Genomic DNA, 72,089 nt, shown 5'->3' with positions numbered 1-72,089 from the left:
TTGTCAGGAGCAGCCCCGGGGGTGCAGCCAGCACCCGACACTCGCAGCATTTCTCACCCTCTGACAGCAAGTGGGGTTTCAACACGCAAATGTCAGCTTTAGGTAGGTTTGAAAGTTTAGAAATGAATCATTTGCTAATAGTCCTATGTCCTAAATGCTTCTAATGCACTTATTATCACATCATTTAAGCATCCAGAATGATACTAGGAAATAGCAGTCTCCTGCCAAAAGATTCTGAAGTGCATTTTCTGGCTGCAGTGTTAAGTTGCTTCCTGGGGCTACTAAGCCTTGATGACTGTCTTCCAGGTAAAACAGAAAGAGATTGCCTTCTCCTGCCAAAATGGGTAGAGCAATATTTGTCCTGATTTCTGCTGGCAGTTGCTGGCATGCTGCTTGGAGCGGCTGGTACCTTGCTCCTGTGAATTTCATTCAAGAAAAGAAAGATCTTAATGGGGGGAGATATGATTAGAATAATTATTAAAAAATCAAACAGGCATTTCTGCTGGGTCACCTGCCTAATGCTGAAAGCCAATGCCAAGCCTGGTTTCCATGGGGGTAAACCTAAACCACCAAACAAGGCTGATGCAAGCAAGTCACAGTGACAGCCTGGGCAGAGCCCTTCAAGGCACCAGGTTTTGCCACAGCCCAGCTCAGACAGATGCTCTATATTCTCCCTGCCCTGAAAAATGAAAAGCAGAGGTCACACAGTATCCTATGGGCTTAAAAAAAATTAAGAGAGGAAGCTTATTCACAGGGACCAAAATTTTGCTGGGCTTCTCAAGAAGTAGTGTGATGCTCCTTCCCACTGTACTTGGTTCCTCTTGTGCATGCCCACGGGTGCAGTGAGCTGTGGAGTCTCAGCTGCGACGCTTCCTTCACCAAAGGAGCATTCTTGAGCCTGTGTGGTGCATGGAACTTTCCTTTTCCCATCAGTTCGTGGAGCTTGAGATCTTAATTTGTCAAGCCTTTGCTTTGGGGCAGGAGGAAAGCACAGCCCTGTGAGAGCAATATGGGATGCCCATCCCTGTGGACAGGATCAGGGAGGGACCAGTGAGCCATTTCCCAATGCTTTTCAGATGCCCTCATTGAATGAGAGAGGGGAAAAAAAAGAGTGGAAATGTCAGAAATGCCAACACTGAAGGAGAGAAAGAACGAAAGAAAAGGCACACACACATCTGCAGCTGATTTAACTGTATAAATAAACGGTAGGTTCCTTTGGCACTCCCAACACAAATAATTAAATGGTGCTTTTGGGTTCTAGGACACCATTGACCAAAAAATACATGTAGATATGAGAGTGTGTGTGTGTATATGTATATGTATGACATGTATATATTTGTCCCAAATCACATGTTTACCTTTTCCCCCCCTATGCAATTACAAATTCATTAATAACCATGCCACTGAAATGCAAGCAGGGCAGGGAGGCTGGATGGGGCCATGCGTCAGACCGCACGCGCAGGGAGCTGGGGGCTGCTGTGCTTGCAGTGGGGCTGGGGTCTGGTTTTATTTAGTGGCACGCCTCGACAGTTTTAAGACAACAATGCAATTACCCTGACCACAAAATGTTCTGTGAGAGCCCAACAGTCCCTGATGCTGCCAGGAAGGGGGATGCTGGGAGTGGGCCAACCCAGCCAAAACCTTCTTGCTGGGGCTGTCAACATTTGTCACCCTTCCCACACAGCCCCTAGATGTTCAGGTGAGCCTAACTCCATGTATATCTGCCAGACCCAGGGATTCATCTCCCATAATGACTTGTTTCCTTCTGCAGGAGGTGTAGAGCTGAGGATGGGCAAGATGGATACTGGCATCCAGAGCTTGAAAAATGTGCTTTCCTCCTTTTAAAAAACCCTTGCTGATGCTGGGAACCTGCTGCCCATATTCAGGCAGAGCTCCCTTGGTGCTTTTTCTACGGAGCAATGAAGACATCAAGCCTTATATGGATTCCATTATTATTTTGTTTTCCTGTGCTGTCGTTTTATGAGGGACTCAGGGCCCAGGGGGAGCAGGAAGGCACTACCATCTAAACCAGGGTGGGGAGCAGAGGAGGCACGTCGAGGCTCCTTGGTATCAGGGAATGATTTCATCCCGACGCCTATTGTGGCAAGGAAACAATTCCTGTTTACCAACAGGCCTGCTATTGTGCTGCTGGTGCCAGAGGAAATCTGCGGCTGAGCAGGCTTGCACAATTGCCGGTGTGGTCCCTGCCAGAGCCCTTGGCTCCGTGAAGCCAGCGCAGCAGGCAGGGCTCAGCACAGCACATGGGCACTGATATACCTCAGTGAGGCAGCCTGAACCCAGCCACCCAGCCCCAGGCTCGCATTATTTTGCTGTAGTATTTGGGGACCAATCCATGCCAACATACACCCTCCCTACTAGCTTCCCCACCCTGTTGCGTCAGTTCAAGGGTCTCTGGCCAGTGTGGTGTGTGGCCATGCAACAGCAATAGAGGTGCTGCAAGGGACACAAGCAAGAAGAGGGCGAGCTGGCTTACACCACCCTTTTATTATTTTTCAAGCTTGACTTCATGTAGGTAATGTTAATACCAAACCAGAGGGATTTGTGGGTTAAGATGGTAACTGGTGTTAAAGTGTTTGTCTCCTCTTTTTTCTTTCCCAGGCTTCTTTATTCAAACTTTAGATCATCTGAATGCAAATCCCAGTGCCTTGGGTTTCTTCTTCCCTCTTCTCAGCTCACACCATTCACTTTTAAACTGGGCACTCAGTTTTAACTTCTGGACTAGGGATGGAGCAGCTTTGCAGGGAATGTAAAGTAAGACAATGCTAATCAGAGAACTGAATCCTCAAAACCTTCCAAGCCAGCTATGCTCTGTGTCCAGACAAGGCATCTGCAGCCAGTACCCATCCATGGGGCCCCAGATAGTCGAAGAAGGTTGGAGGATCGATAAACTCCTTGATGGCTTCATAGACCTCACACAGCCTCGCTGCTCATTGTCTGTGGGGCTGTGATAACTCCTGTGCACTCTGGGATGGGTTCTAAGAGGGACATAGATGTAACCATGTGGCTGAAGTTCATGCAGCTACACATGAACTAACTTAAACTGAAGTGGCTTGGATGCTGCCAGCAATGCAGATCCTGTCTAGAGCAAGCAATGGCAGTGATCTAGGGTTTATCTGCATCTCAGGAGGGTTTCATTGCCAACCCCAAGCTCAATCTGTCCATGCTTGAAGCTAGTGCAGATACATCCCTGACTACAGCGGCAATCTCCTCCAGCTCCTTCAGCACATAGATCTGTTTGTTTTACATCCTCCACCTTTCTGAACCACCTTGTCTCCCTCCCACAGAGTGCAGCCCTTAGGGTTATCCCTACCAGTCCTGGCCCAATCATCATCATTGGAAGATGATAAATGACCTGATTTTCCACATCCCCTTTGAAAACTTGGGAACAGGGCTACGCACTCGTCTGGGCTGTGGCAACACTAACCAATGCTTGTCTCCCCAGCTACTTAGGACTTCCCTGCTTGCAAAGAGAATGGGACGAAACAGTGAAAAATGCTTTTAATTTACTTCCCAATATGGTGTGCAGTCACCAAGTGGGGACCGGGTGCAACCTCCAAGCCTTATTGTTGTCTCTCCATAAGGGCATTTCTTGCAGCACCCTCTCTCTCCTGCAGTGTCATGCCAGATTTTCTGCAAGTACCACTCGATTTATGCACATGTGCAATCTTGTATTTTGTTTTGGGGTTGTTGGTTTTTTTCTGTCATACCCTGATGGCAGATCTGATACTATTCCCTCAGCCTGCAGTGAGTGTACGCCGAGCCATTCCCAGCCAGTTGGAGCTTTTCCACAAGATGGTACTCAGCCCAGTCTGTAATTGAAACAGGGCACGGATGCACGCGGCGAAGGCAGACATCAGCCAACGAAACAGGCCGCGATAGGCAGAGATATTTAATATACAAATAAGAAGTTGTTTCATAAATATCTTATAAAACTGTAATTTACTTCCCAGTATTTTAGCAGATTACCTTAATGCAAACAGCAGATGTATTTCGGAATGATGGGACAAATGTTTAGTGAAATTAAAGTTATTCATGTGCAGTCACACAGGGAATATTTGCATGATATTTTACTAATTGCTCCAAAATCTGACTTGTAGCAAATAAACAAATGGGGAAAAAAATAAACTAGCAGAAAGATTAGCCCCAGGCCTCGCTCTCTAAGTTCTCTGAGTCTTTCTTCAATTGCTCATTTTTTCTCTCTGGCAGCCTGGGGTTCTTCCCCAGCCTTCTCATCACTCTTCTCAGGCCCATTATCCTTTTGTAGACTCCTAGTTTTCTCCTGGTAACCAGACTTCTTCTGAAAGTAGCCTGATTTTCTTCTTCTCTCAGAGTCCAAGCACCTTCCTCAGCCTGCAGTTTTACCTGCTCCAGTTTCCTATTGCTTAGATGTAGTCAATGAAGCCAATTTCCAATCATCAAATTTCCTTAAGCATTTTGGGGAAATACTTTGCTATTTTACCTAGCTCAGAAGTTGCCTCAAATAGGATTAGCCTTACAGAAAAAAACAACACAAAAGGAATTGATGCTTTTTTAGTGGCCAGGAATTCAGACTTGGGTTACTTTAACCTTCTCTTATGAGTTTCAAGTTACAGCAGCGAGAATCGAGTTGTAGTTGCTGATTGTTATGACATTATTTTATGTCAGGTCTATTTATTTGCCCTCCTGGAAAAGAGAATGTATTTCGAGATGTCAAAATATTTTGTTCTCCTTCATTCGATTGCAAGAGGAGCCTTAGGTGAGGTAAGAAAAATGTATGTTTATCAAAATTTTGGTGCACAGTAGATGGTTACATGTTCGTGTATATTTCATGCTCCCAAGTTGAAGGGATGCTGAGGGTGCAAAAAATCAAGCTGTGGGCAATTAGCAAAGGTCAGAATTAAAATTGATACATCTGACGTAGAAATCCCATTGACTGCAGAAGCACTGGGAAAAGAAGTCCTTGGGTTCACACTACTTTTTGCCCAAGGTATTGGAGTATCTAGCAACAGTGAGTGTCTCATCGTCCTGCTGTAAGTGGGTAGCAAATGCACTTTTCTTACATGACTTCTGCAAGCAAAGGGGAATTTTTTTTAACATCTCATCCTTTAAGACCCCAAGTCATGTCTCTAACCTTGAAAATATTCCCTGTAATGTGTTGGATTCTGAAGGAGATTCTGGGAGGCTTGGAGAAAGTGTGTGCAGGCACTGTTTGGGCACTTCATTGCCTAGACAGGTCAGTGAGGGCCACCAAAGCTCAAGTGCTTCTTGCTGGCAATGCAAATGCTGCTTTCTTCCAGTGCAAAGACACAGCAGAAGGTTGTAAATTAAGTTTGCCGAGCGAGTTTGCCGATGACACCAAGCTGTGTGGTCCAGTTGATATGCTGGAGGGAAGGGATGCCATCCAGAGGGACCTTGACACGCTTGTGAGGTGGGCTGATGCCAACCTTATGAAGTTCAACCACGACAAGTGCAAGGTCCTACACCTGGGTCGGAGCAATCCCAGGCACAGCTACAGGTTGGGCAGAGAAGAGATTCAGAGCAGCCCTGCAGAGAAGCGCTTGGGGGTGCTGGTCGATGAGAAAATGAACATGAGCCGGCAGTGTGCGCTCGCAGCCCAGAAAGCCAACCGTATCCTGGGCTGCATCAAAAGGAGCGTGACCAGCAGGTCGAAGGAGGTGATCCTGCCCCTCTACTCTGCTCTTGTGAGACCTCACCTGGAGCATTGTGTGCAGTTCTGGTGTCCTCAGCATAAAAAGGACATGGAACTGTTGGAACCAGTCCAGAGGAGGGCCACGAGGATGATCAGGGGACTGGAGCACCTCCCGTATGAAGACAGGCTGAGGAAGTTGGGGCTGTTCAGCCTGGAGAGGAGAAGGCTGCGTGGAGACCTCATAGCAGCCTTCCAGTATCTGAAGGGAGCCTATAGGGATGCTGGGGAGGGACTCTTTGTCAGGGACTGTAGTGACAGGACAAGGGGTAACGGGTTAAAACTTAAACAGGGGAAGTTTAGATTGGATATAAGGAGGAAATTCTTTCCTGTTAGGGTGGTGAGGCACTGGAATGGGTTGCCCAGGGAGGTTGTGAATGCTCCATCCCTGGCAGTGTTCAAGGCCAGGTTGGATGAAGCCTTGTGTGGGATGGTTTAGTGTGAGGTGTCCCTGCCCATGGCAGGGGGGTTGGAACTAGATGATCTTGAGGTCCTTTCCAGCCCTAACTATTCTATGATTCTATGATAAGTTGCTGAGCTTTGCTCAAGAATTGCTGTCCATGTTGGAACAGGGGGCTACAGCCTGTCATTTACCACAGTTTTTGCCTGGACAGCATTCTGGTTTGGTTGGGGTATTCATCAAGTCACAGGGTTCAGCCTGACATGGGATGCACACCTCCTTTAGTTCATATAATTTAGATTTGCAGGATCCTGCTTTTCGTGCTGGCTGGTATTTGCACTTTGACCGCCATTTTCCTGGTGGTTGTGGGGTGGAAGTGGACGGAATGCTGAACTAAAGGCGCAGGTAGGTGCTGAGAGGTCCATGAATAATAAGGTCAGCTGTACAGCCCAAATTGTCCTCAGAGTTTTCGCTGAAGTACTTCAAGAGAGTCAGTTCTCCTCTAACCTGATTTGGTTTGGGGTTTTATTTTTACTTGGAACAAGTAAACACTAAAGGCGACAGGTACATTATCTAACTAAAAAGGAAAAGCAAAAGAGAGAACTGGCTTTGTTGAGTTTGGGGTATTTTTGTTCAATAGAGGTATCCATTCCTGAAGTTTACATTTTCAACTCACTAAGGTCCTTCTTTTGCCCCTCCATCCTCAGGTCACTGAAGAAATATGTAAAAAGGAAATGTTTTATTTTAACAGGGTTGAACAAAGTACATGAAATATACCCTTGCCACTGTATAACATTCCTTAAGTCACAGAACCCAGCATAACCCTCCTCCCCTCCCTCCGTCTTTTATTTCATTGAAAAATGTCCAAAGTATAATATTCTTTTAGGAAGCATAAATTACATTGCTGGAAGCAATACCAATCTCCTACACAAAATCCTGCAGGATTTTGCCGCCACTCTACTTTCTGAAAAGCTGCATTCAAGTACATCCAGTGTTGCCTATTTCCCAGTGGGTGTCCAAAGCGCTGTGCTCATGGTTGTTCACAAGGAGCTGTGGATGATGCCAAAGCAACTGGATATTTTTGTGTTAGGGTTTTCCTGGTGTTTTGGCCTTTACGGGCAGTCCTGGATCCCGGGAGAACCTGTCAGACTCCTGCCCAACCATCCTAATTTTGGTCCCTCTTTTTGCCTTTCAGTGTGCATTTGTAACTCCTATGAATGTAAATAAAAGTTATGTACATGCATGGAGAGGGAAATAGATGCATTTATCTTGGCTCAAGACAAGCAGCATCTCCCCAAGGAGCTACTTAGGAGGTTATTGAGAAGCCAACAGCAAAGTGCGGTGGGCTTTACCTTCCTACATGTGTGTTACAGAAATTACTGGCGTGTTGCTGATGTTTATGGTGAACAAATAGTTTATTTCTGGGCTAAGAAAGATTCCAGTGTAAATACTCAACTGGCAGCTAGCTGGAAGTTTGCCACTTGAAGTTAAAAGGCCCATGACCAATGGTGTCAGATTAACATTTCCAAGTTGGACAATGTACAAATGGTGTTCTTGGACTGGAATAGACATAGATGAAAGTGGTCTACTGCAGTGCAAATAACAAACTGGCAACCAGCTGGTCATTGGAAAGAGAACATGCTATGGGAATATGCTTTCTGCAGAAATACTTTATTTTGGAGATAAGCATTAACAATAGGAAGATGAGGCTCGTTTAACAAGAACCATATGGTCTCATCCTGCTTTTATTTCACTCAATGGCAAAGCCCTGATTGTCCTTTGTGGATGCAGGATGGGGATTGCTGATAATAAACAAGAAGTACAATTAAGTTGCCTGATCCACTGTTGCCCTTCAGAAGGTGTAAACAGTTTATTTTTAACATGCTGATATTTCAGGAGACGATAACTGAAAGGAAACAGAATTAAAGGTGCTTGTTGAAAAACAGCTACTTCTGACAAAATAAGCCGAGACAAAGATCCATTCAAAGCAAAGTTATCAAACTGTGTGAAACCAATACAGCAACATTTCCAAGCTGATAAGTGGAGGAGTAGTGGATGGGTTCATTCAGAAAACGAAAAGTAGTTTGGATATTTGTGGGGAGAAAACAATAGCCTGTAAAAAGTAGCTTGCATGCAGATAGGGGAATAAGGCAGAGGCTCTGATGAGGTCTAAGTAACTACACAATTCTGTTGAAGTCTGTTAGCAATATAATTAAAGATAACGGAATTTAGCATTGCAGTTTTGGTATAGTTGTAAAATTGATTTGTGCCACAGAAAATAAAGTAAAGGAAAGAAAATGCGAGCCAGGGACTTGCAGCCTCAGTGGAAAATCCTGTTTTGGGAACTTTTCAAGGATGTAAAACATTGTCTTGAATTGTTTACTTTTATGGGTAGGAAGTAAAAAAGAAGTGAAGGAAGAGTGGAAATGGCATCCTTACCACAGTTAGAAGGTTGCAGTAAAACCAGTACAACCAGCATCACAGACTCATTTTCAAGACTGATCTTGCTTGTGTTTGTGTTTGTTGTTTTGTTTTGTTTTTTACAGGGCTAAGGTTTGTTACTTCGGTCACAAAAAGGCAGCAAGATGGGAACTATTTATTCTCAAGATTTGAACAGGAATAAAATATAGATCCTGTATGCAGAGGCTCACATCTGCCTTTGGCTATAAGTACTCAATCCCAGTGATTTTCATGTGCGTCAAGACAGCTTATAAACAGGGATATCAAAATCACATATTTAGATACATCAGATTACTTAACTCTGCTGGTTTTGCTCTCAAAGTTTCTTTTTCTTTTTTGCTTTAAAATATATTGAATTATGGAAGTAGAGGGAAATGATACAGAATTTGGATCATGTGAGGATTCAGATGTTTAATTTGTCTTAGGTTATCTCCTCTTTCAACTTTGAACAGCCTTTCCCTGGCACTCATTTCTCCCTTGTCTTTTACACTAATGGCAAAACAGCCTTAAACCCTTTCCGCGTCTGCTTTGGGCTCCTTTTGCCCACCTCAACCCCTTCATCTGAAAAATGCTGAGTCTCCAGCCCAAATTTCTGTAATTTGGAAGTTGTTTTAAGGCAGGCCCAGGCTGAAGGCGATTGCACAGTAGCTGGTTGTGCTTGGTGGAAGTACATGCCAAGTGTAGCTCCTGGAAAAGCTGGGAGGTTTCTCCTGCATGACTCAGGGAAGGATTTACACAGGTGAGCCCTGGTGGAAGAGGACTTTGAATGCAAACACTTTCAAGATTCAGTTTTTTCAGGTTTCCAGTGATAAGAAAGAATGAGAGGGGACTTAGGGTCAGTGTTCTTTTAAAGGAGAAGTATCAATTTGGCAATACTGCCAATACATAAACAGCCATACTCCCTTAAAGAGTGGGAGTGCACCATCCAACCATCCAGCTCCCCCAAAGCTGGGGAGAACCCTCTGGTTTCATCCTAGTTATTCCCTTGCTTTTCTTTTCCCCAAGCAGTGGGGATAGCTGAAGAAGCCCGTCATCGTTTTATTGCTGTTTCTAATAAACACATATGGTGATGCATATAACAAGAACAACAGCGAGTTGCTATTGTTCGGTGCACGGCCATATGTGGGCTGTCCAGCGGCTCGGCAGCTGCATCGTGAGCACTCAGGAATGCCGATAGCCCAGAGAGAAAGGAATGATTTTTAAGGGCTCTGAGCCTCACAAATAGTGTGTCTGCTTTACATACCGCTGTTGCTAAAACAACTTCTGACCGTGTTGTGCCAAAAGCATAGATGTGGCGTTAGTCACTGCAGAAGTTTATAAGGTGATTAAATTGTTAACAATTGCAATGCAGAGGCTGAGAAATTAGCTGGGACCATGTTGAAGGGAGCTCTGCAAAACAAAATGAAACGAATTAATATATATATATAAATATTTTTTAGTATGTACATATATATGCATCTGTATATGTGTATTTATAGAGTTAGTACTTCTTTTTTAAGTCAGAAACTCCAGCACTTGCACATCTAGTACTTCACATTATAAAAACTTCGACCCCAGCACTAATCCATATTTATTTTATCCCGTTGTGCAAGGTTGAAAGGCATGCGATTTACCAATAGTTTGTTCTCCATTAGCTACATTTCCCTCTGGCCTCATACGGCTCTGCTTGGGCTGGATGATGCATACTTGAGTGATGCAGAGGCAGCCCAAATGTGATGGTTGGGATGCCTTGCGTACATCTGTGTTTCTAACACTCTTCTTTTCCCGATGCCATATTTACACAGCAACCTGACTGAAAATGAACAGCCCATCTGTACATCTTCATTTTTCCATCAGTGTGTTTGGGGGAGAGAGACTGTGATTGAGGGAAAAGAAATAAAACCTAAAAGCAGGCAACAGTTTCTCAAATTGGGACAAACAGGCAGGCAACCATATCTTTATTTAAGCACTTGAATAATTTAACTGCTTTTTTTCCTGTGTGAGATGCTGAGTACCTACTGTAAATAAGAGGAGAGAGAAAAATTGTAAGGGATCCAAAAATCAACTACTTGCATATGTCTCTGAGCATGGATTTCAGAAGTCTCATTTAAATATCAAAGTCCAAATGGTTTTGGTCAGTGCTTCTAACGCATGGTGTGACGTCTTCAGTCTTGTCCTGCTTTTGCATATGTACCCCGCTCATACACCATCCTCACGGCACACAGATTACCTGTATAATGGGACGTGATTTGAGTAACCCATAAAGCCCTGGGAAGAACCGCATCCAGGTGTTCACAGAAACCATAGACTAGCTCAGACTGCCAAAAATCCACAACTGTTTTTGCCCGATAGACAAAACCACAAACGTCTGTGCACTCGGATATCCACAGAAAGTAAATGTTTTGCATGACAGACTTTTCAGTGTCATACACAATAGGGAAAGAAAAAAATGACAGAAAAAATAACTTCTGTTTTACTCCATCGTAGGCTGTTCTTTCCAATGGGTAAAGCAAAAATGCCTGCTTTTCCTTGAAATAATGAAGGGCCGTGTTTTGCCCCTTGACAGACATACATGGCTCTCAGTTCCTCCTGGGAGCAGTGGAAGGACTTCAAAAAGCCGCATGCCAAGGCCTGATTTTCAGAGGTCCCCAGCATCCACTGGTTCCTGTTGACTTGTAAGCGACATGCAGCTTGGGGTTTTGCTCGTTCCTCAGCTGAATCTTTCAAAACTCGTGATTTCTCAGCATGAGTCAGTGTTTTATGTAACCCCAGCCTGCATTCCTCCAAACCCCTCCTGAGTTCGAAGTGCTCCGACAGCCAACCTCAGATTCTTCATCCTTGCAGCTGACAACTTCAGTCCTTTGGCGGCGGCACGACAGGCTTCTCACACTGCTCCTGAGGGCTCAGGGGCCCTGGAATGGCTCTTCTGGGCACTGTAGGGACTGAGACTGGAAGAAAGCTGGGGTGGAGAAGGGAGTTCCCCTCCTAATGGGCAAGGTGTTGGGCTTTCCTGCAACAGAAATACCCATTGCCGGTTTTGTTCAGCTGGTCTTTTTTCTCTTCCCTGCAGCAGCATCAGTTTTATCCATGATCCTCTCAAGAAAAAAATAAGCCCACAACCATTTTTCCTGTAAAAGCGTTAAGAAGGGAGGACACTAATTTGGTGGATCCCAGTTGCTGTTGGTCCTCTCAGATTGCAGCCTTGGCTCATACCCCGGCACTCTGCTCCACCCTGAAGGCATTCTGAAGTTGGACACCTGAACAAGTTTGAGAGGTGGATTTTGACTCAATATTATTTTTCACCAATATCTGTAAATATACTGAAATAAACACTGAAAGCACATAAAAGCAGTGGGAGAAGGTGAGAAGGTAAACTCCATTTTTTATTCCATTTCAACTAGTTTTCCCTCGAGATGTGGAAAATCTCTGCCTGTGATGCTTCCTGTGAAAGCTTCCTGTGCACATTTTTGGGGGGAACTCCTTGCTGGTGGGATAAACCCTTCCCAAGCTCTCGGCATCAGCACAGCTCCCCAGTTCCCCTTGGGGCAGCCGGGGACCCTCCTGCCACTCACAGTATGAGGGATGCCTGTTTCGGTTTGTCACCCCATCCCTACCACAGCCAGACAGGAGTCAGCGAGGAGCACTGGTGTTCCTGATGCACAATTTCTTCCTCCTGTGTCTTGGAGGGGAAAAATGCCCTTTTACATTTAGCTGGTGCCTACCTTCTCTCTCCCTACAGGTGGTAGAAATCACAGCATGATAAAACCTAAAATGGCTATTTTCCCCCAAAAATAAAGCCTTAGTTTACTGAAGCAGAGGCTAGTGGGCATTGATTTGGAGAAACTGCTTTATTGGAAGTGTTTGATGATGTAGGAGAGTAAAGTGTGAGGGAACATTGAGGCACTCGATGCAGTACAGTGGGGAGTGGGTGGGAGGGATGGAGAAGCCTGTGAGAGGGCTGAGGCACCCCTGGTATTTTATGTGAAGCCATACCGCACTCTGGCTCTGCTTCCTGGTTGAAGCGGAATTCTAAGTCAATGAAGCAAGTAGTTCAGAAGCACATTTTGGGGTATTTTTCAGCTATTGATGCCCTTTTTTTGTACAAATCATCATTTTTGTACAAGCTGATCGCTTGTCATGTGAGATCAGACCTCAAGTTTAGGCCCTAGAAAGAAAGATAGACTAAAGAGCTAAAAATGTAACAATTTCCAAAAACAAATGTTATTCTTTTGTCTTAGCATCTTTAACCCCACGTATATAAGTGTGTACAAATGTATATACTCAAAGGCAGAAATACCTCCTGATGATAAAATAGTCCCACACAAACCAGGCAGGAATGTGAAGATAAAGCGAGTGGGAACATGTGCCAGTCTGCTCCACTAACCTACTTACATGCAGCTTGGTAACAGCAAAATAATCTGCCATCTGATGCTCCGGATGCTGTGACTGTGTCCTGGCACTGTGCAGACCTCAGATATGGAAATATTTTGTCTCTCCTGGCAAAATCGTAGTACCATAGAATGGGTTGGGTTGGAAGAGACCTTAAGACCATCTAGTTCCAACCCCCTGCCATGGGCAGTGACCATGATGTGATATTTCTCCTCCTTGTCAGTGCATAAATTTTACATTTACTGTTTGTAGGGTCATGACCAAGTTTAGTAACTGTAGTGACTGTAGAACATGAGGAACATGTACCACAACACTGGGATTCATCTCTTCTTCGTTGGCCACTCTACGAACCAGCACCTTTCCCAAGCTGAGGGTGTTCACACCTGCATTCCTCTAGGAAAGCACTGTATTGAAATATTTCTTCCCCCAGCTGTATCAGTTGACCTTATAAAAGATGTAACCTCTCCATACATGTGTGCTTGGTCTGAACCAATACGTAATATGTTCAGCAGAAGCAGCCTACCTCGTGCTTGGGCCGGAGCTAATGGGTTGGCCGTGTTTTTTCCTGAGTAATTAGATAAAATCCTTTTGCAGCTTGCTTTGCCTATGGTCTTTTGCTTTTTTTTTCACTGCAGACCTCAAAAGCAATCCCCTCGGGTGTGGTTATATGTATTTCAGAACACAACAAATAAAAACACAATGAGGCTCTTTCTCCACGTTGGTACTTTCTTCAACCTTTCTACTGAGGATTTCCAACTGCATTTGTCATTGTGCGGTAAGGGCTCTGAATGAATTTATTGATGGTAGCTGAAAAAGGAAAAAATAAAGGGAATCCCTCGAGATAGCAGGTATGTCATGAACTTCCCCAGGTTATTTGCAAATGTTTGCGCCAGTATCAATAAATCCCTCAAATTTCAGGATAGGCTACATTAATTACAGGATGGCATTATGTATTTAAAGGTTGCTGAAAGTTATATCTGCGGTCAGTCATGTTCAAACTGCATGGTCACATGAAATATTTGTTATTTTAATACATAGGCATGCACGCGAGCAGCAATAGCATCCATGATGTTTTAATAGGCTTTTATTAGTTCGTACTCTCCTTGTAATCATGTTTTACAGTATGTGTGCTCAATGTGTTTGTGTCTATGCTCTTCATGCACACATCGCAGGATGCCAAAACATCCTTCTGCTTCCTTGTTTCCAACCACTTAGTCAGGCACTTGAATGCTTTCCAAATCTTGTTAAAAAACAGAAATAGCACTATCACTTCTTGTCGGAGTACAGAGAAAGCAATGGATGGAGAGGGCAGTGGAAAGGTAGAGCCAAACAACTGGGATATAGGGGGATTTTCATGGGTGAGCTCAGGAGAGCCCCAGTGCAATGATGTCCATACCTGATCTGGGGGCTTCCCACTGCCTCACTGTGACAAACTGGGGTTTGAGTTCACTTGCTGGATGGAAAAGCACTGCAAAGATGCTCCTTGTATGTTAGCTTCAGTTTAGAAAGTTTACAAAGCAAGAATTCCCTCCCTCAAAATCACAGGGTATTTGTCAGAGCTCACGTCTATATATTTTAAACTATCTTACTTTTTTGGTTTGGTTTCATTTGGTTTGGTTTGCTTTGGTTTCATTTGGTTTCACCAGGAAAATTTAAATTAACATTCAAATAGTTGGGATTTCTTTTGAATCAAACAGATAAAATATAGATAGTGACTTTATTCACTGCTTTTGTCTGAAGCTAAACTAACTAGACAGCCTCAACCTACATTCATAAATACTTTGAATGTGCATTTCTGGTGATTTAAAAATTGCTCCTGAGACTGTTCAGTGTTTCAGTCAGGTGCAGCATTGCTGCGTAACACTGGGATCATGAAAGGCTGGTGGTCCTCAAACCTCCAGAGAGCACAGTCATTGCTTTTACCTGGTTTTCTGATTAGACTTAATGTTTTCTGGTGTGTATCTCACATCTGGGATGTAACTGAAAAAAAAAGGAGCAGTATTAATGACTATTAATTAATTGGACACTCACAACCAGAGGGAGCAGGGGAGGATATTTTCCCTTGGATTACTCTTACAGAATTGGATTCTCTGATGTCTACAGCTTATTGGGTCCACAGAATCATAGAATCTTAGAATCCCAGGTTGGAAGGAACCTCAAGGATCATCTGGTCCAACCTTTCTTGGCAAAACATGATGCAGACTTGTTGCCCCAGCACCCTGTCATCTCACTGTCATCAAAGGAGGCACCTATGTTGCCTTGGCTCCTTGTCTCCATGAGGGGGGAATATCTGTCCAGTTTGTCTGCAGTCACCCCTTGCATTTAAAAGCATGTGTTGATGCAGGCATGTACCCACACACCCATCTGTACACTCAGAGTGTGATAAGCCAGCCCCTATAGTCTTAAGAAACCAAGATACAAATCATGTTGTCTTAGGAGGCTTGTATGTGCGTGACTAAGAGGACTGCATTGCTCCTACTGCCTTCTGAGAGGGGCTGGGCTTTCAGATTCAGTTAAGGAACTTACGAAGGAGTCATGAGGCATCCGTTGATGGCTGTCTACACTACAGCCCACATTTGTTCATGGTCAGCAAAAAAGCTTGTCAAATAACATTTCTCACATTGTTTACATGGTATACACCCCACAATCTGAATAACTTATTTTACGGAACGTTTTTTTGGCCAGATGACAGGCTAGGCATAGGGTTTACTAACATAATTGTCAAAAGCAGTCCTTTGATGGGTCTGGGGAGGAAATTTGAAGGAGCAGTGTCTGTGGCTCCAAGTAGCAATGGGCTGAGGAGCACATGGCCACATGCCAAGACTTCTGTGATAGCATCTCCTTGCAGACACGGCCTCCATGAAACATGATGGCAGGTAAAAGCTGTCCAAACCAAGCTGAGTGGCAGGAGTGTGTCTCCTAGGGAGGTCTGATGGTGTGTCAGACCACTGAGCCTTCCACCGCATTACCAGACCAGGGTAAAAGAGCAACTTCACAGGGATAAAGAAGCAAGTGAGGAGCTCTTATTGTATAGCCTGCCCTCCTAGAGATAGCAAGCTTCAGGCCCTCCTAGAGATAGCAAGCTTCAGCTCTAGCCCTCATGATGCAGAGGTGGTGGGAAATAGTGGCATATTTTTCACTTTATAGAGGGTATGGCTGGCTTGAGGTCACGGGTTGGGTCTTCTTGCTCCTACAGAAGCAAAGGACGAGACACTCCTATTACCAGCCTATGCTCAGTGCAGCAAGGAGGTCAGCAAGAGGAGAGGTCATGCAGGCTCATGTTAAATAGCATTTTTCAAGTGAGTGGTGTCTTTTTTTCTTCAGGAGAGCAACGACCTCATTTACCTCAAGGCCGATGCACTCCTGGAAAGTGAAATATGTATGATAATAATGATGGTGAGTGTGGCAAATCTTCTGCATAAGAAAACATGATATATAAATATACAACACAGCTCAGGGCGCATCTTCATTTCACCCATATGAAGTTTGTGCAAGTGCAGAAAAGTCCAGGTTTTTTCTCCTGCCCCCAAAGAAACACAATCCAGAGTTTATATCGGATGGTTTATGGGAGTTTATTGGAATATCCAACAGGGTTCATGCAGTGTGTCATAAGGTAAAGCCTGTTCATTGGTGATTTACAAGCAGTGTGTGCCGGTGTTACTGTAATTTATAGACCACAGATGGTCAGGGGGTGCCCCTGCTGACTTGTAGCTGTATAAGAAGCTGAGCCCTGTGTGTCATCTGCTGTGGGTACCTCCGGCTCACTTCCCCAGATTAGCAATGATCAAGATCTGCCTTCAAACCCAGAGGGTCCTGAGACCTCTGCCCTGCAAGCTGGGGCAAGGTGGGGAAAAAAACCCAAGCCTATCAGAATGGCACCAAAGGAAAATTGCTTTTTGCAATAGTAACTTCCGTTCTCAAGGCTGGTACTTCACTTGATGGACTTTTGTCACCTGTTTATGGAGAAGGAAGAATGTCAATCTCCTTTTCATACATTGGCCTAAGACAAACATTTCCCCTACAAAAAGTTATATATTCATAAATCTCCCTCGTAATGACTTTCAAGAAAGATCCTTTGTTCGTATCATTTTACCCTTTTAGGTGTTTGTCTTTAACTATATATTACTATGACTTTCTTTCCTGAATCAAGTTTACCTAAGTCTTTGCTTCTTTAAATCTTATGAAATAACTGTCTCTTTATTCTGGCACCACTTTCTGATCCCCGGGGAATTTGTTCCTGGTGGATGCACTAAGCAGAGAGAGGACAGGGCTGGCAGCACGTCCCACCCAAATCCTTGGGAGATTTATTCCTTTGGCCAGGGGATCGGGCCCCTTTTGGCTTCTCATTCCTCTGGTTGACAAGGTTCCTCACGTCACCTCGTATTTCTCCCAGACGTGTTTTTGTCCTGCTGCGTGTGGCCTTGTCCTGCCTGCAGGAATACTGTGGTGGTCTCTGGCAGCATCCAGCAGCCTTCGGAGGGACGTGCCGGATCCAGGGACGCCTGGCGCTTGGATTGCCCGCCGCAGCAAGGTCATGCATTTTAACAAGGCACTGCCGATCCCCCTTTTAAAGGGCATTGATTATGTTTTGTTAAAATGGGCTTTGAACTCATCTGACCCTCTGCCGGTAGGACATTTCAGGGCTTTTTTCTGCCTGGACCACACTTGACACCTGTTGGCAAACACAGCTGCAAATGCCGCTGTGAGAAACCTGCATCCAAGCTCAAAACTGAGCAGTTCGATTTTTTTGTCCCAAGAGTAAAGACATAAGAGAATTTGGTGCTTCTTTAGTTAGTAAAAGGATTTAAATAAACCAACTTTGTTTTTCCTTATCAAGATGAGGTAAAAAAGCCCCACTCTATAGACAAAAGAAGCAGAAGGAGAGCTGTAATGGAAATAAAATTGACAGCCTCTCAAAACTCAGGTGGCACTTTCCTTTTCCAGTTAATTACAGTTTTAATTACATGGCTTCTTGTGACTCCTTGATACCTAATAAACTAGACTCTGTGGGGCGGCAAAGTTGAGTTTTGCTTGAACTGCAGGTGTAAGGCTCAGCATGAAACATAAATCAACTTCTTAAACATGTTCCCAGGGTGTGTTCAGGCTTTTTCTTCCTATTCGCTTGTAAAAATCACATCTTTTCACCATTGTTGGGGGGAAAAAAAGAAAAAAGATTGAAGCTACAATGCAGTGGGTATTACCTTTGTGTCTTTGGATATAAAAATCCCTTTTAGTAGGGAAAAAAGGCTTTTTTTTAACCTCAGAGCTGATAAATTTTAAAGGAGTGATGCATTACCCATATAGACCCTCTCTCATTATCATTTTTTAGTGGGGGTGCATAAGATAGAAGAGGAAAGTACACTAGCAGCATGAAAAAGAGGGTAGATTAGTAGATGGAAAATAAAGCGACATTCATCCCATAGGAGCTGCCTTTTCTGAAGGTTTTGAAAACAGAGAGTGGCTGTTTATTCTTTGTGTGTTACGCCACGGAAATCTGTGCTCCAGTCAGGTTCAAGTGCAGTGCCATATATTAACAGTGAGCAGGATAACACAATGATGACCTGTTGCAGCAAAAAGATGAAGGTAAATATGCTTCAGAACTTCTTACAGGTCTCAATCCCAGGACATCTGCTGGGGCCATGAGCCTGCGGCAGGCAGCAATGTCGTGACCACACATTGTGTTGATTCGGTGGGGTGAAAGATGGCCCATCTTCCCTCTTTCCCAAACCAAACAAAATTATTAAAAGAAGGAGGAGGGAGGGAGAGAAGGGGAGGAGGAAAAGAGGCAGGAGAGCTTCACATAGTGCGCTTCAGTGTTGGTGCAGAACATGAGCAACAAGGTTCATGTGTGAGACATGAGTGTACCAATAAGTCCTCAACCTCTGAGACACAACCTTGGAAAGATGTTTTTAATGTCTTCTTATTAGTTTAACTGCTGAAGTACTGGTTTTATGAGTGAAAAAAACAAGTGTATTCGTTATGAGTGGAGAAGAACATATCCGGGACATAGCCCTCTCGTTAATAGCTTTCCATAGCCAGTGAGGTGAAGGTGGGAGAAATGTCCTGCTTGCCTTTTCAACACAAATGTTTGGTATCTGGGTTTCTCCTGTTGCTGATTACCTGAAGCAGTGCCATTGTGCTACTCCTTGGCTAGAGCAAGCATACTGAAGCCAGATGAGGGACTTTTTGCTCCTCCAAGAGCTTTGTGACCTGCTGCCAACTAATCTTCCCTATGGTACATCCCAGCCTTGGACCCCGTCCTGTGATCATTGTTGAGATCTCGCTAACACCCACGGTGCTCAGGGCCACCTGAGGTATGGTCAAACGCATCTCCTAAATAAACTGTTATATGGCTTGGACAAAGCAGGCAGATTTCAACCTTAACTTCAATAGAAATCTTGCCTCAAAGACAATCTCCCTGTAGACGAGACTTGTCTGGTATCATTTCACCTGATGTCCAGTTGATGAGGATTTCTGGTGGTGGTGGTTTGTTGTTACCATTATTAATGCTCATAATCTTTATTCTTTTTCACAGCTTGACTGTATCTGCATACACTACTTACCTGAACAAAGGCACTTGCAAGGCACAGATTTCTCTCAGATCAATATTGTGTTAAATTTCTTGGGTATAAATGTCTTGTATGCTCATGGGCTGTTTGTGTGTGGTGTTTGGGCAGCTCACAGCAAAAATGTAGGGAGCTGATCTGCTGTCTGCAATTTCTGTGTGATGTTACAGATGTTAGCTGATTAAAAGGAAAAAAGAAAACAGGGATATCTTTTTCAAGGCTTCACCCATGACATTGTGGCACTGTTTGGGGAAAGACGTGCAACATAGCACAATGAAAGTCTGGCAGCATTGTCTCCCAACCCCAGCATCCTCTTGGCTTTTGGTGTCTAACGATGCACTGCCCAGGTGTTCCCCGGTGACAACCTCTATGCCAGGTGCAGGCTATAGATTTTCCATCAGAACCATCTTGCAGCAAACCCTTGGGATTCTGGTTAAACAAAAATCTCCATTAAAAGCAGGCCACAGAGGAGAACTTTTTGGAAGATAAGGAAAGCCTGAACAGCCCAAAAAAGCATCTCTTTTGAAGGCCAGGTAACACCTCTTGCCTGCAGCCCTTAAGCAAAAGCCATCACTGCTGCCTTCTGCAAAAAGCTGTCTGGTTCTGTGAAGCTGTTGCTCCTATCTTCAAATCCTCCCTTCAAAACTTACCCCTGTTTCTACACGTGTGGCAGATGAAATGGAAAAACTGAGGGCGGATGAAAGCACTTAGCATGCAGCTTCTCTATGTCTATCTATACCCATGCTGTATAATGTATACTGGCACTTTCATGTTTCTTGGTCTACACAGATGTCATCGTGACATGGGCTTTTGTGACAGCCACGGTCCTGGGGACGTCAGTGCCATGAAATCCCAGTGTTTTGCAGCCTAAATGATGAAACTGGAGCAGGCACACTGTGGACAGACAGCTCAGTGTCTTTAAATATCTCTGAAAATTAACTGTGGAAGCAAAAAAGCCCAACCCTCGAGCCAAGCAAGAATTTTTGAGAGTTTGCCTTCCTCTCAAATAAAGTGTTTCATCATCTTTTTCAATTAGTCTTGGTTTTATTTTTGAAATCACAGAGAGAGGCGGTTACAGAGTTTCATATAGTTTCATGCATGTTTTTTCCAGAGTTCCATTAAGGGAACTAGGGAAAGGAAGGAGAGTGGAGAAGGAGAGGAATAAGAAGTTAAAAATAAGAAAAAAATTAAAGGAAAAAAATTAAAAGAAACATGGATGGCTCATTCTATTTGAGAGCAAGAAGAAAGAGGAGGGGAAAAAAAACAAATATCCAAGAAGTTTTGGTTCAAAACAAAGAAATGAAGTAAAACTTTCCAGCTGAAGCAGAGCACTCATTTTGTTTGTTTTGAAATGCTTCCTGTGGAGGTTTTTGGAAAAGGAGGAAGAAACGTGTTATGGTGGGAGAGAGAACCTTTGTTTCTCTGTGTGTTGAGTTGTGTGTACCTGGAGGCGCAGGCAGCATCCACCAGCTTGTTGGGAGCATAACGACTGGAGAAAGTGGCAGCACTGAACTGGAGAAAATATAAGAAGATGTCAAGGAGCCTCCTGTAGCAAATGCATCCCTGCAGCGTTGCTGGTCCTGTCATGGGAGGGGAGGGCAGGAACAGCATCATAGCGTGCATTAAACCATATGCCACCAACGCATATGGCAGTGTGGTCTGAAGTCTTTCAAGGCGGTTCCAACTTGGAAAAGGCTTGAAAAGTTTTCAGACGGGGTTTTTATGGTCTGCTGAAACACAAATGACCATTTTTCATTCTAGAGGGAAAGTTTATCTGGAGGAAGACGGGTGAGAGGCAGCCACCCTCCGCCCCAGTTGCCTGGTTCCTGATGCTGAGCTGGGTAGAGGAAGCATTGCAATGTGGGGAGTGTATTTCTTCCCCAGTTGTCAGCAAGCTGTGCTCTAATAGCAGCACAGCAGACAGTGCATGAAGGAACATTAGCTGCAGAAATGATCCCATTGGGAAGGAAGCTTGGAAAAGGTTTTTCTTTCTAAACTTGACACCAGGTCTGGGAACCCAATGCACGTGTGTGCAAACCTACCCAAGGACAGAAGGGATCAGGCACCAGAGATCTCACCCTCAATCAAGGCAGCCCCACTGAGTCAGGGTGGACTATCCAGGGAAGGCTTTTTTTCAGAGCTGGGCACCTCACATCATGCTGGGATGGGGTATGTGGGGCATTGGAGCAGCAGCAAGCGATGAGGGCTCATGCTGGGGAGAAATGATGCACAGCCATGGCTCGGCAAGGGGTGGACTGAATGGAGAAATAGCAGTGGAAGAAACAGCAGCACCATCCTCATGGAGCTGTTGGCATTGCCTTGGCACAAGCAAGGTCACAAGTACCCCCAGCCCTGGGCTCCCCTATACCAGACCCAGGGGTGATGGTGGGGCATGGTACGGATGAGCCTTAGTCCCTTCTGTCTGATTTGGGACACCATTCATTCAGACAGCACGAAGAAGCAGTTTTGGCTTGCAGTGAAAACTGGTAAGATCCTAAAAGCACTGAATAAAACATCTAGGGGGTTGGAAAATAAATATACTCAATGTATTTTATTTACCTGTAAAATTTTATGTCTGACTGCAAGGTGAAATGTCCAACTATATAGCAGACATCAGGGCTCTCTTATAAGTCACATGGGTGTTGGTGGTTTTCTTCTAGATTCTGCTTTTGGCATCTTGTAATTAAAGGAGAAAAACAGTTTCCAGGAAAATGTAAAATAATCCCTAAATGACTGGTTAAAAAAAATAAAATCCTAACAATTAAAAAGAAAAAGAAAGAAGAACAACATATCCCAAAGATGCCCCAAATGCTGCTCTTCTTTAATCTCATGGATTTCAAGAGCACTTTGTGATTCTTGAAGGCCCACCTCATGGCCTTCTTAAAACTGGACTGGAAGAGGCATCACTCTGAATGATGGTCACGTACCCAGCTCAGAGCAGCTGAAGAGCACAGATTGAGTAACACACCATCCAGCAGTGTTCCTAGCCATGGTAAACACTGCAGAGCTAGTGCTTTAGGGGAGATACTATTTTCTGGTTAAACAAATCTATCTATTGTTTTAACCAGCTTAGGCTTTTTTGAGCTGGTCCCTCACAAACTCAGTCCAGGTTCACCTGAACAACCCTGGTTTTGAACTTTAAGGGGGAATGTGACTTATGGTTTACTAGATAGCTATGGCAAGCCTAATGTAGTAAAAGTCTGTCTTATAGGATGTGTATGGGCTACTGTATTATAAATATTTAAGAAGTTATATGAAAAAAATAAAGTATAGGGGTTACAGAAATCATATTAAAGCAACTAAGTAAATAGAAAGGTTAAAGTGTCTAACTCTATATGGTATAAAGGCTAAAGCAAACCAGATCTCTTTTCTACGTACTTTTTCCCTGTACAGCAGTAACTGGGCTGCATAAAAATAAGGCAAGTATTTAAAGACAGGCAAAAAAAGAAAAAAAAAAGAGACATCTAAAGCATTTGGTTGGCATTGATAGCAATCATTTCAAAAAGCCCTGGAACATTTAAAGAGAATTAGAAAGGATTTTCCTGGAATCAAAGGGAGAGCACTTTCCATGGCAGGACGTGTATTTGGGTATCTGCAAAATGATTACATCAGAGCAAGCAGAACAGACTTGATCATCCAGGATTTTAAAATCAGAAGAAAGGGGTTTTCCTGTTTGGCTCCCTTTTTGTCACTCACACATCTTACGGCTTTCATTCTCCTGCCTACTTGATGGTAAAGTAACATTTGTTTTGGCACGGAGGCTCGCAGAGCGCTTTGAAAGTTCCTGTGGGTCAAGCAGCTCTAGCATGCACTGAACCCATGGGGGTGAGCAAACCTGGAAATATTTAGGTTTAAGGATCTTTTTTTTTCATCCTAACCGAAGGATCATTTTTAAAGAAGAAATGAATAACTTCGTGCTTCACCGCAGTATCTGCCGTGATGCAGACAGGGCTCCTGGCTCGCCGTGTCGCCAGCCTGCCATTCCTTCAGCAATGCCAACTCCACAACCAGCGCTCCTGCCGCGCAAGCCAAAACAAGATTTTTGTGAGGATTTTGCCATTGCAGACATTCACCCTTGCTGTCAGGCAGAAGAGAGAAGGCAGTGGAGGTCCCTACGCCACGGTTTGCCCTCCCTCCTTCACACTGCTGGTGTTGGTGGTCCTGGTTCTTTGACCCAGTCCCCCCTGGCCGGCTGGGAAGGAGTTGGGATGGTGCCTTGCTAAATCATCCTGTGCCAAGGGTGCATTTCTGTTTGTGACAAACAATAAGACTATGGAGGGGAGTGAGGCAAAACATCAAAGCCAACCTTAACCCCACTGATGGCCATAGGGGCATCACCTCCCTAAGCTTCTCCTGTGGGAGGGCACTCACCCGCCCCCCGGGAGGTGGTTTGGTTTGTGAAGCCTGCAGAAAACAATTCCCAGTTTCCATTTGTGGGCATTTTTTTGTCTTTGGTTTAGTTGGGGGCAGGGGGGGGAAGGGGGTTAGCTTTCTCCTGGTAGGCAATGGATTTGGCTGATGGGACGTGTGGGAGCAGGGGAGAGAGGACTGTGGCAGAGGGGAGCAGGAGGGAGACCCTCCCCTCGCACAAGGGCTCGTATTGGTGGGGCTCTACCCATGGGCCCTGCTCCTTGCTCCTCCCACCCAGCGATGGACAGAGGAGGTCAACACAGGGGATGGTATGAGATCAACTGACTGGTGAGAACTGGGGGTGGGGAGAGTTGCGGAGGGTGGGGTGGGGCTTTTTCCCCTTAAGTCCCAACATATGTTCAATAGAAGTTCTACAGCTGGCAATCCGGGGTGAGCGCGGGCTGACATAGAGCAAATGCAACACGAACAGGCAAAAATGAAAAATGAAATTACATTCGTCCCCGCTTCTACCGTCTCCATGTTGTCAAATTCAGTAAACAAGCGTACGAAGTAACCCAGCTCCCAGCAGAGCTGGCAATAGCCTTTTCTTTCCATTTGATGGAAAGCCTAAGCTGTTTTTAGGTTGGGGAATGTATTTTCTTGTAATTTCCCCTAACATGTTTATGAGTCATGCGTGGGATCTCCAACACCCAGGAACTGTTGTACCTTTAAAACCTTTCATGGATTCCCGTTGTTACCCATGGAAGAGGAAACAAACCCATGTCAGCTCCGGTGGGAGGCGATATTACCCAGAGTAGTGATTCCCTGCCTGTGCCCCAGGTACCGAGGGCACTTGGCCACGCAGCCTCTCACATGAGTGTCTCAGCTCCAGTCCAGAAGTCTGGTTGTATGGAAAAGGAGGGGCAGAAAAACTCCCTTTCCACTGCTCATGGAAAGCAAATAACAGTGAGAAAAGGGCTGATTCACCTATGAAAATACACTCCTTTTTCTTCTAGCAGCTGACCTTTTTTAAATTTTTGAGTATTTTTCCCTGCTACAGTTATCATCCTAAATGACGCTAACCCATCTCACTGCTACCAACAGAGAGGCATTACAGTGCTATGGAGAACTATTTTGAAGGTACAAATCACTTGACCTAAAGACTCTCCCTGGAGTGTCAGTGCTGTGCACTACGTTTTCACTCTGCCAAACCTTTATTTAGCACATGCTAAAGAACATTTAACATTTAAAGATCCCCTCTGTACATCTTCTAAATGTCTCCATCCTTTGCTTTTAGATTAATATGTCTTCTGTGAAAATGAGATAATTGATTACAGAGCTGTATTATTTACAAATGAAGAGTTGTTCATGTATTGACCTTTCATTTCTATAGCTCAATGCTAGTCCTTGTACAGCATTTTTAATTAGCAAAATGGAAACAGAAGAAAAGAGGGAAGAAAAAAGCTATTGTGGATGTTTTTGATAAAATGAAACTTTAAGATAACTTGCACATTTAAAACTGAAAAAAATAATGTTTGGTCAGGGGCTACATCCCAAGTTTCTGTTTGGAAAGAGAAAGAAATCTTCTGCTTCCAAAGATACCGCAAGTGGAAAGGCAGTGGGAAGGGGCTGATCAACAGACAGTAGCAAGCTTTTGTCCTTCACCCTTCTGTAGTAGCTCCTCTGCACCAGGGGACTCATTTCAGCCCAGTCTCTTGATGAGCAGCCAGCAAATCCCACCTTAGCATTTCCAAGATAAATGGCACCAATAAAGTCAGGGGGCTTGGGCATGTACAGAAAAGCAAAGCTACCAAAACCAGTGCCTGTAGAGCATTGAACAACGTCAAAGATGCTATAAATGCCAAAGAGGCAAAACATAGCATTCCAAAGCAGGACAGGGCTACCTGGCCTGTAGGGCTGGGCTGGATTAAGTAATGGTGCAGCCCAGAGCCTGGATGGGCTGGGCAGTAACTGGTCCAGCCAGCACTTTTGAACCCCATCCCTAGCCACGCTGCCTTGTACTCAACACCTGTGAGCTCATGATGAGTCAAGCCCAGCTGAAAGAGAGATAAAGAGTAAGGAAGCAGGAAAAAAAGATTAAATACAGCGTATATAGTCCATGGGAGTTTGAGGTTTAAAAAGAAGTATGTTCTGCTTGGGAAGGGGAAGGATACCTCGTGGGAGCCACTAACAAGCTTGGGAAAGCTTTGGATTTCAAGAATAACCAGGGAAAACCTCTCCTGCCGTGAGTCTGACATAGTCCTAGTGTAAATGCTTTGGTCTGTTTGTGTCTGGTTTAGTTTGACCTCTTAAATGAGTAACTGTTTCTAATGAACCTGGGGATTTTGGTGAGGAGAAGGCGTGCTGGAGGCAGGCAGCTATCAGTGGCATGCAAGCCAATCTGCTCACAGTGCTTACTTAAGGTGGATGGTCAAAGGCAGATGCTCTCCAAACGCAGGAAGCATAAACTGGCAATGCTTTAATTCCCACTAACACAAACAAACAACAACACCAAAACCCTATAAAAAAATACCTAAATTTAACTGGGCAATGTGCTTCTAATAAAGCACCAGCCAGACAGAGCTGGCCTCAGGTTGATTCCACCGCCCTTCCCTGGGAGGGTGAAGGAGGATTTTCCTTCATAGACGTCAATGAATTCAGACCCATAAATAGTTGAAACATTAAGCAAATAATTTTGTTTCTCAGTAACAAAGATGTTATTTAATATCCTTACAGCTATAAAGAAACTCTTGTAACTGCAGAAGAGGGGCTTTTTAAAATCTTTTTATTAATGCAACAGAAGCATATTAAAAATGTCTGTCATTGCAAGCCTGGAGATAAATATTAAGTTCGAATAAGGTCATCAAAGAAAGATAGAGGAAAGTAATTGAGGGAAGGTTTGAAGTGTGTTTTCAGCATCCTATGGATGCAGACAAATAGTACCCGTCACTCTTCAGAGGGCCTGTTTTGGGGGACTTTTGTCCCAGGACACATGGTCTCACATGCACTGAACCTATGAAAGACTAAAAAACCACATCAGCATCTTTCAGCACACTTTGGGGAACATGAACATGCTGCTTTGCTGGCTAAATTGTTTGCAGCATGTACTTTGTCCGAAGCATCTCAGCTACTATTTTCTTGCTAAGGGACTGGTCCTGTTCCCCTCTAAGTACCATCGTCTTCTGGCCCAGAAGTGAAAACCCCCTTCTTTCTGAACTCCTATTCAGTGACGTTGCAAGGAGCAAAATTAAATGTATATTCAAGGCAACTGAAACAATTCTGCTGTTTGTAGACAGGTCTCCCATGCAAGCTAAATCATGCATCTAAAACACAATCCATGGTATTATTCTGCAGGAGGCTCCTGGCATCCCCAGCTTCTGTCTGTTTCTATGTCTGTGTGGAAGGGTCCCTAAACAGGGCTCATCCACCTCAAATGACCAAATTTTAGCCTTTACCATGGCTGAAAATAGGAGATGGTGGGGTCAGGAGGGGGCTGGTGCTTGAGCACAATATATCCCATACATCCAGCTTGCTGGGCTAAGCAGGACGCGGGGACCCCTCAGATGTGGAGCCAATAGGGAGCACTCCGGCTACCTGGGATTTTATAAATCTTTCAGCTATCGGTCTTTCAGAGCTCCAAATGCAAAATCCAGCAGCCCGGGATATCATGTGGATTTATGACTTGGGATTTATGAACTGGTCTGGATAAAATAAGAACTGCCTTGACATTAATTTTTTTTCTGAGGTTTGAGGAAAAGAAATACTAAAAAAGGAAGACCTGATTTTTTTTCGCCGCTTTGAAAGCTTGCTGTTCGTACAAATGTAGATGCTTTGTATCTATTCAGTTATTTTGGGTTATTTCTTACTACCTGTGTGCTTCCTGGGGCTGGAAGTTGAGCAGCACAAGCAATGCTGCTCTCACAGGGCTTCCTGCCTGGCAGGAAACGCTCAAGAAAACACGGTCTTGAGGCACTCCCAGCCCTCAGTGCCTCAAGCAGCATTTCCCAGTGGTGCTCCTGGCATTGGGAAAGGTGCCGGTACATGTTAGGGAGGTTTCTGGATGTTTCCAAGCAGTAGGGTTCCTCCCCACAATGCCACTGCCCCAGCTCTCTCTTGCTTTCATCACTTTTTCCCTGAAATAGTTTTGGATCCCTTGTTATTTTTCACTTGTGGCAAACTGGGGCTTTAGGGGGGGGTGTCTAACATGCACATGTAGATGTGAGTGTGCATTTGTGTATGTGTGTGCACCTATTAATGTGTGTACATTTGTACAGCTACAAATAGGCAATATATATGTATATATGTATACATGCCTAATTACAGCTGTATAAGCATACACATGCACATATACATTTATGAGAAAGTAGTATGGGTAAAAAAGTATCCTAATTTTTTTATCAGAAACCAAGACAGAAAGCAAAACCAAATATTTTATTGGTACTGTTGAACTGTATGTATTTTGCATGAGAGCCTATCCCGAAAGACTTTCTATCATGTAACTTATGGCCTTCTTTTTATTATTTCTCATCTTGCAAAGAAAGAAAAGATGGTGTTTACCTTGGCCAGGAGGAAGAGCTGTCGCATGTATTTTTGCCACCTCTTCTGATTGACCCTTTCGTACCTCTGCCTACAGTTTGTGGGTGATTTCCTTCCTGGGATCCCAGAGCTCTGTGTATGAATAAAGCTCTTCGTTCTTTTATGGATAAAGGCACTCGTTAGGAAAACAAACAAACAAATGTATATTCCTAGCTTTTCAGCCTGCCACCTTCCCCATCCCCTTGGGCTTATGGGTACTTATCCATGTACTGTCACTGCCAAACTGTGCCAACACTTTCACCCCAGGTTGCTGAAACCTTTGCATGCATCCTTCACCTCCTCCCACCTTGAACTGACACCGTGTAGATGCTGATAATGCTGTGTTTAACCTCTACATGAGACCTGCACACACTGGTGAGTGTCTCCTAGGGTTTCTACCAGCCTCCTAAGAAGTAAAGGGAGGCAAGGGAGGGTGATGTGATGAAGGATACCTTCACCCCTTCACTCCTACCACCCCTGGTGGTGCTCCAGCCACAGAGATGATGCCAGACCAGCACTCGGGAAAAGGGGGTGATGCTCTCAGAGCAGTTCAAGTTCTGCTCTGTGGAGGAAAACTGCTTTTCCACAGCTTTTAACAAGCTTTTTCATCACCTCTGGTACCTGAATAACCTAAGGTGAAGGTGCTCATCCTGGCCAAGAATTTAAAATCAATGAATCAAACCCTTCCAGCCCCTACCCTGTGGACCATGGCTTGGAAATGCAATAGGCTCAGTCTAAGGAATGGCAGCCGGTTGCTCTTTCTGGATCTGAAGTAAAATGTTTTTCTTAGATTTTAATTACCATACATCCAGGGTGTTTTCCAGCTTGACTTGCATCCCAGGAATAATTTGATTTGGAATTTTTGTTTTAAATAAAATTAATCACATCGCTGGCGCCCAGAGGAGGGCGGGTGGCTCTTGCTGTGACACTGGAGATGTGGTACTCCGCACCAGCAAGGGTTAGGGAGGACACCTGCAGGGAGGTCCCAAGCCTCTCACCCCTCTCCCTGCAGCACACAGCACTAACAAACCCCACCAAATCATTGTGCCAAAGGTACCTTCACTTTCGGCTGCTTTGTGCCAGTGCATGGCTCCTGTCCTTCCCTGTGCCGGTACCACCTCCTGCGTGGTCTTGCCATTAAAAATCATCTTTCCATCCGAGGGCAAGGGAGGAGGCTCGGGGCAGGTTCTCGTGCAAGGCACTGAGTGTCTGGACCCTGCTAAGTTCAAAGGCACCCTCCCTCCTGCCCCGAGGTGGGATGTAGCTGGCCAGAGGATGGCTGGAGGCCACATAGACAGGAAGGTATGTAACAATCCATTTATCACTTTGCAAATATTAGTGCTGCTCGCATTTGCTGCAGCAATATTTCTTCTTGGGAATTGGTGAAGTGAGTAATAACAATGTTATTTATTCTAAGACCTTGGAACTGAGAAGCAATAACAGGGGGGACTGTTCCCTTGAAAGCTTCAGAGGTGCTGGAAATAAAATGCGGGGGGGGAGGGAATAGACCAACAAAGGTCTGGAGGAGAGAAAGCCATCGAAAATCTCTTGTTTAATTTTGTTGCCCCAAAAGTAATAAAATGCATTTTGTAATGATTTATATATAAACAAGGCAGGGTGGGAGAGGGGCAAACATCTCAGATTCATCTCTCACTGGCACATCCTGCGAGGAAGCACAGCTTTCCCTTCTCTGTCCTGCAGAGCTTACCCCCAGCGCCTGCTGGCACCTCAGGTTTTGTCACTAGCGAAGTGCCTCCTTCACCACAGAGTCTGCCTTTCTCTTCCATTTCTTTTCTTCAAACCCCCTCCACCCCCTGCCTTGCATCCCTTATCTGAATATATAAGGCTGCCCTTTGCTCAGATTTATGGGTTGGGGCAGCTCTGTGTGTATTTACAGTCTCCTGACCTGCAGACCTACAGCTGAACAAGAGCAGGAGGAAACCAGGGCCCATTCCATAAACAGAGACAGATACGAGGGGGAGGCAGCAGGAACTGCGGGCAGCACTTAACATTTTTAACTATTTGGCCAAGCCAAGGAATTAGTGATTAGATTAGAGGCAAAGAAAAATGAGAAGCGGGGTTAAAGATTTGAGGAGGTAGAAGAGGGCAGCAATGGCCAAGAGTGGCCCTCAGGTTTGGTATGGGGAAAAATTAAAGTTACAAGGATTTTATAAAAGGTTTTCCAGGGCAAAAGGCAATAGGGATGAAAGCGAATCTCCAAAGTGTTTTAATCAGAGCCGTGCTTTCCTTGGGTAGAGCTGAACAGCGCTTTTCAAGTCTAATTACCTTTTGAGGAGGTAGATTACTTAGTCTGTGTTTATTCAGGTACTAATTGCCTCAGATTAAGTAAAAGAAAACCTGACTCGATGATAATAAATATTTCTTGCATCCGTATCTATGGGTTGGTTTGTTGGCAGAAATTTGGTGCAGATGAGACATATTTCAAAGGGGCCAGAGAATTACTTGATTTCTCCAAAGCAAAGGCAGCAAAAGTGGCAACAACCTGGAAAATAAATAAATGAAATGCAACGTATGTAGGGGTCACGATATAGCATAAGTATATCAACATGATGAACAGCTTTGATGAAAATGGTAAACAAAACCACCCTCTCTTCCTGTGGCTTGTTTTACATTGCAATAAACCACTGACTCTATAACCTATCAGAACATGCTGAGATTTTATGCATCGTTTCCAACTACTATTTGAACATTTGGTTTAGAGTAGTCATGAACTATAATTAATGGGACTTTTTTTTCCTGATAAAAAGCATGCTTTATTGTATTTTATTACCTGTTGGTCCAAAGCTCCATATAGATGACGTAAATTCATTGTAGGTTTTAGGATGGGGATAAAGAGGGGGGGCTTTTGCATGTGATTAAGATGAATTAATGTTCACCATTTGTAATCAAACCCAGAAGCTGAGCTTGCAATGCCCCTTCCAAATTGTCTTTGCTCCTAGGAGCAAGCTGGTAGCACTGGGACACCAAGATTTCGGCCCAGCTCAGCCTGCCAGGAGGAGAGGGGGGGGAAAAACGAATCCAGGCACCACAAAGACCATTGAGATGAATGGCTCTATTTTATGAGCCATAAAAGTTTTATTCATCTTGACACCGAAACAGGTTTAGGCAGCGAGTTGACACGCCTTAAATAAATAAGTGGAATTAATTCCCCGGCTCTTGAAACAATAGCAGCGTGCCCGTAACGCTGAGAGCTGCCCTGTTGTTTCCCGTTGCTGCTTGATATTGATATTATTTGTGGGTTTGGTTTTTCTTTTTCCTCTGGGGCCTGGTTGCTCCACTTCAGATTCTTCCCCTGTTTTATTAGAGGTTGAAAAAGGTTCAAGACCTGGTTGTACCGCTGCTCCCACCGACAGCTAAGGAACCAGTTTGGCGTCTGGTTTGTCTGTTGTTTTACTGCTGACCTTCAAATCAACTTTCCCCCCTGACCCCAGGAGGCATCTATCATGACAAGAGGCTGTTTAACACAAATGGTGCCCATTTATAGGGGAAGAGAGTCAGAAGATTTCCTTGGTTGTTGGTTTGTGTTTTTTTTCATGAAGAATTTGGTTTTTTCACCCCTCTTTTCTCAGTCACCACAGGTGAAATCCCTCCTAGCAGCTGGCTTATGAAATAATGCGAGGGGAGGCCTTAATGAGCTGAAAGCACCCTCAGCTGGAGATAAATATATGCAAATGAGATGCACAAACAAAGGAGCCCGGACAGAGAAATATCTGCAATTCCAGCAAAATGCTGCCTGCAGCTAGAAGATGAACAGCTTTGATAAAATGGTAACAAAAAGCACCTTTTTCTCCTCCAGCTTGTTTTACATTGCAATAGAGCATTGTTATTGTAACCCATTGGAGCATGCAGAGGTTTTCTACCCGCCGCTTCAAGAAAAAAAAAAACCTGTTTAAACATTTGTTTTTAAGGCATTCATGGGCTATGAGCAATGTGATGGCTTGGGGTTTGTGGTGGCTTCGGGTGGAGATTTTTTGGGAGGGGTTGGTTTGGGCAGGGTGGGTGTTTTGGGGTGTCTTTTCTTCTTTTTAGCTATTTTTTAATGGTTTTTTTTTTACCTGTTGGTCTCTCTCTGGCTCGGGTTGCTGGTGATTTTTGTTGTGCTTTGCAAGGGAAGGTGGCTGTTGCTGCTCTAAAAATGAATCAGTTTTGCTTTCAAATTTGGAGGGAAAATCCAAGCTGACAAGTAGCGAGAAGCAGCTCGGGGCGGGGGGAAGAAGAGGGGGGGAAAAACAGACTTGAACATTCACCAAGCAGCACCCAAACAGGCAGCTTTAATGAAAGCAATCAAGCCTCTGAGCTAATTCAAAGACAGACATCTAACATGCTGATTTTAATAAGCTTTTAAAAGGCAATCTCTACCTTTTAAAAGTCGCTCTTTTTAATTTAATTGGCTTTTTTCTTTTTTTGGGGGTTCATATATTGCCAAAACAAACACAGCCACTAAAATATGTTTTCAATATGTATAAGTAGCATATCTAGACAATGTTTTAAATTAGCCCCGTATTTTGGGGATGGGGGACAGGGAGGGGAGGAAAGAAAGAGGCTTACTTCGGATGAGTCGAAGACATTTTCCAAGCAGGGCTTGTCATGTCAAAATAATACCTTTATATTCTCGTCCTGCCTTTCTGAATCCTCCCGTGTGAATGTGTGAATATCTCTTTACCTATAGGCTTCCTCAGGAAACAACCCCGATACTGTCTTGGAGATACACAGGTTACTTTCTAAGAGGCAGAGGAGAAAAAGGCAGAGAAAACACAGTACTGTTTAACTTTTAACCTTACGATATCATTACGGATTTATAAACAGAGCATAAACAGCATAAAGTCTAGAGGGCCCTTTACTCAAGGCACTAACCGCAGTTTTGATGTCTGGCAAGAAGAAGAAAAATAGACTTACCTTTAAAAAAAAAATTCCCCCTTTTACTAGGTTCTGTGGCTTTGGCACTTACGGATGTTAGAGCAGGCAAGTGTCGGATTTCCCGATGTCAAAAAGATTTCCTAATTTCTCATAGACTTCTCCTGTTGCGTTTTTGGCCCGATGTGAGAGTCATGAATTTAATTTGTGGGGCTGCGTGCTGGAAATCAGGATATACACATATGTGTGCTTTAATGAACCCTAAAACCTAATAGAGAGTTTTAGGGTTCTAAACTCTCTGCCCGCGGTTCCCCCAAGCACAGGGTTTCAAGAGTTAATAAAAACTTGGTGATATTAGGAAGGCTTTCCTTTTGCAGCCCAGGTTTCTAGCAGCATAATTATGTTCAACTGCTGTTGTTTGAAAAGGGCAAACAGCATCTTAGGCACAGAACAATGAAATTACAGCTGAGATTTAGGTTAGCAAAAGCCGTCTTCTGCAGGCTTTTATGATTCATTATTTCCCATTAAATACAGTATTAGAAGTGTACACCAGATAGCTCATGGTTGCTGCGCTCAGAGCACATTATCTATATTACACAGGTCTGGGGAGCAGAATTAGAAAACTTTGGGGGAATGAGCAATATGTGTTTGCTGATAGAAGTACCATATGGCTCATCTTCCTCAATTGCTTTCATTGCGACTCTGATGCTGGAGAAATTAAAGTTTTATTTGATGTGGCACAGCTTAATGAACTGTCTTCTGTTAGGAAAATTGAATATGTTTCCTGTTATTTGAGCACAGAGCCCTCATGGTTTTGGCTGATGAGGGATGCATTATGTATTGTTTATTTAGCATTTTGAAAACAAAAGCAGATATTGGAGGTAAAATTGATTACTGCAGGATGTGTTATATAATCACATTTTTTCTTTCTTTCTTTCTTTCTTTAAATTATGGCCTTGCCTATTATTTTTGTGACAGCATTTTTCTGGTGTTCCCCCCCCCAAAAAAAAATAGGAGGAGGGGATGTTGAGGCAAAGTATATAATCTCTGCTTTGTTTAAATGCAACACTATACTTTTTAAAGCTTAAGGAAGGACATGAAGGAAAGAAAGCGCACTTACACATGTATTAACCTGCAGGCCCAGTGGCTGCCGTGCCGTTGGTCTGGGGATGCTTGAGGACCGCGCATGCACCAGGCTGTGTCGTTAGAGGAAGACTCATTCCTCCATCCTAGCTGTAGGACACAAAGAGGGTAATATCCAGACCTCAGTAACCCAATACCCCAAATATCACATTTCTAAATATACCTGAGAGAGTTAATTACAAAATGTTAATGCCTGGAGGGGAGGGTGTGGATATAAACGGAGAGGATATAGGAAAATATCGGGTGGAGCAGGACCCACATTACCTGGCACTGCAACATCAGTCATTTATCTGTGGCAAGAAAAGTTACTGATGGAAAGATGGCTCAGATCAAAGGCAATGTGTGGTTTTGGCTTTGTTTTATAGCATACACAGCCTCACGCACACCAAGGAGTACGTGCCCTACCCATACCATTGGGGTGGTTAACAGCAGAAAGTCCAGCGATAGCCAAGGGCTGTGTGTACTAACCCCTCTTCTCCCGAAGTTTGTGAGCGTACAACTGTTTTTAAACTATGAAACTTAAGGAAAGAATAATCCTTGGAGTATGTTATTCTTATTAATCCCACTTTTACTTGTTGGAAATCCTACTGCATGACACCCTCTGGCTTTTGCTGTTACTGAGCTCCCAGAAAAAGGCTGGTGGGGAGACAGGGTGAGGGTTTAGTGGAAGGTAAAAACTAGCTGGGGAAGCTCAGTGCTTTTTTTTTCTGCCCTCCACCCTGCTCTGACAAAAAGGCAATTTGTCATGTGTGCCCCACAATGTTTGAGGACTCTGGCAAACGTGCATGTTAAACAAGCCCTGCGCAGGATCTAAATACCATCCATTAAAAGAGAAAGTCCCAACGTGTTTATAGCAGCGGGCCAAGGCGCGCAGCCCTCTCTCCGGCAAAACTCCCATTGACGTCAGTGGGGCTTGTGCTTATGCAAAGAGTGCAGGATGCTGCCCTGTACCTTAAGGAAAAGGGGGAAAAAAAAAAAGAAGAAAAAAGAAACGAGTTGTATTGGAAGGAGGATGTTGCTCTTGAAAATGTCTTGGACCAAAGTGGTTAAGCAAAGCCTGTACAAACAGTGACGATAAATATTTTCCATTCTGTATAGCTCTTCAAACAGTTCCCTGCTGTAATTTCAGATGAGCTCAAAAATAAATAAATTATTGCATGAGGGAGAGAATTAAAAAAAGAAAAAAGAAAGAGAAGGAAAAAAATTACATTGCAACCAATGCTGAAACCATGAAAACTTCATTTTTTTTCAGCTAGATCTATTTCCCGGAGAAGAAACGGTCGGGTTTTATGAAAGGCTGCTCCATGACAGGAGCCTCCTTTGAGGAAGACCATTATGCATTGTTATCAGCATGGCGTAATTTGACTGTTGACAAAGTATCTGTGGCAGTGAGAATGAAAGCAGTTAGAAGTGTGGCGGGTTGTAATCAAGAAGATGCTTAGCTGTGCAACGCTGCATCTTGAGCAGATTTGAATCAACATTGCCTTGAGGGGACACACACACACATACAAAAAAAAAGTCCATTAATTTTTAGTGGGAAAATTAGAGTGGCACTTGATGAAGTGAAATTTGACATGCGTTAATTGCTCCGCAGCTCTCCTAATTAGAGATTTTCAAATTCTTTTACTGCTGTCAGGCTGATGCCGCATTGTCTTGCTGGACAAATAGTAAAATTGCAGATTGGGTTGATCAAGAAGTTGGACTTGGAGATATTGGACCCTGTCTTGTTCGCTGTTGATCATCATTTTCATAGGAGGGTTGGGGGTGTTGTGGCCTGTGAAGGGCATTTGGGGAGAGGAAAAAGTACAATAAAATCCTTCGTCCTGATGAACAGAGGATCAATGATTTAACAGAGCTTGTTTAAAAAAGATTAAAGGAGTGGAAGAAGTGGACAATAAAGCAACGGAGTTGCAAATAAACCTTTAACCTTTGTTAAATCTATGTCTTGCATAACATTTCAAATACGATTCTGTTTATAATAAAGCTATTAGATTCAGTTTATTTTTTTCACGCATGTTGTTCACATTGTGGAATGTGGAGGCAAGGGGTGGGATTCAGGTTCCTGCATGTGTTTTGCCCTGACCTGAAAGGCAGCATAACAAGACCACATTTTATATCAAAAGCTAGTTAGAAGGTTGTACCAACACAAGTATTGTGCCGGTTCTGAAAGCATGATTTTGTCTCTGTTGCTTTTGGTTTCCCCTCCGACCCCCCCCTCCCCCCCCACCGGCCTGATCACTCCTCCCCACCCTTAGCCTTTGAACCCCTCTTAATTCATTAACATATTGAATTTTTTCAATTTTCCATTTTCTTGCAATAACAATATTAATGCCAGGGCCAAGGCCTGATTGGAGCTAAATTACTTGTTACCTGCTGGCATTTATTTATATGGCATTGAATTATAAAGCTTTGCTATTGTCATGCCTTGGGCGAATTGTTTATGACACCAGTAATAGGAGTAATTGTTATTGTTGAAATTACCTGTCAGCTACCCATAGCAGTGGCCCTTGTCCCACTGACAAATAGTGACAGGGGAGAGGGATCCTCCGCACGTCCTCCTGATGACTTCTCCTCTGATAATAAGGAGTGCAGGGCCTCTGATAATTTGCCTGTCACTGTTGAGTGCAGCTCAGAGAGAGTTGGCCAAATTGTTGTCATTCACTTTGACAAAGACAGCAAAACGCTCTGGAGCAGGAGGAGGATTATCAAAATAAATGAAAGCACTCGCACGTCCTTTGTTTTGGGTTTGTTTTTTTCCCTCCCCATTCCCACTTGCCTGCCTTTATGCCAGAGTTGTAAAAATGGGAATACATTTCTTAGCAGTGCGACTTCAGAGGCAGCACGAGGGGGAGAGACGACAGCACAAGGGCTTGTGCAATTTGCTTTCTGTTTGCCTGAAATGTTTTGGTTTCTATATATAAATTAAATTCTTTATATTTTTTTCCCCCCTCAAGGCTCTGTGTGTTTCAGCAGTTACCAACTGTCATTGCAAGAGAAAGGGCGGTGTTTCTGTTGGGTGGATTTTGGTTTATTCTTTCATTTTTCGTAGTAGCATTGCTTTCAACTCTTCTTCTCTTGCTCTCATGCCCAGCACCATAAACCACCCCCAGTGCAGCAGCCTGCGGGGTCTACAGCTTTTTGCCCCCCTGAGCTATCGCAATATCAACCGAATTATCTTCACAAAAATATCATTTCCTCTAGGAAAGGAGGTTGTGCCGCTGATAAAGCAAGCAGGGGTTGGTTTGCTGCTGCAGAGGGCTGCTGCTCACAATGCTTTGCGGAGAGGCGGCGTTATTTGTCAGAGCCCATCTATTTAAAAAAAAAATAGAAAATTACAAAAACTCCCCCTTCACGTCCTGCGCCTGGTGCGCATGGCAGGACACACGCACTCAGCAGAGACTTGCTGCCAATCACACCCTGACACCGCTGAGAAAGGGGGATATCTTACACCATTGCAGCAGACGGAATGAATCAGGGATGGTCGAAGCATGGGTTTGGGGTGAGCACACTGCACCCTGCCCAAGCCAGCATCACCCACCCTGCATCCTTCACAGCTCATCTTATAATAGCAATAATTTCCCCTTTATTGGACTTTACACTCAGGTAATGGCTACCTGGAGCAAGCAGCACCTTGAGGGCTGCTCTAGGCCCTTTGCCCCCTGTATCCTGCCCCTCTCCAACCAGCAAAACCTCCCACCAACTCACCGATGCATCATTTTATTAGCTGCAATGACGCAGTTTGGTCCACCTAAATACCTGCAAGGCAGCACCTCACCCCTTAATTTGTACCCTGAAGGAGTAATCCGAATCATTGCCACCAGGATATTTCAGCAGCGGCAAATAAATCTACCAAATTCAAGTCTTTCATTTGTAACCATTGGGCTCAAACGCATAATTTAGCCAAATTATCAGCTGCCTCCATCTTCCCAGGGAACGAGTGCAAACAACGTTTTAGGAACAGACATATAAATTTAGTAGGGTTTTGAATAATTGATAGGCTTGTGTGACAGAAGATAGAAACTTATGTTTCTAATCATCCCAAAGCATTTCTCCTTCCTTCCACCCCCCAAAATGAAGTCACTTTGTTTGCAGTTAAATATACGGAAGATGTCCACTTAACAAGTATAAAATTGTGATAGCATTAAGAGGTTATCCGCGGTAATAAAAACCGGGGAACATGCCTGGGAATGTGATCTGTAAGGCAGATAATTTTTAAGGATGGGGCTTGTCCTTGCTTTGTCTGGGGAGAGGCACGTTAGTGATCCCAGGAGAGAGGGAAGGGGCGGGGGGGAAATAACGCAGGGTTCCAAATGAAGATATTTAAGATGTGCAATGTATTTCAGATAGTTACTGTAAGCTGCTGTTTGATGTTTTTCCTATAAAGCCTAAATTAAGCCTCCTAGAAACGGCTGTGTATCTCCAGCTTCTAGCTGCATTGAAAAACAAAATGCATTCTAAATGGCTATATTACCGATACTCCAGAAGACTTTAACACACGAGAGTAATCGTCCTCCCTCTATTTTCTCCCTCCGTTCTTAATGAAGCTCCAGCATCAAGATAGCCCACCTTTAAATTTCAAGCTCATTTGAAATGTAAACTTTTAGCAAATAAGCAATGGCTTATGGAGCCAGATCGCCACAGCGACTGGCAGCAAATTCCTTTTTCTCCCTCCCTCCCCTCGGCATAAGGGGTTTGAAATACCCATCAGTGTCAAAAGAAACTGCGCAGATCGCTGCTGCTCTAAATAAGGCAGAGCAATGTTCAGAAAAAAAAACTACCCCCCAAAAAAATAAATCGCTCGATGGATTAAATGACATTTCTGTACCATGTCAGTGCGGGTGACAAAGTGTCATGTTTTGCATCGTTTCGAAAAGATATTCTTCAAACAAATTTGGTGTATAAACAGGCAGCGGGCTTTTGTTTGAAACATTTAAGATCAAAAGTTAGGGGAAGAACAATTAATATTGCCTATTAAAATCCCCTGTTATTGTTAGAGATACATTTTGTGGTTACTGACTATAAATAAGAGCAAAGGAACAGAGCCATGGTTTCTCACCACTGCAAATACAAAAAGGCAATTTTCAGCTTTTTCTTTTTTTTCAGTGTTTTCCTCCACGTTGCTCTTAGATGTGTTTGCTGAATAAACAGGATTAACTGTATTTAAAACAAGAGATAAAGAACAGCTTTTTATTACACTGAACAGTCTGCAGGGTTTCCATGCTCCTCTGAATGCACTTCGTGCCTGGAACAAAATATCCATATTTTACCTTTTTTAATGATACTGTATAGAAAAGGCAAAATATCCTTGTAATAATACAAATATAGAATCAACAGGAAATGGTTAAAAAAATAAAGAAGAAAAGCATTTTTTACCATTTCTTTTTCTGGCCAAACACTGAGTGATTTATTTTCTTGTTTGCAGTTTTGCAGCAGGATAAGAAACCAGGGCAGAAAGTATTCACTTCGCTGAAGGAGCTTTCCCTTTCCTTTGGCTGCAAAAACTCACCGAGCGCTCTTAATACAAAACTAATGGCAAGAGTGCGATCTGAAGAGCCAGCCTGCTATCAGCTGAATTTCAATGGAGGCTCTCTCAAAAAATAGGTACAAAGAAAAGAATTTAGACAAATTTGCCTCTTAACCTTTAAAGATTTCCTGCCTATTCCAGTATGTCCTTTATTACATTAATTTTTTATTTAAATTACACCATTAACTGGATATGAATTTATCAAGAATACATATATTGATTTATAAAACAGTATCATTAATTATTATAATAGCTAGATGTAGCTGATATTACAAAGCCATTTAAAGGTTTTTAATATAACTTGGACATACATAGATAGATAGACATTATGGACAAGACTACAATTTAAATTGGCTACCAGCAGTTAATGAAATCCGTGATTTATCTTCTCGTTTAGAGATTGATTATATTGTTGCTTTGTAAAACTATTTATTTTATGCCATTTTTCAAAGGACGTCTTAATAAAAGAAAAAAATACATAAAATATCCAGCCAAGTCTCAAAGTATATTTTGGTTTACACTTTCTTTTTTAATGCTGCTACTGCTAATTTATTACAAGTTGGGTAACTTGTCACCTTCACGAAGAATTGGCTTTGATAGTAGCTCGGTTTACAAATGCACAATTTCATATATTTAGATTTATAAAAAAAAATAGAAGAAAAGAAAAAAAAAGAGGCTGTCTTCCCAGCAACATCGTGTTTATTTCCTAAACCAAAACCCAACAAAATGCCTTCCTGGCACAGATTTCTTAGGCATATTTTTTGTTTAAGCTGTGGAAAAATGGGACTTACCCTAGTGCTGCAAAGCAGTCAGTCATGGAGAACATTTTGATTTAAAATGCAATCTGAAGAGAAGAAAAAAAAAGATTAAAAAAAAGGGAAAAAAATAAAAAAAAAAAAAAGAGAAGGAATGATATAAACAAACAGTACACCGCTTTCAAGTTACTCCTAAAATGTTCCTAGCTTAACTAATACATTGAAAGTTTAAATCTTTACACATTGTTCTTGAGGGGCTATGTCTCTTGACTCTTTATTTATATCACTTATTCTTGTCTGGCAACATATGTTACCGATTTATTGTAGTATTTTTTTACTGTTAGCCAGACAAATGTAAGGGCTAGCTGAGGAGGGGTAGTTGCATCTGATGAGTTTAACAATTGCAGGGCATCCTTTAAGGGTAGCCAATGGGCTCTTTTGAAGCTATAATACTCACCATTAACCATTTTCATGCTGACATATTTTTATTGTCGAAGTTGGGGCTTCCCCTGTTGTCAGCCTCTTTTGTTTTCAGTGGCTTCGCAGGCAAAGCGGATGGGGTGGTTGGGAGCGGCTCATCCAGCAAGGGCTTTAGTAGGCATTTCAGACCATGCTCCTATAGCTTGGTATATAAATCTGCATAGTGTCCCCCCACGACTGAATAAAAGGCTGTGCAGAAAATAATACTTTAAAAAATCTAATTCTATAACGCATGACAAATGCAAGCAAACACTAACCATATGCAGTCAGATTTCTCAGTGCTGTTACTGACACCAAAAGGTAACAGGGAGGAAGACTTTTCCCATTAAAGCAAAATCCCCTGTATTATTATTTTAAATGGATACACCAACAGCAGAGGGAGAACCTGCGAGGGCAGGTGGTAAGGTGGGTGTTGCATTTTACATATGGCATTTTTAGATGACCCATTCTGGAGTAAGAACTCGAACTCTCCCCACCTTTTGCTTTCTCCTAATCTTATGTCCTCTCTCCTTGTTCAATGCCAACAAGTTCATGCAATTCCATTGGAAACCATACCCCCATTTGTTGTTTCATTGCTGGAGCCCCAGCTCAAGCTTCTGGAAGCCAACATGTTCGTAGAAGCCACAAGCATGTAATTCCTAACGTAAGACCACAATCACAATGTCCATTCTTTCGATGCTAGAGCAGACCATACACCCACCAGCATGTCCTACTGTATATGAGGTGCCCAACGTGGGATGCTCAGAAAGGATCACAAAACACACTGTAGGGCATGCTCTGAATTTCCTGCTGTTGGGAATTTAGTCAGGCCTTTAAGATAAGAGACAGCTCCAAGAAGTTGGGTTTAACTTCCCTTACATCTTCAGGAAATGGGGGAAGAGGCTGTGTAAAGCTAACATGAGATCGTAAGTCCATAGCAATGATTGTCTTCTGGGGAAAAAGATGCAACAAGCAGCATTTTTGGGTGGAATATGAGGTGTTTCGGGTAGAATAAATACAGGAATTGCAATTAAACTCACAGGGCTCTCTCGAGAGGAGATTGAGTAGGTAGACCAGGCCATGTCTCCTGATAGCACTAGTGGGTCCTTGACCACAAGATATCATTTTAACTGGGAAAAGAACAAGTGCTCCATTTTTTGTTTGTTTGTTTTGACTTAAGAACAGTTCAGTTGTCCTGGACTAATTTTTTGTTTGTTTGGGTTTTCTTAATTAAAAAAATGGCCAGATATTCTCTCTACTTATTATAGGGGACTTTGGGAAGAAACTACTTCTTAAAGTATCTCTGGATTCAGCAGCGTGCAAAACACACAAAAATGAAGACTTTTCTATCACATGAATCTAGTCTAACATGTTTATTTAATGTGATTTTTTTTCAAATTACAATTTATTTATACTTTGGTGCACCTCTTGCAAAAATTTACAACCCCCAGTGATTCTTTGGAGGCAAGGTTCACCCTCCCGACTGCCAAAAGCACACGATGGAAAAGTCCGCAGATGAAATGAACATATCAGGACTCCTATAATCAAGGGTTTGAAGTCTTGACTTTTCCCATTTCTCCTGAAATGTTTTATTTAGGCAGGTGTCACTAGTGTCCTGTGCAAACATCAAATATTTGGTGGTGTTATTGAAGCTTGGAGTGTGTAGATTATTACCTATTTAATTTTCTATTGTAAGGATATTGCAGGCAACTTCATAATTAAGCTAGCAACCTCCCTTAAACGGTTTATCCCCCTCAAACCTAGTTTGTTTTTCTGTTGGGGAGGGAGGAACGGGGAGCGCGGCTCGGTCTCTCAATCACTCTCTTTCTGTTTTGTCCATCACCTAGGTTTCTTTCCCCTGTTTTTGACCTGCACTTTTTCTGGATCAGACACTGGCAGGTTGAGAGGTAATAAGAACCAGATGGACATAGTGCAGAAATTGCCCAAATGGGTACGAGAATGTGGGGAGCTGTCAGGCATGGAGAGAAGCTGGAATTTTTCAGCAATAAAATGGGATTTATCGCCACTCTACCACAGTCATTGCCGACAACCGTTTACCTTGACAGAAACCCCATTCCAATAGGCCACGCCGATGCAGATCTATTTTTTTTTTCCCAAAGAGTGATGATTGGTATTTGTTCTAAGGCTCAAATGGCCTGCACTAAAGGTGAAGCATTAGGCCAAAGTCCTGTATTCCCTACTGAGGCAAATGAACCTGCTAAAATAAGTTCCTTCCACAATAGCTGTGTAATTGAAACCAGAAAGTGAGAGAATTTGATAAATTGCTTGACCCTGAAGGAATGTTAAGGTCATAAATTTTCATTGCTTTCTTTTTGCTTCTTTTTTAAGGAAAAAAAATCTCTTTTTATATATATGTATATATATAATGTTTAGTATTTGTCTCTGAATGCCAGCTAGCTTCCAGATCATTAGCCATTACTTTACCATCCTTTCCCCATAGGCAACAGTTGCAAGGTTTAGAGCATTCCTACTTACACCTTCCTAGGAGGGCTGAAGGACACAAAATATTCACAAATGGCAGTGCTCACAAACTACTGCTAAGGAATCCACCACATAAAGCTCTAACAACCTGAAATGAGGGCTTTAGCAAGTGCAATCCCTTTAGAAACAGTAAATAAATAAATAAATAAATCCCAAACAGCACTGTACCTGAAGAATGATGGACTAAAAAAAGTCTGCAAATCATTTACAAGGAATCAAACATTTATTGCTATTCTTACCTTTTTTTTTTTTTTATTTGCTTTCTCTCCTCTACTTAGAAGTGGCATTGCCTTTTACTTGAAAAAGAATGATCAGTATTTTATTGAATAACATGTACAGATGTCCTTTCAAGCTCAAAAGACACAAACAAACCCCAAACCCCTCGGTATCTTATATTGTGGAAATACACACTCAAGAAAAATAATTAACAAATAATAAAATAAGATAAAATAAAATAAAATAAAATACAATAATAAAATAAAGTAGAATAAAATAAAATAAATAATAAAACCAAGAAAAAGGATGAGAAGAAGAATTAGGAGAATAACCAGCAAGATACAGCATCTAGCCATGCTCTCCATTCTGTGCTTACAAGCATCAATAATTATAGCCATACTAAAATAGCTTCTAAGAAGCAGCGGAGGCGAAATGTAGAAGTATTTTGGGTTTGTGTATGTTGAAGGTTTTTTCCTGCAATAGCAAAATCTACTTCTTCAACCATAGCAGCCTCGGCTTCACAAATGCTTGAAATGTGCTATCATATAGTAACTGTGTTTTATAATCTTGCTGCTTTCCTCCCCTGGCTTTGAATATAACATTTCAGAGGCAAAAGTTTCATTGTCGCACTTCAATAAGGCTTTACACTTTACATAGACATACATACTTAACCCAACATGAAGCAAGTTAAATAATCATTAGCACAGTAACCCACTGCTATCAAAAACTTATTGGTCCTCTAAATTTTAAATTAATGGCCTGTCTCCCTTGTTCTCTTTGCGTGTGTGTCTGGTTTTCAGCCACTTTGGTGCAAAGTCGTAGACGTTTTATCAGCACATATTAGACAATTTGCATTATTGACATTTCAATTTAAAAATTAAAATAAATAAATAAAATCAAAAAACCCACAGGGAAAAACAGTTCCTGCTGAGTTGGTTCATCCCTAGACCCCTGAGTCTTAAGTAACTCTTCTGAGTGTTAATTAGCAGCCAATATTTGACAAACCAACTAAGAAATGCACTCTGCTCCTCTCTAGCCAGGTTGCTCTTGCTCAAATAAGTTTCCTTAAGAAAGCACGGAAAAGAGAAGCTAAAGAAAAAAAAATCATTTAAACGATGCCCCCATAAAATCATAGGAAAAAGCTCAATAATTTATACTCACTTTTTCTGTTTTTGTGAAGTTAAATAAAACTATGTTGAGCTTTTTTTTTGTTTTGCTTTTTGAGGGACTTTTTTTCTGGCCCAAATCTCTTCTTGTCTTTTTATTTCTTTGCGTCCCAAAGTAATTGCTAGTCGTTTTAAGACAGTTACTTATCCAGAGAATGAAGGAGTATCGCTGCATTTCAATTAGAGAAGGAAAAAAGATAAAGACTTGGAACATAACCGAAAAATGCAAAGTGACATATTAGGATGAGGATTTTCATCTGTTGCTGTATAAATATTTTAATAAAAGTTCTAAAATAATGTGTCTGCCTCCTGCTCTATAAAAGAGAGGAGATTATGAAGTGCAAATGATGCAGCTTAGATGTATAGATCCGACCGGGATTTTTCACCATTAAAGAGTCTTCGTGCCTCTCTGCCAGAAGTTGGTTTTAGAGCCATTTCAGACCCCAAAAAGTATAAATCTCATAAGTATAAATAAAAGATCACCAGCAAGTGGCTTCAATCACTAATATTTTTTGCAAACTAATGTTCAGCTGATGCAACTCGATTTTGTTTTGCATCACATTAGTGTCACAGCAGCAATGACTGGCCTTTATTCACCAACCCTTTGAGTCAGCACTTTGAGACATCTTTCAAATTAGGTCATACTGCAAATCTGCCGCTGATACAAAGGTTGATTAAGAGAGCTTCACAATTTTAAAGGGATGTCGTGTGAGGAGAATTAAGGTCTGGATGATAGTTCCAGGAAATGTGAGGCCCTGTAACTACGTGGAAATAATGTATGGGCTTTATGGGGGAAGAACGTATTGCCTCAGAGCGCTTGAAGTAATACTCATTTACAGTTTAACCAAGTCCTCCCTCCCCCATTATTGCAGAAATCATATGATGGGTCTCGAAAACAAGCCATGAATTGCAATGTGGAGGCAGCAGGATGAGCCCTATTTTCCTCTTGCTGAAAGTCAGTCCCCCCCTTCTCCGCTCCTTTGATCTTCTCAGAAAAGACCTATTCCTCCCCCTTCCACTGCTGAAGCATCTTGGCTTCTGCTTTCCCCCATAAAAACGACCCTGTGTCGCAACGGGACCCTTCACCCCTATTGTAGCAACTCCAAGGCGAGGCTGAATTGCCGTGTAAACCTCCCTTGAACAACTGGACAGGATGATCAGAAGTGACCACCAACCATGGCGGCCAGGGCTAGGCTCGCAAACAAGTCCAAGCCTGATTTAGGCATCTTAATGAGGTGGCCATAATTTCCCCCCCATCCCCCCAGCTGAAGTGCAGAAGGAGGAGCATCTCTTCCTGCTGCGGGGTCTGAGCATGCAGGAGAAAGGATCTCAAAGGGAGCAGTCGGCTGCTGGGCGCTTCTGGAAATCTAGCTGCTTCATTTTAGATGGCCAAGTGGGAAGCAAGACGAATAATCTCTTTGAAGGGAAGCCGCTGTTTGTTAGGAGGTCAGACCAAAACCTAACATTTTTGTGGCACTTGGGGATTTTTTGTTTTCCAAACTTTCTCTCTTTGCAGGGAATAACAACTCATGAGGAGCCAAGAGTTCCTCTTAATTGGATGTAAGTGGATAAAAGTCAATTGCCAGCTTTGTTTTGGTTTAACTCTGGCCCATTTGACAAAGCAAGAAGCTGCTATTAGTGTTGAGTTTGCCTAATGCATCGATGCTCAGGATAGGGTGGGGGGAAAAGAAGGATTTTGGCTGCAGCTATGCTGAAAGCAGAGTGTAACTCTCCTGCCACTGAAACTAGAGTCTCTCATGTTATCTTTTCTGTGCTCGGGAATATTACCATGATTTAAGGGTACAGCAGCAGTGAAATAAAACATAAACAATTTAAAACTGGAGCCTGAAGAGAGATTTCTCGTGGTACGAATAGCCATGAAAGACGGGAAAATGTTTCGCATTCCCTTTTGTATTTCCCTTTGCTCCCTTGCAGCGAAGTCCCTGAACTTGCATTTCTGCCGTGGGTAGCTGACTTTATTTCGTGGGTTTTTTGATGTTATGATCACCCACAGACCTTTCCGTTCTCCATATGTTTCTGGATTCAGTCACTTCACCCACAGCCCTCCCTGACAGTACAACACCTCGAATCCCCCCTGCATGGCAAAGTCTATTCTATTCCTAGTCACTTTCAATTTGCCTCCCATGTTTCTCTGATGAGTTTAGTTGAATGTGATTTCTAGAACCAAAAGCAAAGGAGGAGGAAGGTGGCAGGCCACAAATGAGAAGGTGGCCTGTGTCACTGCTCAGGAGTTGCTGGAAGTGGAGTTTTGAAGATAACCGAAACAGGACCACCATCAACTTGATTTTAGTATTTTGAGCTACATTCACATTTATAGACTCATGGAATTGTTTGGATTGGAAAAGACCTTTAAAATCATTTTGTTCCAAACTCCCTGCCATGGGGGGTTCAGTTCCTCTCTTCTACTAGGTAAGAGAAAAATTGACATTACATCCTAAAACCATAAGTAGTAAATGAGATTTAAAGACAAAAATAAGAGCAATGAAAGGTGCATGTCTACTGCATCAGCCCAAACCCCTCTGCAAACCTAATTCAGTAGTGTTCCCCTACCTCCTGCCTTACAGAGCTCAGCAGGAGCTGCTTGGAGGTAGCTGTTTCTGGTACTACTGCCCATCTCCAGCATCCATGAATCAGGCAAGAAAGGAAATGAACTCATGCCAGAGTGACTTAAACCAATTGTGGGAAAACAAATTGGGGGTTCCTTTAAAAAAAAATAAGAAATTAAGAAAAAAAATTCTACTGCCTTTTGAGTCTTTGTGGGGACACTGAGAACATGCTTCCAAGCTTTTCTATTCTGCCCTAAGGGATGGAAAGCTGCTCTTAATACAAGAAAACAAAGCCTTCCACTGCCACTACCAACACACACAAAAAAAAAGCTGAAACGCTTATGAACACTTTGCTCCAGGCACTGTGGCAGTAAGGAAAAATCATTGCAACCATCACAAGACTTGGCAACACCAGGGCCATGCCAGCAGAGTGCTCTTCCCCATTACTGTAAATCACAGTCTGAGCCCAGTTAGTTGCGAAACATCCAATTGTGGCTCCCTGAATACAATAAATAAACCCACCGTCCCTCGGTGCACTTGACTTGGTTAGAGAAGGGAAAATTCACACTTCTGCCCAGGGTCAGGACAGGGGCCAGCTGATGCTTCAGCGTAACTCAGTGGGGACAATTTACTCAGAGTAGCTGCAGATAAATACAGAGCTTTCTATGCCTTCATCCACATTTGCACAATTGGTACAGCTGAGTCAACCGCTTTGTTCATTTTAAGCATTGCAATATCAAGTATTTTGAGAGACTGCACTTGGGCTCATTTTGGATTGGGTTTTAGGGAGGTTTTTTTGATAGCAAGGTCCGCTTGGACCAAAGCTGAATGCACACAGTGAAAGAAAAGCTGAAGCAGTTCCTGGGCTGGGGTAATGTCACAAGGAATAACATTCACCTTAAGCCAAGGAGCCTAGAGCCCGTACTACAGCTATAGCCCTTGAACGTGTGCCCTCAGTGCTGCAGGGCCCTGCTTCAGCCCAGCAGGGATGGTATTGCTCAAGCCTTTCCTCTGGGAATACTTCAACAGGCACATTTAAAACTCAGCTTCTGCAAGCTATCAGCCACTGGCCCTCATGCCAGGAAAACTCACATGGACACTAATGGAAACAGGACACAACAAGAGAGCAGAGCTCTGTGGGTTTAGATCAAACTGTGCATATACTTCATAGGATTTCTCCTGCCCACAGTTGCTTTGCCCCTACTTTCTGCCATACAGAGACCTGGCAGAAAGGCAGCATGATGGAGCCAGAGGAAAAAATGCTCTGTAAATAAGACCAGTTCTGAAACCTCCTAAGCAATCCTCAGATACAGCAGGCAGTATACTGCAGGGCTCATTTCCTATAGAGAGTGGCCAAAAAATATTCCAAAATAACATATCTGAAGCCCTCTTCTTGCTCTGAGCTGCTCTCCTTTATTGCATACCAGATCAGCTGAATATTTATAGAGGAAGTTGGAGGTCGGACCATTGCATTCGTGCTCCAGCACCCTTGGCCAGCTTTTGCACAGCCAGGTCGCCAGCTGGCAGGTAGCACCTCTCCCCACCGTGCTGGGAGCACAGCATCCTCCGAGCGCCAGCTGGCTTTCAGGGACACCAGCGGTGACAGACCCTTGGTAAACCAAGTCAGCCGACCCCCTGAGTCACTGAGCTGAAATTAGAATGGGCTCCAGCATGGTGATATTTATTCAGAGCTTTACTCTATAGGGGTTAAAATCCATAATTTAAGTAATTTTCTTCTTCACCATCTCTTTTCTCCCCCTCATCACCTCTGCAACTCAAAGTCCCCTTTGATATGATTGCTTCCGCCAAGCCGTAGAGGGCAGAACTCCATACACAAATCTATGTGATAAACCCTACATCTTCACCAATAAGTCTTGCCTGGAAATGAGCTTAAACTGCACATAAGATGAGGAAGAGCCGAGCGGTTAGGGGCAGCCAGTTTGCTTCACCACCTCTGTTGAGCAGATGAGAAAAAGCACCTAATTAGTTAAATTTATTAATATGCTGCTTTTTCTTTTTTTTTTCAGAGAGGATACAGCTACATTATAGAGGTGAAACATGACTTTTGATGATCAAGCAAGCAGTGATTAAATAAGGTTAATCCTCATTTTATATGCTAATAGGATATTTATAATCTCAACTGCATATCCAATTTAGCTATTTTATTTTCTGTTGTTAAGAAAGTATTTCTTATTAGAGAAAGAAAATACCCCTACGTTCACTGCAGATGCTGTTTTAATTGGGCTCAAGTGCATTGTGTGTAATTAGTCCACTTCTCTAATATTTCATCTATAATTACACCATGAACAATGTGCTTAAATTTCAGAAAGGCTGCCAGTTTTGGGTTGTTTTTTTTTTTTTTTTGTTAAATAAAACTGCTAATTAATTGGTGACCCTTCCCATGGACAACCTATTCGTATTGTAGCCCAGCTCCAGGCTCTCAAACAGCCATCTTTTCCAAGGTTTGAACACCTCGTTTTGACATGCCACTTCTGATCCGATAATCACAAAAGCACCCACACCACCCACCTGGCTTCACCAGGACCACCATTAAAAACCTCCTCCTGAGGTACTGCAGGGCAGGCAAGACTTCATTTTAGGCAATGCTGGCTATTGAAAACTACCAAAGCGAATGAAACAACTGGATTTTTTTCATCTCATCCACCTAATAAACTGACTCTACAGTTTAAGAGGACAGCAATGTGGCGGATAGGAGAGGGCTCCTATTCTCCACCACAGCTTCACAGCTCTGTAACAGAGAAAAGAGATACAAACACCACTGATTCACAGTGCATGTGAATATGTTGTAATCCTAGAAAGGTCAGCTCTAAAATACATCCTCCTGCAAATGCCAGGACAAGGTGCTGCTAGGAGGCTGGTAATCTAGCTGAGCTCTCTTGGAGGAAGGTAACATACTCTGCAAGACACTGTGTGGGGTAAATGTTTCAATAGAATCATAGAATGAAGATCATTTAGTTCCAGTTTCCCTCATAAAATACTTGCATTAATTTCACTGGCTGCACAATGTGCTACCAAGCTTAGTGTCTTTCGTGGAAGATCAAATGGAAAATTGAGGATACAGCACTAGGACAGTAGTGATCCTAAAAGCAGAAAAACCTTCCCCCTGCTGCATTTTCACTTCCCTTAAATGACAGCCAACCATGGGGCAAAAAACATATGTGTAAACATTTTATATATTTATATATATATATAAGCACAAAGTCATACCTGGTCACACCAAGTATGAAGGATCTTCCTCTTGTATTTCTTGGACAACCATTTTGTAAATACCACTTTGCAACTTTGCTCAGGCTTTTCTCCTGGCAGTGTAGCTCTACCTCAGGTAGCCCAAATCCAAGCCAGTATTATAGGGAAACCACAATGACCTTGAGGTTAGCTCTCCTACTGCTGTCCCAGCAAGCTGTCACCACTGCCCATGTCCACCCTTGGTTAACCCATCATGGGACCTCATTACTGCCAGTGTCTAATGACTTACTATAACCACATAGAAGGTACTAGAAAGAAACAAAGGACACCCACGATTAGCCTTCCTACCTTAACTTCTCCAAAACGACCTTCAATTTAGAGAGTGATAAAAAAAAACAAGAACATTAAATCGCAGAGAAGACCCTTGACCAAGAGGACATGGGCAGCAGAGCAGACAAGCGATGGCAGGATAGGCAGGAAAAGGGCAGTGTCTTGACCACTCTGAAAGCTTTTTAACATGTGGATGAATGTAGTGGGCCAACACTTCCCCAGCAGAAGACAAGGGTAAGGAAGAGATAAAAACTACAGTCCATGGAGCTGGAGATCATGGTAAATACAGGGCATCCTTTGAGGTATCCCAGGACTACATTGCAGGAGTGCTACCATACCTTCCTTCCCAAAGCACCCCAGTGAACAGCTAGCACTTTGGCTTCAGGCTTTTCTTCTGCTTAGGGGGTGAAGTCCCAGCTACTACTTGGGGAGAAGTCCTAGCTATTATTTGAGGAAGTTACTATTTTTTCCCAAAAAGAAAAGCCTGACCTCTTCCCATCTGCTGGGGAAAGCCAAATTGCTACCAATCTGGCTCTAATATGAACTAGCTCCTTCTGCCCAGAAGTTTATATTTCCAAACAAGTGTGCCTGAAAAACACTGTTTATTTAAAACACAGTATAAATGCCAGTAACCCAACATGCAGAGGGAACAGCACCCGGAGGTCTCCCTCTTAGTGCTTAAGAGCTATTAAGTAAATCAGGGGAAAATTCCTCAGGAAATGATGGAGTTAGGCCTGATGGGCATCCCCGTGTGATTAATGCAACTTAATGAGGTCATGGGTGACAGATTTGGGCGCAGGATTGTTTAAACAGCATGCAAAAAAAAATCCCCAAACATTCATAGCACACAGGGGATGGAAATCAAGGCTGGTTGTGTTATCCTATGGTGCAAAAACACCCCAAAAAGGGCAGCCTTTGTCCTGGCCAGTGCTCCCTCACATGGCAAGCCAACAGGGAATGGGAAACTGACGGAACAGTTGGCATGAGTGAGGAACAAGCTCACCTTGACTAATGCAGAAAAAAGTGGTATCTAAAATTTAAACTATTTCAGCACTCCAGGATTTATTTCTTTTTAATTCAGAAAACAACTGAGAAACCATGATGATGTGGATTCAGAGGCCACAAAAGAATGAAGAAAACCCCATTAAATTCCAGCACACATTAGCTTTTCACGTCCTTCCTTAACAGCTTATGCCATTGAGCAAACATTACAGGGGCTCTCAGCTAGGAATGGTCTGGAGAGTGTCATGAGTCAAGGATGGCCCAGCCTCACTTTGATTTCTTAGAGGTTAGAGAGGAGGATTTAGGTCACAACACTTTATTTCCACCACCCACCCCCTCCAACATCTCTAATAGAAAATGGTTGCCGTGATCGAAGGAGCTAAATTCTGCTGTCATTCTGCAGTACTGCAGGATAATTACATTGACTTCATCCAAGCACTTTGGTTTTGCTGATATGTCTGTCAAGGACAGGAGGGGATCCTTGGTGTCTCACAGCCCCTGGAGCACTGGTTCAAGTAACTCTTCAACATTCACACTAGAGGGTCTTCTTACATCCCCTATGATTGAACTGCCAGGGAAAGAGGGTCCTGGCTGGCATCCCACTAGCAATGGGGCATTTTTGTGGCATGATGAAAAGGGATTTTTGCTTTTATCAGCCTGCTTTTAACAGTTTATGGCTAAAAAAGCTGTCCATTGTGCTCTGTTGACCAAGAGTGACCAACTGTTCCTTCCCAAATAGTAAATGGAGGCCTACAGGTTTTCATGTGTGGTCAACAATGCTGCAATATATTCTTACAGCTGGCAGCAGCCCCCTTCTCTCTTTATTTTGCTATATTATTAGTCATGCTATTCACCTGGTAGAGTGCCTTGCATTTGCTTGTGAAGAATGAAGGTTGTACCAGTTGACTATTTAAAAAAAAAAAAAAAAGCTAGAACCCATTTTAGTTGGAAAGGGAAAGGCCAAAGGGAAATTATTGCTGTTTCAGACAGCAGCATAAATTTTCTTCCTATTTTTAACCTAGCTTTTAATTTAATAAGTTTTATGACCCTTATATTAAGTACATATGTTTTACAAGACATTGTGTCCCTTGAGTCACCCTGAATTTGCTCTACTATAGCAGAGTTAAATGAATGAATACTGTGTTTCTGATTTCAGCTTACCCCTTATTTGATCCTTATATAGTCAATAAACCTTCATAGAAGCATGGAGCAACTGAATTAAGCAGTGTGCCAAAGCTGTGTTTGGGAACTCTGTTAGCCTTTAAAAGGGAATTAGTAAATTGCTATTCTCTTATTCGGAACCTACTACACCATTGCCAGGTTCCCCATGCTGTTTACAAGGAATAAATGGTGATACAAGTAAGAATCTTGAAGTTATACATTACCAATTTAATTTTCCATATGATAATTTAAGAGAGGGAGGTCAAGTTTTAATTTGAGGGTCCCAGCCCCGAAAATGTAACTATTTTTTTCTATTGTTCTCTGGAAACTTGGAAGAGGAAAAAGCATTTAATCAGCCCCGCACAGGTTATGGACTGTTCCCAAACAACTGCAGTTTTGGGAAGAAGAAGGGAGATCTTTTCAGAATATAAACCTTTAAACAAAGCCCAGCATTGCTTTGGCAATCCTTTCACCAAAATTGGGTCATATGGGTTAGTAGGTGACTGCAGAATCATGCCAAAAATATTTAATGCCTGCTACAAATGTAATACAGACAAATTGGAAGATCAATTGAATTACCCAGAGTAGATCCCTTTACAAAACCAAGACCCCCCTGATACTCAGCGCCTGCAGAGAAAATAAGCATGCACCAAGATTATTCTTGTTTGGGGGCATTTACACTGTTTATTTAAGTAATGTACCAGGGCAGCTTTTCACAACAGGATTACAATGGTGGCAAAACACTAAAATTAGAAAGGGATAGTTGATATTTACTCCACAGTGGGAAGCATGAGTTATTGATTGGCTTTGTATCAGCCTAGAGCTCCTTTTTAATAAAATAAGATTAGTTTAGAAGGGTGTTTTATAAATCGGGTGGTTCTAATTTGATTTGAGTACTGGCTCTTAGTGACTTGCCAAAGTTCAGTAAATATGCAGAGTATAGTATATGCACTTTATCTTTGTGTATTAGCTATGACATAAACACAGAGGGGGAAAGTCAAATTTTATACATCAGAAAATGGGTTTGTTGCCAGACATTATAACATTGCGTATTTAATTTAACTGATGTATGTTAAAATGGGAAACCAAATTCAATGAGCTGTTTGTTTCTTTCTACAAATACACTTACATCAATGACCTCTGAGGACACGACCTTAAAATGTAACTAGATGTTTAAAAGAACCTCAAAGATCTATATGACATTAATGTTTATGTCAGAGGGCAGTATACAAGCATGTATATACTCAGCTGTCTATATGTCGACTGCTATATTTTTTATTGTTACAGGAAACCAGCCAAAGTCCCAAACAGGAAAATTATCAGCTCCTTTTTTTTTCCTCTTTGGCATGACCTTGTTTAAGACTAAAGGCATGACCTTAAGTTAGAATATACTTTAGCCCTATTCAGTAACCATTTTGGCATCTTTTGCATATTTTAAATGCTAACCCTTCTTGGGGAGCATAAGGTCCCCGCAGAGACCCAAAGTGGTTAGGCATGGTGCATGGAGGTGTGCAGCAGCCCTGTGTTTGAGGGTTGGTATGGGGCTCCTAAAAAAGAAAGAACAACCATTTTAGCTGAGCATGGGGAACTCCTGGTCACCTCTCCAGGGACAAAGTGATGTCAAGTTCTGCTGTCTGTCAGGATTAAGTGCCTGTTTGCTTTTTCACCAACATGTGGTTTGAGAACAAAGCAGCTCAAATCTCCTCCATTCTTAACAAAGCATCTCAAATTGCTGAGTAAAATTCCCTAATCCCCCCACCTTAATCTGAAAACACCAATGCCACACGGTAACACTGAGGTCTCTTTTTGTCCACCACAGAGCACCATTGACATCGATGTTTGATTTGGAGATAACTTTTTCTTCAGCAGCCTATTATCAGAGGGAAACCCCAGGTGCTTTGTTCTCAGACCAGGTCTGTCCAAGTAATTTTCTTCCTTATGTTCTCATTCCAAAGAAGAAACTAAACACAGAGCAAGAAGAGAACAAGCTGGCATAGTTTTTCACCTCCATAAACATGGGTGGTAAAACATAAGGTGAGCTTTTCCATCATGAGAACCATGAGGAGCGATGCAGCAGCTGTTTGCTGAGTTGTTGACTGAATCCTCCAAAGGTCAGGCTAGAAGAGACAGCAGCTTCAAGATAATTGCAACATGCCATCCCACCAGTATGAGCAAGCAAACTATGTCTAGAAGGTAAGAAAGCAAAACACCTGATCTGAAAAGGATTGCACTGTTGTAACCTGGCACAATAAAGAAGTCTAAACAGCAGGTGGCTTGACCACAGTGCACATCTGTAGACATCATTCTTAAATAAAGTTCATCTCTCATTATGGCAAATATTTTCCTGCTATCATTTAAACAGCAGTAAAAAGTCTCAGTTTCTGCTAGAAAAGTTATGGAAATTACTACTTGCTTTCTCTTCAGCCATTCCTCCTCCTTCTACAACTGCACTCCTACAGCTTTCTTTTCCTCCTGTATTGCCAGCATAAATTTTAATTGCCCTGTCCCAGCTTCTTCCAGTGGTAAAAAGACAGCCCCAAGGTGGGGAGATCAAAGGTTTGCCTGGCTGGCAACAATCAGAAATGGTTGGTCAGGGAAGAGCAGAAGTGTAGGACAGTAGCAACATTTTCCCCATGCACTCTCCAGGCACACCCACTCTGTGGCAGATGAGATATAGGCAAAGTTCTGTTTAAGGCATTGGGGCAAAGATGCCGCAGTTTACCACATAAAATTAGGAGAAACAGGGAGAACAAGTAGTTTTCACTTCAGTAGACTTTGTTCTTTTTCTTCTTGCTTGATTTCAATCAATTCATTTGAGATTTAGCTGTAGAGGTCCATTAATTGAATTGTATGCAGTATTACATAGTCCTACACTTTGATCTGTATTTGCCAAAAATTAGTTTGTGGTCTGTGTCCTCCATTTCTGACCTTAGCAATGTGTGTGCCTTCGTCCAAGCTTTGCTTTTTGGAAATGCTCAAAAGAATCCAGAGTAGCTGCTCTAATCAGGGCCAGGTCAGCAGCAGTCAGGACTTTTATCCTATGAGCCATAAGGGCTCCATAAGGAATAGCAACTGACTCCCTGTGAGGAAACTTCTAACGTGTTTTCTTTCTCCCATCATCAAGTAAGACACGAAGAGCAGCTTCAGAAGGACTGGCCATGAGAAATAACTCAAGGTTTATAACCAGCAGTAGTCAGCTGGAAAGCATAACTCATTGCTAAGCTGTTTATGTGCAGCTGGAGCAGACTGGTGTGGAATAGAGTATGCAAGGCAGGTGGGCACAAGAATACACAATATTCATTTCTATATACTATTCTGGTTGACTACTGAAGTAGAGCAGAAGATCATCCGATGCCAAGGACAGAGCCTGCAAATATATCAAGAAAACTACTATCTGGGATACAATATTTGGGAAAAGAACATGCAGACCTTCACGGCACCACGCTGAAAATCTTGGTCATGTAAGAGGCATAAGAGATGGCTCTTGAGACTGGAGAGGCAAAAGCTGCAGAATATTTTCCTCACCTATTCTATCTCTCAAAACCTATTGCTTAAACTGACATGAGAGTCTCCCAGCTTTCCTACTTGCAGCAGACAGCAAGTTAAGAAAACCACCCAACTTAAAGCCTCTGAGGAAAAAAAAATGTGGATGCCTATGTGAACCAAGAATGCTAGAAGTCACTGCAATTCCCTCTTGGTAAGGATACAGCTTGAGAATCTAATTCACTGAATTAAATAACAGTGATTTTGTGTTTTTTCTGTGGAAAAGTCTGTCTGGGACTCTTTCTGTCTGCCTACGAATGGGAGTTTCAGATTAACATCATCTCTGAAGCTACCCTGAAGAAGTGTCCACAAATAAAGCTCTGAAGTTAAAAAACATGGAGCAAGTTGCATCCTCACAGACGGACCTCAGGGACTGGAACAGATGGGAGCCAATAGAGCTCAGAGGGGACCAAAGACTCTTTAGTGCAGATGGGTATGACTGATCTCACACAGAGTGAGCACAGGTCAAAGTCTTGAAAAAACCCAAATTATTAGGGAATAGGATCCTTCATAAATATTTCCATGTTACTCCTGCAGGCAATGAGACTGCACACTTGAACGATGAGCTAATGGCAGGACTTTAATCAAACCATTCCCACAGAAATGCTAAGACACTTGAAACGCAACTTGTTAGCCAAAATTCCTCCACACCAAGGTGGAAAATGAGCTTTGAAAGACATACCCACAAAGCAGACATTTCTCAGCTGATGACGAACAGGCAGCTGTTGCTGCTGTATGCTGCTCTCAGCCCGAGTGGTAATAGCTACTGGCCTGAAGAACTAGTTAGCTCTCATTTATATCAGTGGAAAGCAGTGTCTCCACCGAAGTCAATATAGTTTCACTGGGGTAAGTGTGATCAAATTAGGCTTGATGTCCACAGACCTCAGTGTATTACTTGCCTTAGGGCAGGGGAATGAGAACAAAGGGCTCATATATTGGTATCTGTGTTTGGTCTGTAAAGTATTGCTCTCTCTTGCCACCACATCTTTCAGTGACGGGCTATGTGGAGTCATACAATTAAAAAGCCATTTATGTTCAAGATTCCCACATCTCTGACGTATGTCTTGTCACAGCAGAAGAGTTAGCTCTACACCCGAGAGATTTGAGCATCATGAAAAGATGGCTACCAGCAAAAATCACTCTGAAGTGAAAAAGGAGAGGGGAAAAAAGGAGAGACATACATAGAGCAACCTGGAGATGTTACAAGAGCTCCATCAGAGCTGGCTCTGGGTACAAGCAAAGCAAGTAGCTGCCCAAAAACAGCAGGGAGACAAAGGCACAGGAGCATTTCCCAGGTGTCCTACCCCTTGCATGGCAGCAAACCCAGGCTGATGGCCCTGTTGATGGCAGCTGGGTTCAGAAGGTGAAGGGCCAGCCTTCAAAACTACCTCTTTGACTCGTATCGGTAGCCACAAACATCAAAGGTACTTTCATTTGCAGTGCTTCAAACCTGGAGTGTAAAACCTCCTGGGCAATGATGGTGCTGGAGGCAGAATCCTGGGAAGAGACTGGTGATCCTGGAAAAGGACAACCACCATTGGTAAGGATTCAGTATCCAGCCCTGGGAAAAGCCCACCGTCTGCTGGAGCAAAATGGTTGCCTATTTGTATTTTTCCCCTATTCTGACTCTTACATGGTTATCATCACGCCATCCCCACCAGCTCTGGGGCAAAGCACATAGGTGAACTTGTAACCAGGAACACACGCATGTATAAACATGCACCCCTTTTGTCAGCTGTAGCATTTTATAGCCCATGGGGGAGTAATAAGCCAGGGTTGGGTATCTGCCTCATGGTGTGATATAACTTTCAATCATGTTAATTAAATTAATATGGCCCATGCTAATGAAAACCACAAAATACTATTTTGGTGTCCATAAGCACATACATTTTGATAATATCAACTTGTCATTCTAATGTTCCTTTCTACACCAAATACTAGCAATGTAAACATATCTAAAAGCGCTTTCATCATAACAAAGGAAATTCTGCATCAGCACCAGACTGAATGCAGACAGACTTGTATAAGCAGCAAGATCCAGAAATATTCAGCCATACTAGGGGTCACCGAGTCTTCTACAAATGCTCCTCCTATGTAATCTTTTTAATCCACTTTTAAGGTATAGTTTTGGCTCCTGTTTTGGTTTAGGTTGGGTTTTTTTTATTATTATTATTATTCTTTCCCTGCATGATTAGCCATCCAGGAAATGTTTAAATTACAAAATCATAAGGTTTAAAAGATTTATAGATCAAATTATATTAACCTAATGCAATAGGCCAGCCATACGGAAATTAGAAGTCTTTATATTATATTTTGGTTATTAGGTTGCTCTCTTTATACTGTTTGTTTGTCACAGCAAGGTTTTGCTGTCTGATGTCAGAACCCGCAGAGTAACCAAGAAAAAAAAATGACTTAGTCCTTGGTTCAAAGAAATAATAGGTTACTAGCATAATTAATTTTATGTTTAATTACTGCAGAATGAAACAATTCAACAATATCCAATCAATCCTTGGAATGACAGAACAGAAGGTCAGCAGTTGCTAAGTCAATTGTTTTGAAAGAGAAATTTATGTCAGGTTCTCTTTTATGTGCTGGAGAAAGAAATTGGATAAAAGTGGTCAAGCAAACATTAATTAATTGCATAAATGTAATCCTGTTGTCATGCAAAAATCACAGAGACTCCAGGCACAGCATGCTAGACACTGGGTACACATCAGTCAAGAATGTCTAGAAATGGTGTCCTCAACCTAAAACAATAATAATGAAAGAAAGGAGAGAAAACATGAATGTTTGAAAGCCAGACCAGTTTTCAAACTGGTGTTCAGAGGCACATTTGTATAAGCTGACAGGCTCAGGCTGGTGCCCATAGAGACAGGTCCATGCCACCATGAAGTCTGACCCTGCTTGGCTGCTTGGTGGCAAGTCTCAGAGGTGGCAGCTTCTCCCTGTCTTTCCTCAGATTAGAGAGCCAAGCCAGTAAAAGAGAATTTCATGTAAACTAAAGGCCCCATACAAGTTAATTGGGTTCAGAATTGCCAAATCCTGGTTGATTTTTTTCCCCCTCTGAAGCTCCAGGTATTCAGCAAAGTTTTATTTTCCTGCAGCACTAGTTTTTAGAGCTACACAACCACATGTTCCCATTTTGCCTTGAAATACTTGTTCCTGCTTCCATACTCCGAAGAAAGTTTTGCATTTCAGAGTCCTCACCTGCAATTTCCATCATTTTCCAAGTATTGCTGATCAGGTGTATACAAGATTGGGATTGCCAGGTGGGCTCAGCCATCTTCTGACCCACAGTTTCATTTCTGTTGCATCACTCTCCTTTCCAATCCTTGCTGGTGACACCAGAAACCACTCTCTATCATCACCTGCTTCTTCCTTTAAAGCCAGCTCATGAAACAGTATTTAACCAGCCTATTATTTTATGCTTCTATTATCACCTGGCAGCTGGGGGCTGCAGGGGGAAGACCTGGTGGTACAGTCATTAGTGCATTAACTGAATCTGGTTATGAGGTCCCTGAAAGTTTGGCATTCGTGTCAGCATTGACGTTTTGTTAAGGCAGGTCTGCACGAACATCTGGTGTTCTTTACTCTTTTGCTCTAATAGTATGACCCCAGCTTATTGATAATCAGGGTAACAGAAGCATTAGAAATCATTTAACCTATTTGTCACCATGCCCTATTTACCTAAATCCTCTTTTAATCCATTTTTGCACAAAATCCAACTGGGTGATTGGCTGCATGTAGAGCACAGAAGCACAGGTTCTCTCCCTGTAGAAGACTTCCTTCAGCCCCTACACCAAGGACAAATTATTGTTGGCAGCCAGGGGAGGACAGTGCTTCACTGTGAAACATGGAAGTTAAGATGCAGTCTTTCGTGTAAACCAGAGCTGCATTATGAACCAATTTTTACACCTATAACAGGAGGCAACCCCAGGGCATGCTGGATAGGCCAGCCTTGAGCTCTCCAGCTTGCAAAAAGCATTTGAATGTGCATCCAGTGTGTTGTGAAGGTGATCCTTGCAGCAGCTCTGTGATGCTTTGAGAGCTTCTTTCCAGGGCACTTAGCTGGTGTTGAAAAGGGGACACAGTCAATTTCCATCTTGTTCCACAGCTCAACCCAATTCCGTGATGGGAAACCAGACAGATAGGGAAGGAGGAATGAATGATGAACTCTGCAGCACCACACTGGCATTCCTAAACCTCATCCAGGGTTTGGCTCTTATTTTTCCATGGGAGATGCCAAAACCTTTCCAGATTAAGCAAATATACAGCTGTATACTTGTTTTAAATGTATATACTATAGAGGACCCAGAAGACGGCAACAAGTGGGAAGAGTATGCCATCCAAAAGCCCTGGCATGGGCCCTTGTGACGTTACTATGGTTATGTATGGTAAACAATGCTACGGAAAAAGTTACAGAGCTTGAGCAGGGGCTGATTTTAAATCTTAGCAGAGCAGCCAGTTTAAACTTCTACAACACAAGTGCTTTAATGGTGTAATGAAAATACGAGGGCCTACACAATTTCCTTCTTTAAACTGTAACTTTGCAAGAGGTTGAACACAAGTGCTTTTTGTACAGAAGGATGCTTGACACAAAACGCAAAGGCATTGACAACAGTTGTTTCAAAACGTCCTCCTAGAGAGCTTATTTCATGGTTTTGCTATGCTCAAGTCCGGACCAATGATGCCAGCACTACTAATCTTTGAAATGAGAGGGTTTACGTTGGGAGTGTTGACATAACCTTAGCTACAGAAGGAAAAAAAGGGTACTAGAAGATGGAAATGTATATTTTTGGAAATAGATTTCATTCTGACAACCCTATAACAAACAAGTGAAATTTTAATACTGTGCTTCAATGAAAAATGAGCTGCTGAATAAACACCAGACTAATTCATAAAGAGCAAACTCAGCCTGTTTAATATTTCTTGAACTGTCCAAAAAATTCCATTGATCACTAGTGATGCTGTAAATAGAAAATTCCTGCCATTTTCAAAGGAGCCAGGAGAATCTCATTGGGGTTTGCCTATCAAACTCTTAGACACTTCTGAAGCTCCCAGGCTAAAACATAATAAATCAAATATGAAATCATATAGTGTTGGGTTGGGGTGGAACATATGATTATGTGGTCTATTCCTGGGATTGTTTTATTTTTTGCGAAGTATTTAGTTTCTACTTAATTACTGCGTCCTCCACCAGAAAGTCAAACATCCCTCCCTTGATCAATCAGCTATTTGGGTAGAAGTGTTCTAATACTTCAAATACTAACAATTAGACCATTTTCCAGTTTAGTACCAATGTATGATACTGTATTCACTACTTGGAAAACTAAATCCATGTCATGCCCAATGCTAAAATAAAATGTCATACTCTTGGGGCCAGGTCCCTGCCCCCTGTTATTCTTTGTGATTTCTTAAGCAGAGTTACTAAAACAGAAAGGTATCAGATATACTGTAACTACATGCTAAGGCAAAAAGAGCAAATGATATTCAATATTGAATGGATATTTATATAACCCCAAAAGCTGAGGATCCTTCACTGTATTTTTCCGATTTTGGGTTGTTGGCTTGTTGGGCTTTTTTTGTCAAGGAATTCCTTTTTCCTTGAACATTTCAAAGCTGATAATTTTTTCCAATTTTTTTCTACTGTCAATCCTATTCCCTTCCTAGCTACAAAGCACTGAAGCTGCTCAGCATCCCAAAAACTAAATATATAAAATATATAATGCAGAAAATTGAGAGCTACTTGGGTTAAGCCCAAAAAAGAGTGGCATGTTTCCTTTTATAAAATTAAAGCCCTTTTGTTTCTTCCATCCAGCAACCCTGCCCCTAAACCTCAACCCACCGCCCCAGGGTACCAGGCAAGTTTGGACCTTTAATTTACCACTCAGGCTACAAGCAGTGGGTCCTTGCTAGTGAAAAGCCAGCTTTATTCTGCTGCTCTCCCTCTGTTTAAAGCAAGTTGCTTCCCGTATTTCCCGTGCCAATATTCCAGATTTCTCTAGCACAAAACAGTTTATGCTGCTAACTATTTGATTTGTAAGCCAGGGAGGCTACTGTGGATACCTCACCTTGGGGTAAAACACCACTAAAATTAAGGTAGCTTTGGCAAGGGGAGCCGTTTACTTCTATTAGCATCTCAAGTTTAAGCTGGTGGGGGAGTTTGGGATAATTTCATGTTAGGCAGAGTTAAAACCCAAGCTGTCCAGTTGCAGAGCTATTTTAACCCAAACTAACATCTTTCCCACACTTCTCCCTTGTAGCACAGACATGCTTTTGACTGACAAGTTCTCCCTCACTACTTTTTATTCCTGTCCTTGCATTTGTTTTATTCTTTCCAGAAAACTCTCTGGCATATAACATCTGTCCTTTTTTCCCTTTTATTTTCTTGTAGTAAGGGAAAATACATCATTTTCAACAGTCCCAGAAGCCAGTGCCCCTTGCTTACCTCCATTCTTTCCCCCAAATCCCACACTCAAGTACTAAAAGCATCCTTTTACAGCTGAAGAAGGAAAGAAGCAGATGATATAGGTGTCCAAACCAGCACTGAACACAGAAAAAGCCCTTGCCATGCTTCTTTAAGTCAGCTTTTTATACTGAGAAATAACACAGCTGTGACTTAACCCAGGCTGCAGCAGACTTTCTTGCTCTTAAGTGTTGCCTTCTGGAATCACTCAAAACTTTTGCTTCCTTCTCTGTATGCAAACAAGGACGAGTCTCTTAACATAAATGTTAAAGATTTGCATATTTACAGTTCAGAGCTGCTCTGTTAGTTCTTTTGAAATGCAAGCACATAAAGCCTCCTGAACCGCTCCCATAGACAGCCGGGCTGTGCTTCCCATCACCTACCCTACAGCCTTATTCTGAACCCCTGTAAGAGCTGATGTAAACATAATTTATACTACTTTGGAGCTGGATCCATTTGTTCAGGAACGTGTATGTCAAATTCTTTCATTCTCATACTACACAATCCAAAGTTTTCATAGGTCAGGGCACAAATCTTTATGTGTATACACACACGCATGTTATAATGTTCTCATCTGTATAACAGCTCATGTGTAAGCTTTTTCCTTCTTTTTCCTTTCAAAGGATGGGAAAAGTTTATTTTAATGTAGGTCTCAGTCTTCAGCACCATACTTCAGAGAGAGTGATAGGTTAGCATGCCTCGGTTTAAGTTTATGAACTGACAGCCCACTTTCAATGACAAAAGAAAATGTAACCTAGGCTGGTTTTCAACCACTGATTGTCAGATCCCATGTTCAATATGTCATATGGAGTACACTTCATTAAGGACTGAATTACTTTACTTGTAACATGAGCTAAATTAAAGTCAACGTCAGGCTGCATAAATCACCAATTTAAATGTATCAGTAAGTGCATTGAAACAGTCATCATCACCCTGTGCCCTAAAATAACCCAAAAATCTGGGCTTCATTTTTATACATTGTAAGGATGACAGATAGGAGATTTTTTGTTCTTTGCCAGGGCACACAATTTTACTGTCAGAAACTACTGAACATTTAAGGAATAGCAATGGCTCGGTAACACCTCTCTGACGATGTATTTCATGGTGCTGTGAATTCAGAGCTCACAATGAACCGATCCGGAGCATCCATCAGGCTGTCATAGGAGTCCCTCGTTATACTGAGAGAGTGAAATTTTGTATCCTGCCTGTTTAAGGAAGCGTATGGGAAGGGACAATCCTGGGAACACTTGCGCAGTCACCAGGGCAGGGCCCCTTGGGTCAGCCCCTGCATGACACAGCTCAAGTCAATGGGGTATTACAGGATTTAAGTAGACAGTTTTCCCACCAAGATATTTTTCTATTACAAGAGGTGGAAAAAAGCTATATGAAAAGGAAATAGTTCGTAAGGAAAGATGCGCCAGTGCCTCATCTGTTAAAATCCAGGACATAACCCCCTCCTCTAGCAGCAGTTTTATTTCAGTGCAGCCCCATTGGTTAAAGTATCACTTTTTGTCTGCGCTGAGCTGAGAACATATCTAAGTCTCCTAGACCCACTGTGAAATTTTGGGGAAGGCAGTGGCTGGCCAGAGCCATGGAAGACATTTCCAGATGACAATGGGTGGCAGCAATAATTAGCACAAAGGGCCAATTCTTCACGCCCATTGCCCAAGTCAAGAAAATGCCTCTGAAGTCTTAGAAAATATATCAGTGTAAGACTGGTGAATGCAAGAAAAGAATTAGACTCTACATTGCTTCTTCATATTTATTCCAGCTGCTTGAACAGTGGATTAATTTCTGTTAAATAAGTAAACTAAATTTACTTATTAAAAAGTAAATAAGACTTGTCTGCTCTTTTCAATAGATCTTTCATGTGTTTTTAACTTGAGAGGAAGATGAGAAGTGAAATAGTAAAGAGGCATTTTTTGCTGGTCTGCTTGCCATCTGGATCTCTCTAGGCCCTGGCATCTGCAGGATAGGAAGACAAAAAATCAAAGTATTCCTGGAAGGAAGAAGAGGCTGCTACCTAGCAAACAAATGGAAGAGAGAAACCCGGAACTGATGAGAAAGAAGAAGGGGAAATGTGAAATTCATTTATTTAGCCTCCTACTGCAGATTTCTTAGCATGCCCCTTAACTTTCTGATCTCTTTGTTTTCTTGAGCATGATGATTTTCATGCCTTCTATTCTTTTTTCCTCACATTTTAGTTTGATGTTCATTCTCCACAAGCTTCCTGCATATGTCAGCATGAAACAATAGGCTCTCATTACACTTGGCTTCTTTCATCTCCTTCAGACACTGACCTACATTTGTTCTGTTTTTGTCAGTGTGGAAACATTTTCCCGCATCAGTTTGTTAAAAAAATAAAATAAATCACATGTTCCATATTACCAACCATGTTCTGTTGTCTAGAGTATTTACTCTGCATAGTCTTGCAAAGCAATTTCAATTAAATTGAGAAGTCCTGTGGTACTAAGATACCTGGTCGGAGTTGAAGCTTTACTCTCTTTGGAAGTGTTAGCAAAGCATGGGAAACTATACCTCAGTGACCATCAAATCATGTACCATCATTGTGGAATTAATCAAAACACATGTGCATCACTAGTGTGGTGGGAGTGAGACCTCACCATGTGTATATCGTGACCAAGTATGCAGCAAGTTACAAGAAAAATTTCTTCCACTCTATAGTTGCACACCTTCATTTCACACTGGTGGGTTGCTCACATGTTGATCTGATAACACAGCACCATTCTGGTCATTCTTATTTTTCCATCAGATGAGTTGGCCAATTTTCTCAAAGAAAGTGGTAATGAGTTGGCTTGATTCTTCCCAGTCCAACACAGCAGGAAAGATAGAAGTGTGCAGTCACTTTTAAGAGGATGGAAGATATTCTCTGCTTGATGACTTTGGGAATTCCAAGCAACATTGATGCATTTTCTAGACCCAGCCCATGACCTCAGTGCATTCAGTACTATCAGAAACCTACAGCCACTTCCACAGCACATTGTAGAAGCTGCTGAAGTATTCTGTCTGTATCTTAGTTGCAAAACAGTTTGCTCAACACAGCTTTTCCCAACGTCTTACGTGTATTCTACTTTGAGGATCTTGAAGATTCACAACATCTGCCTTAACTGCTGACTTTGGAGCAGTGATTCCAGCCATGCACCATCAAGTATAGAGCTAGGATAAAGGTGCCTTTCCCATCAGGCACTCATGGAAACTGACAGAAAGCATCTTTTGCTGAGAAAGTGTATAAAACTCAAGAAAGTGAAGACAGAACATGAGCAGTTGAACAAAAGCCAGTATCTGGTCATACCAACCACATGTTTTGCTACACTCACCATGCAAAAAAGCAGATGCGGCAGGTTTTATCCTAGCACTTCCAAACAGCAATGCAAGTAAATACAGTGCTGATGCACAAAGAGCTAGAATTTTGGTAGCATGGTGGTTTGGCGGAACAATCCTGGTAATCCATCATCTGGAAACATGTCACGTTTGACCTTGGTCTCATAAACCGGGACTGAGCATACTTCAACCCATCCTAGTTTGTGGGAACGCCTATGGCATAAGTATTGCACTGCCCTCCTGAAGACAATAATTTTTAAAACACTATTTTTCAGCTTTCTGTTTGTTGGCCCAAGGAAAAACAGCACAATAATTGAATATTTATGGAAGAGAAAAGCCAAAGCATCTACAGCTTGAACATTCAGGAAGCCTCAGCTGCTGGATAGGCATGTATAAAGCTTAAAAATGCAAAACCAACAGAATTTGCTTGCCCAAATGCTTAGTTTCAGGACCACACACCTCTAAGATGTAGCAGAGCTGTGCTGTTGGCCAAAGCGAGTGTGAAAGCTGGTAGCAGACAGTTGCAAACACTCTTGCCATGTGGCATGTTCAGCCAAACTGCCCTTAATGAAACTGACTTGCACCTGAAGCTTCACCAAAATAGGCCTCCTGACAGCCATCTGATGGCAGCTTTACCAACAGGGAACTGGGCAAGAGGCTGAAGACAGCTATACAAATGCTGCCAGCCCTTGAGCTACCAAGCACAGATCTGAAGAGCCCTAGGGAAAGAAGCAGTAGAAAGGGGCTGCAAGACATAAACCTTCTTCTGGGTCTGAACCACAACATGGGCACCTCGTTCAAAAGGTCAAGACTGCTGAGGTCAAGACTGACCCTAAGGAGCATCAATTTGGAAGCACTGAAGCACAAGCCACTGTCCTCTGCTGTCTGGCACACTCTCTGCAAGAAGGCACTAGCAGTTCCGCTGTGTCACATGGACTTCTGTGCTTCCTTGGGACAGGAGCAAACATAGCCATGCAGTACAGTTTTGACCCTTACAACCATCTATCTCTCTACGATGGAACAACCTCAGGAAAGAGATTTCTCAATTAATTAATTATCATAGTAAGGTTGGTAATCGGGCATTTAGAAAAATATGTATGTTCCTTTTTGATTACAGAATGCACTTCAGGAGCCGTATTCTAATATTTCCTGATTGCAGATCCCATTAAAAGCTGCTTACCATGTAAGCTTTTCAGCCCCAGTTAAAAATATATTCTTTGGAGACACTTCAACTCTTTTTCCATATAAGTGTACAGAAAGATGACATACTTACTCATGAATGATGGCAGGCCAAAGGGGTCTTTCAAGTCTTAAATCACCGGACATATCAAATAAAGTTTTAATGCTAAGTTAGATGAAACCTGGAAGATAGAGTGGCTTGTTCCTTCCTGCAGAAGCTTTGCACTACCAGCCAGAAACCATAAAGCAACTTCAACAGTCAAGGTCAGAATTTTCCTCATATGGGAAGACCTCATGCACAGTATGAAGACCGCCTTTGAAAAAGCACATACCACCCTGAGCTATCCCTTATGTGGCCTCATGCATGCCAAGTCACACATGCCATTGAACTCACATAAGAAGTGACATGCAGGGCAACTTCTGGCATACTGGAAGGAGACAGGTATTTTGGAAAACACTCACAGATGTGTCCCCATAAAAGAGTAGACCTCTGATATATACTTTTCCCTTTATAATGGTGATAAGCCCAAAATAGCAACTATCTGAAGACCTACTATTCTTAATTCAGTTCCTCTCTCCCTTACCCCAAACATGGGAATGATTGGGTTCCAGTGAGGACCTTCTTATTCTGGCTTGTCTCCATGTGCAACAGATTTAGTGCCTCAGCCAGAAACCACAACTCTCAATGCTATTGCCCCACACTGAGCTCCTGACAAGTACCATAGACTTTTTATAACTGATTAGGAGATTATTTTGGCTGGCCTTGCACTTGCATAGGTGATTTCTAATGAATGCATAGTGCTTTGGTATATGATGCCAGCTACAAGCTCTTTATTAGCATTTACTGGTATTAGGTAACATTTTGAATTGACAGGACAAATCACTCCTAACCCCAAAGGACTCTTGCAAGATTTATAAAATATTTATGTAGAGGAACCACTGCACTGAAGTTCACAATGACGTCTTTCCTTGCCCTAAGCAGGTGAAAGGCAGCAGGCAGACACCTCAGCACATATACATCCCATGTAAAAATGGTTTGCGAAAATAAACCCAAGTAAGTAATGACAACTTGATGTGATTCAACTGCAGGAAACGACATGGCTGTTGAGAAATGTGCAGTGAGGTCAGAGGACTGTCTTAGCCACATCAAGGTAGTGTTCACCAGGAGGAGGTTGCCTGTATATGAGCAAGGGCCAGATGCCAATAAAAATGGCCATGGTGAGAAGCACAATCTCATTTTCACCAGCAGAAAAGTGTGTGGTCTCCCAGCCCAAGATGGTACAAAGATAATCTTAAACAAGCCCACATCTAGGATGAACAGATACTTGCTTTTGGTGACTAGTTTTGCTGAAACGAGGTTTCCATGTTTTTGGGAGGCTGCTTTGCAGAGTGTCGTGGCCATCTCTGCTGTGGGTACTCAGCCATTCCTCATTACATAGCCTGCAGATACTAAAAGATGTGCCAATCCAGCCATCTGAGGGTAGGAAAACAAGAAGCATGCCTGTCAGTGCAGCTCTGCTCCAGATAAGGATACAGCGATTATCAGGTTCAGCTGAATCCCTCAGCAACACAAGATGCAAACCTCAATTCCTATTAATAGTCACTCTAGATCTGTCTCTTCTATCTTCCATTTTCCCTCCTCTTAACCTCCTGTCTAGTAAAGGTCAGGCTTGCTCAGCCATGGAAAAATCCTCTTTTGCAAGTCCTTGATTGGGGGCAAGCTAAGACAACAGGCCAGGTATAGAGTGGTACAACAGAGCAATGTTTACATGTGCTGAGCATCTGGTCTGATTCCTTTAAAGCCCACAACAAGCAAAAATATTGCAAAATGATTTTATAGCAAGTGAGCTGTAAGCATCAGAAGCTGAGTTTTCTTATCTTTTGCTGGTTTTATTTTCCGCCCCTCTCTTACTTCACCATTTGTGTACATTTATATTTTTCATTTGTTCGGCATTAAGAACAAACAGGGTGGGACATTAACAATAAAGCTTCAGAGCTACTACCTAGCACTAGTTCCTTCTTTCACAGCAAGGTCTTTTAATACCATCTGAGAGAGTGACAAGCAGGGTATTTTCTTTCTTCCGCCCTCCTTTAAAGGGCTCTACAACTTAAACAGAATAAAGCAAAAAGGACCAAAGTAAAGACGCAGTTCAGTATTAGCATCTGAACTGCAGTTACCTTCAAAAATAAAAAAAGGTTGTGCTGTACGTTCAGCTACACAAAGAAATTACGCAGAGATTTCTATGCTTTGTCCTGCTGAATCACAGAAAGCTTAAGGTTACTCTACACAGGCTCAGAAGGCCAGGATTTCACCGCACCTTGGAGCATAGAAGCCCATTTTCAAGAGGTTTCAATGGGAATAAAACATGCAGTCTGCACCCATACAATGCTGGGACAGAGAGGCAACCAACCTCAACACCCCCAGCTTGGGGTTTTATGTCCACCAAGCAAAGCCTGTGCAATTGAAAAAGTGCAGAGCACCCTACCAGCCCACCTCACAACCTGACATCTCAAAACCACCACAGAAGTGGTGGAGGGAAAACTGTCTTTTACCTCCAGCACATTCTGTTGCTATGAAAGTGTAAGACTTTTTAGCCCATCTGAACAAGGATCAGCAGACATGTGCTGCCAAAGCCTCAACCCACCACCTCATCAGCCCTTTCCCAGATGGAGGTGGAAGAAGGCAAATGATGTCCATTTCCATAAGTGGAGGTATCTTTTTGGCTAGAGCCACCACGGAAATATGCGCTCTTCCCAGAAGGTGCTGCTGCATCTCAAACTGAGGGCAAAACAGTCAAGGACTTCCATTTCTACACTATTATCCAAAGAGCTGGATTAAAAAAAAATAATAATAAAAATAAAGAAAAAAAATGGCACAGAAGGAGGAGGCCAGCCCAGACCTCAGGGGCCAGTCCCTCAGCTGGTGTGAATTAGTCAAGCTCCTTCAATACAATTAGAGCCATTTACTCCCACTGAAAAGCTACTTTAGAAAAATGGAAGACTAAAAAGACAGTATCAGGGTCCAGATTTCAAATTCTCTCCCTAGCCAGACTTCCAGATGGTATCAATATGCCTGGACAACCCAGAAAGCCTAACCAGATCTCAAGCCCCTCATTGCAATGCTTTGGATGGTGGTGCAGCACAAGGAAGAACCTGACCTTTCTTGTTTTAATCAGGTGGAGAAGAAAAAGACCAAGGCACTTTGCTATTGCTGTGGCTTCAAGACAGTGACCAAAATTAAAACAGCATCTAATCTTAATTAATGGGCTCCTGTCAACAGCCCTTTCCTCTCTCCCCCTCTATGATAGTGGCATCAGAAGAAAATTGCCAAATCTAGTGCAAAGACTGACAACCTTGACAAAAAGGTCTTTGTATGCAAAGCTTTAAGAGGAAGCACAACTCAAGACTCACCAGAAAAAAAAATCAACTACCAAAAAAAAGACATCAGCATGTTTTTCCAAGTGTTTTGCTTGGTCTGAATGGGTTTATTTTTCCTGCAGTGCTGTGAGTGCAGCGCTGACTGTCTCGCAGCGAGAGCCCAGCTAAGGCAACTGCCAGCATGTCATAAAGAAATCAGGTAACAGGAGGACCGAGTCCACAGAGCAGGAGAGCTCATCCATCTTCAGCTGAAAACTCCCTTCAAGACCAGCCCTTTCTGTGACTCCCAGCTACTTAACTTATTCAAATGCCCTTTCTTCCCAACAGACAAGACCACACAGGATCTAACCTGTGGACTGTGATATCTCAACAAACGCCATCACGAGATGTTTTGGAAGATGATGCAGACAAGCAAACAGGAAAAGCCCTATGATGGGCTGATAGGGGATAATCTAATCTCCCCCAAACAACTCTTCACCTTAATCCCAAAACTCACCTCCCAGCTTCAGCTGGTTTATTTTAGTTCAGTGGTTACTTTCTAAGAAAAATGACCATGTAGACATCATGCAAAACATAGAAGTAGCACCTAGTAACTACCTGGGATAGACAGCACCTGAAGAGGTTTGATGCTTAACTTCCACTGATACATGGACATTATTCCAAAGTCACTTGGACCAGTTTAAAAAATGTGGTTTATTTCTACCAGCAAGGGAACTAATTTAATCAGCTGGGAGCTTTCTTTAGTCTCCTCCTTATTGCAGGCTATAAAAGCCTGCAATTCCTCCCAAGTATCTCCTGTGTTTCTTGCCCTAAGTACCCACCAGAAAACTCAGGACAGTAGCTATCAC

The 72,089-nt window shown here is 42.6% G+C and overlaps 1 long non-coding RNA gene across 2 annotated transcripts; it reads right to left on the bottom strand.

The window, feature by feature from the left end:
* Positions 1–20,544: 20,544 nt before the first annotated feature.
* On the bottom strand, positions 20,545–45,204 carry LOC136015806 (uncharacterized). Of its 2 annotated transcripts, XR_010613362.1 has the most exons (11): positions 45,062–45,204; positions 41,181–41,392; positions 40,760–40,812; positions 39,501–39,598; positions 34,422–34,534; positions 32,996–33,168; positions 32,503–32,576; positions 30,713–30,929; positions 28,409–28,519; positions 22,061–22,177; positions 20,545–21,228 (listed from the first exon to the last, which is right to left on the bottom strand). It is a non-coding gene; the product is annotated as an uncharacterized LOC136015806 (long non-coding RNA). The 2 variants fall into 2 exon arrangements; XR_010613361.1 differs by lacking the exon at positions 39,501–39,598.
* Positions 45,205–72,089: the final 26,885 nt, after the last annotated feature.

Source organism: Lathamus discolor, chromosome 5 (genome assembly GCF_037157495.1).
Source record: "Lathamus discolor isolate bLatDis1 chromosome 5, bLatDis1.hap1, whole genome shotgun sequence".
Taxonomy (NCBI): domain Eukaryota; kingdom Metazoa; phylum Chordata; class Aves; order Psittaciformes; family Psittacidae; genus Lathamus; species Lathamus discolor.
This window is presented reverse-complemented; position numbering and strand designations above follow the sequence as displayed.